The 72,089-nt window shown below is 39.5% G+C and overlaps 1 protein-coding gene across 3 annotated transcripts; it reads right to left on the bottom strand.

Moving 5' to 3' along the window:
• Positions 1 to 29,592: 29,592 nt before the first annotated feature.
• LOC138876559 (zinc finger BED domain-containing protein RICESLEEPER 4-like) lies at positions 29,593 to 54,779 on the bottom strand. 3 transcript variants are annotated; one of them, XR_011401907.1, is made up of 3 exons: positions 54,588 to 54,769; positions 52,099 to 52,169; positions 30,102 to 30,163 (listed from the first exon to the last, which is right to left on the bottom strand). XR_011401907.1 is itself a non-coding variant. In XM_070155691.1 (2 exons), the coding sequence occupies exons 1-2, from the start codon at positions 54,705 to 54,707 to the stop codon at positions 29,738 to 29,740; spliced, it is 513 nt and encodes a 170-aa protein (XP_070011792.1). In that variant the 5' UTR covers positions 54,708 to 54,779; the 3' UTR covers positions 29,593 to 29,737. The 3 variants fall into 3 exon arrangements, 1 of the variants encoding a protein (XP_070011792.1); XR_011401906.1 differs by having other exon boundaries at positions 54,621 to 54,769; XM_070155691.1 differs by lacking the exon at positions 52,099 to 52,169 and having other exon boundaries at positions 29,593 to 30,163; positions 54,621 to 54,779.
• Between the last annotated feature and the right edge of the window lie 17,310 nt (positions 54,780 to 72,089).

Genomic DNA, 72,089 nt, shown 5'->3' with positions numbered 1-72,089 from the left:
TAAACATGGCTGAGTATGAAAAGAGTGAAATATAACATGACTGAGTTCAAGTATAAAGTCAAAACAGTGAGAAACTACCAATAAAAGTCCCCGAAGGGTTCAAATAATTGGCATGAAGCCAAAATATGACATTCAGCCCAAATAATGATGATAGCAAATAGATTTCAGTCAAATAAGCGGTAAAACAGTCATTCGGGATGGACTAAGTCACAATCCCCAATAGTGCACGACCCTACGCTCGTCATCTAGCGTGTGCGTCACCTCAATATAGAATAATGATGTGCAATCCGGGGTTTCATTTACAATCATTACTCAACTCAATCCGGTCAAATCTCAAGCTCGCGATGCCTTTGCCCCTCGAATCAGCCTCGACTCGCGTCAAATCTATCCAAAATCAAAATCACGGCATCAAAATATGCTAAGGGAACGAAGCCCAAGCTAAAGTAATCAATATACAACACATCCCAAAATTACCAAAACCCGACCCCCGGGACCACGTCTCGGATTCCGGTAAAAATCACATCAATGGATTCTTTATCACTCCCCGAGTTCATACATACCAAAAGCATCAAAATCCAACCATAAATGACCCCTTAAATCCCAATTTCTAGGTCTCAAATTTCTAGTCGTAGTTATTCCATTTTAGGCTTAATTTCCATGATTAATTAGGTATATTTCACATTAGAATCGAGTTTTAAGTCCATGAATCTTACCTCCAAGTTATTCCCCTTGAATCTCTCTTCAATCCTCTTAAAAAAGCTCCAAAAATGCTCAACAGTGGAGGAAATAAACCCTAAAATCGCGGACAAGATGACTATTTAAACATTCTACCCAGGCCTGAAATCCTTCTTCGTGAATGCGGTCAATGCCTCACGTTCGTGAAGCACAAAAATGCCATTGACCAAAACTCTCCTTCGTGAACGCAATCGTACCATCGCGAACGTGATGCCTCAGCTTCACCAACCTTCGCGAACGCGGTCAGGCCTCTTACGGACGTCATGCTTCCCATTCTGGCCCTTCACGAATGTGGGACTCCCCCTCGCGAATGCGAAGGCCAATCCTGATGCCTCCCTTCCTGACCCTTCGCGAACGCGAGGGTTCACTCACGAACGCGAAGAACAAAATACCTACAACAACTGAAACCAAAATCTGCAACTTTTCTTTAACTTAAAATGATCCGTTCAACCCTCCAAAACTCCGCTGAGGACCCCGGGAACCCAACCAAACATGCCAACATATCCCATAACCTCATTCTAACTTGTTCCAACCCTCGGAACGCCCAAAACAACATCAAAACACCAAACTTATTCTGCTTTTGATCAAAAACCCAACCAAACCACGTCCGAATGACCTAAAATTGTGCACACACATCCCAAATGAAACAATGGAACTACTTCAACTCTCGAAATTCCATTCCGACACAAATATCAAGATCTCACCTACCAACCAGAAATCGCCAAAATATCAACTTCGCCAATTCAAGACTAAATCTACTCTGAACCTCCGAAACTCATTCTGATCACACTCCTAAGTCCCAAATCACCTCCAGAAGCTATCTGAACCATAGGAACTCACATCCGATCCCTCTAACACATAAGTCAATATCCAGTTGACTTTTCCAACTTATGCTTCCTCAAAAGAGACTAAGTGTCTGAAACCTTCTTAAAACCTTTCTGAACTCGAGCCAACCAACCTAATCACATATAGAACTGATAGACAAATCAATAAGAAGCAGAAATGGGGGAATTAGAGCGGTATCTCATGAGATGACAGGCCGGGTCGTCACACCTGTTGGCCGAGATACAAAGCTTAGTAGGGTCGAGCGCCTATGAGCGAGCCTACTACTGCAGAGTAAATATATATATATATATATATATATATATATATACCAAGCCTTATTAGGCCGGACAGCTATTTTACATAGTATATTGAGAGAGTTGAGTCAGTATCAGCAGGTAAGCATATCTTTAGAGTATCTTTGACTTACAACTACTTGTAGTTATTATATTATCAGTTCAGTTTCAGCTTTCAGTATATTGCCTTACATACTCGGTACATTATTTCGTACTGACATCCCTTTTCTAGGGGTGCTACATTTTATTTGTGTAGGTCCAGACAGACAAACGGGTAGGCCTCCTCATTAAGTGTTACCGAGTTCGACTTGATCAGTAAGCTCCATGCCTTTTGAAGTTGTCGGGTCTAGAGCCTTATGTACATCATATATATATATATATATATATGTGTGTATATATATATATATATATGTATATATGTTATGAGTAGGTCGTGAGCTATTCCAATCATAGTATATCCATCAGTAGAGGCTTGTAGACATATCTTGTCAGTTAGTGCAGTATGTTGGGCTTGCAGACCTTGTATGTATATTTGGTTGGTTTGTCAGTTGTAATAATTATGACAGCCTTGTAGGCCCACTTTTATATTGACATTTGATTAGCATTCGCAATTGTCTTGCAATGTGGCCCCTGGCAAAAGTATGACAACAAATGTTCAACTCCCTTAGTTGCAAGTTTGTACGCAAGTATAGGTGAGGCACCGGGTGCTGGTCTCGCCCCAGGTTCGGGGCATGACAAAAGTGGTATCAGAGCAGTTCTGTCCTAGGGAGTCTACAAGTCGTGTTTTGGTAGAGTCTTGTTTATGGGTGTGTTGTGCACCACATGTATAAGCAAGAGGCTACATGACATTTAGGACTGTCACTCTTTCTTCTTACTCTAGATCATGTGGTAGAGCTCAGTTGTAAGAACACAATTTCCTAAACTCGACCTTATTCATAATACGGCAATGCCTACATCTAGAATGTCGGTTGGTAAGGGATTGAATGCGGTTGTGAAAGAGTTGAGTCAGAAGAACCCGGGGAGCTTCTAGAAAAGGAGCCTTAAGGCAAGAATATCTATCCACCTTTATGGTAAAAGAGAACGAGAGATTCATAAGGTAAATATAAGTTTCAACAAGTGAAGGAAGCAAGGTGAAAGAGGGTACGAGGTACCCAGCTAATGAAGAGTATCCTTATTTACCATTCAGGAAGAGAGATATAAGCATTTTGAGTTACCTTTAACAATAACAATAGTATGTATAATTGGCCACATCGATTTAAGTTATGTTGTATGGGAACTAACAAATATACTTTAAGAGAAGGACATAATATCACGATCCGGCTGGGGTTAGAGTGACCCAAAATGATGGATGAATTTATTAAGTTAGTTGACGTTACCGAAGCATATTGCAAATGTTCTAATAGATCTCCTTGTGAGATACCCAGATGGTGCACTCTAGAATATTACAATTAGATGTGAATACTAGGATGATCAAAAAAAATTCAGAAGATAGGCATTGAAAGCTTAGAAGGAATAAATATTACCTTAGTGTGACCCTCGTCCCTAGTAGAGCCTGGATCTTGAGCAACCTGAAAAGCCAGTGAATGAAGCAAGGTGAGCTAAAAGCAAAAGAATGTCGTGTTGAAGCTTTCACAAGAAATGGGATAGGCAGAAATATTAGAAGAGTAATGAGAAGAGAGATAAGGAAGAATTATGAGATGTAATACATGGATGACAACGGTAGAGTGTTATAGAACCTATAGTCAGATGAAGAAAGAGACGAAAGGTGGTGGGCCTTCAGACAACAAAAGAGCATAGGCCATACAGTCACATCCTCATTTTGAGACATAAGTTCGCGACTCTAACGTGATTAACATAAGGAAAAGTTAGACCTAGAGTAATAAAAATCAGTATGAACTTGTCCCTGAATCATTTTTCTTAAAACATGAATACATATGGGCCGTCAAGGTCTCTAACGTACTATACAAAATGAACCTCTGTCTATAAAGCCTCTAAGATTAGCTGACATGAAATGGGACAGTGTACCGGCCTACCCGTAAATCTGTAGCAAAGCTCTAACATGAGGACTCGTAGACTCGGCTACACTCCGAATGAGGTGGAGTCTTACCGAGCCTTCGCTGAATGTCAATCTCATCTACTGTGAGGGATTGTCATATTGATTGTCTATACATGCAAGCATGAATGCACCGTCCCCAACAAAAGTACATCATTACGAACAATGTACTGAGTATGTAAGCCAGATAAATAATTACATAACAGAAATGGATGAAATATAGAGTAAATGACTCAACCTGTAAGTCTAGATGACTCTGTAAATCATGAAATATTTATAGTATCATGCATATGCGTATAAATGTCATGTAATGCATAGGTCTGTACGTACATAATATCATCAATCCATTGAGGGCATCCCATCATATCATCTCGGTCACTGTGGGCAAATCATCAATGTATACCAGCTGATCAAGTGATGGTGCGTATATAACACCGTAACTGTCACGACCCAGATTTTCCACCATCGGGAGTCGTGATGGCGTTTACTAATGTGAGCTAGGCAAGCCGAATGTTTGAACAATTTACCGTTTTCCCATTTTAAATCCTTTAACAATTATTAGCAATAATTTTAAGACAGTGGAATTTATGACAAGCGGAAGAAAAACAATAAAACTACTGAGTATATCCAATACAACTGTTTAAACAAGATTACCCAGAACTGGAGTCACATTTTCACAGACAGTCTAATAGTACTACAAACAAGGTCTGAATGAAATACATAAGTTTATCTCTGAATAAGTAAAAATAGTAAGAGAATTGATTGGAGGAGACGCCAAGGCCCACGGACGTCTGCAGGACTACCTCGGGTCGCCTGCGTGGACTGAAGGCAGCACCCTCACTGCGGTCCAAATGCTCCGGTAACTGTATCTGTACACAGTGTAGAGTGTAGTATCGTCACAACTTACCCCATGTGCTGGTAAGTTCCTAGCCTAACCTCGGTGAAGTAGTGATGAGGGTAGGACCAGACTACCAAATAAACCCGTATAGTTAAATCATATTCAGCGAAAATAGAAGCAGATAATTACAACTAAAGTTGGGGGGGGGGGAACATGTTGCGGGGAGTAACAGGTAACAACAGAACGACAATAGAGAAATATAAGGAATGCCATAAATATATTACCAGCAAATACGGAAATAGAAGAACAAGTACACGTGTAATACCGTTGTTGGCGTGCAACCCGCTCCCATTTCATATGATACCGTTGCAGGCGTGCAACCCGCTCCCATTTCATATTCTATAGTTGTAGGCATGCAACCCGCTCCCATTTCATGTATTACCATTGCAGGCATGCAACCCGCTCCAATTTCATATATTACCGTTGCAGGCGTGCAACCCGCTCCCATTTCATTTATCAACACCAATCATAAAGGAAGTCCGGCAAGGGAACAATAGCAATATAACAACATCCGGGCAAGGGAACAATAATATCAAAACAAACATCCCGGCAAGGGAACAATAATATGACAATAACACCCCGACAAGGGAACAATAATGATAATAACATCCCGGCAAGGGAACAATAATGATAATCCTCATATGAAGCGCAATAAACCACAACAGGTCCTAACAATTCCAATACAAGACTTACGGGCATATTACAATACAAGACTCACGGGCATGCTTGACACCGATGTATAGATACTTGTCACCTTGCCTATACGTCGTACTCCACATTTACCACATAGAAAATAAGACACGACTCATAATCCCTCAAGCTAAGGTTAGACCAAACACTTACCTCGAACTTCCATGGCCAACTCTATCCTCAAACACCGCTTTTCCTTTTGAATTTGGCTCCAACTCAATTTTATCTAGACATAATAGACTTAGTAACATCAATAAATGTTAAACAATCCAATCCCAATGCTTAATTATAGATTTCCTAACATTCTTCCCAAAAAGTCAAAAATTGACCTCAGGCCCGCTTAGTCAAAACATGAGGTTCAGACCAAAACCCATTCACCCACGAGCCCGAATATATAATTAGTTTCGAAATACGACCCCAAAACAAGGTCTAAATTCCATTTATACAAAAAGTCCTAACTCTAACCAAATCCCTAATTTTCTACCCTTAAGATCATGATTTAGGCCTAGAAATCTAACGGGTGTTAATGAAAATTGAAGAAAATGAGTCTAAGATTATATACCTATGAATTTGTGGTGAAGTTCTCTTTCAAAAGTCGCCCAATTTGGAGTTTGGAAGAAGAAGTTATGAATTTTGGGTTTAATCCCGAATGTTCTGTTACTGTTTAAAAATCACTGGGCAGACTTTCATCGCATTCGCGATGGGTCTGCCGCATTCACGAATAGCAGCCTTCCTTAGGCTTACACGATCACGAGTCCTCTTACGCATTCGCGAAGAGTTGGCCCCCCTGACCTTCGCGTTCGCGGGCCTGTGCACACGTTCGCATAGAGGAAAGATCACTTCCCAGACTAGCCCCCCATTTGCACTACGCGTTCGCGGGAAATGGGTCGTGTTCGAGTAGAGCAACCCCCAAGTGCTCCGCATTCGCGTCCCTTACCTCGCGTTCACATTGAACAAATCCACCCCTGCCCAATTCTCTATGCGACCCATGTCTCGGAATCTGATAAAAGTCATATCAATAGAATCCTCATCCTCTCACGAGTCTATACATACCAAGAATATCAAAATCGGACTTCAATCGCCCCTTCAAATTCCCAATTTATACTCTCCAAAGTCAAGCCCTAATTTCCCAATTTTAGACTTTAATTTCCACATATTTCATGATTAAACAAGTAAGAATCAACATAGGATCGAGTATTGAGTTCAAAAATCTTACCTTGAGGTGTTATTTCTTGAATCCCTCTACAAATCCTCTCAAAAAGCTCCAAAATCGCACAAAAATGGTGAAAGTTAGCCCCAAAATCGCGGACAATGGTTATTTAAACATTCTGCCCAGGCATTAAAAACCTTCTTCATGAATGTGGTCAAAGCCTCGCGTTCGCGAAGCACAATAAATCTTTGACCAAAAATCCTTCTTCGTGATCGCATCTTGCCACTCGCAAACTCCATGCTTCCACAGACTAAGCCTTCGCGATCGTGTAACCTCTCTCGCGAACGCGATGAATAAACACCCTGAAGCTCAGCTGCCCAATTCCTCTATCGCGAACACGGTCCACTTCATGCGAATGCGATGACCAATCACATAGCCCTTCGCGAATGTAGAGCTTGCCTTGCGAACGCGAAGGCTAAAATTCCAGCCTTCACCAGCTAACCCTTCGCGAATGCCAGGGCCTACTCATGAACGCGAAGGCCATTTTCTCTGCAATACTGATCAGCAATTTCTACAATTTCAAATCATCATAAAATTGTTCGATTGACCACCCGAAACTCACCCGATGCTCCCGGGACCTCAATCAAAAATGCCAACATATCCCATAACCTCATTCAAACTTTCCAACCTTTGGAACACTCAAAACAACATTAAAACACCAAATTCATATCGGATTCAAGCTTAAGGATTTCAAGAACTTCCAAATTATGCTTTTGATCAAAAACTCAACCAAACCACGTCCGAATGACCTGAACGTTTGCACACACGTCACAAATGACACAATGGACCTACTACAACTTCCGGAATTCCATTCTGACCCCTATATCAAAATCTCACCTATCAACCGGAAAATGCCAAAATCTCAATTTCGCCAATTCAAGTCTAAACCTTCCATAGTCTTCCAAAATGCATTCCGATCAAGCTCCTAAGTCCCAAATCACCTATCGGGGCTAACCAAATCATAAAAATTTCGATTCGAGATCATATACCAACAAGTCAAATCTTGGTCAAACTTTTCAAATTTCAAGCTTCAAATTGAGAATTATTCTTCCAAATTAATTTTGATTACCCTGAAAATCAAAACCAACGATTTACATAAGTCATAATCCATCACATGGGGAAAGTCATGCCCGAGAACTGACGAGAAAAGTGCAAAAGCTCAAAACGATCGGTTGGGTCATTACATCATCCCCTACTTAAATATACGTTCGTTCTCGAACGTGCCCAGAGTTGTACCAAAAGCCAACCAATCGCTGAATAACCTAACCATGCATATACCCTGGGGTGATCCCATGTCAACCTATCTCATATAGGTCTGACCACATAATGTAACTAAAATTTCACAATCCAACCTTGGCCATAAACGTTAGAACCACATTTCCACTTCCGAAATCATCCACTAGATCAGAATCTCACATCTATACTCTGAATAAGCCCGAACAAGCTGTAATAACCTATACCTGTAACCTCAGGTGAAATTACATGATACACCACATAACTCAAATGCTTGTAGCGATAACTTCTAATCACAGTAGCTGCACACAACACCCGAATACCGATAGAAAACACCTTATCAACTAAAGCTCATTCCAACACTTTCATATACTGCCAATGATAAATGAAACACGTAGTAAACCATAACCATCTCCCAGATCAACCATTCATGAAGCGACTTCTCCTTTGGCAAGGACCATAGCAAATTTCTAAGTCGAACCTCGATGTTATCCTTCCCACACGCTAAAACCGAATCCATTTGTATTCGTTCTAGATCCCAACGATCACATCTAATCCAACACAACTACTCTGGTGACATGACACATCAATACAGGCTAAAGCCAAAACTTGTGCAATCCACACACCGATAGGCAACAATCCAAACATATCTAAATCATGAAACTGACACAATAAAAGAGCTATACCGCAAGCTCACCAGTACCACCACAACACGAGGCTGTGAACTCGTCTCACATCATAGAAATAGAACATGCGAATCTAACCCGAAGAGTCATACCTCCACATAACTTCGCTGCAATGCGCGACCCTATCCAAACACTGGTCCATATGAAACACCTCAAGTCACTATGCTCAAAATCGACAACAACGCGCAATTTGATTTTTCTAGAACCAAAACAGGTCATCATAACCATGGCGAAGCAATGGACATAACATTACACAAAGCTGAAAGGACACAACCGATATGCCATCCGCTGAGCAATACTCAATACGCTTCCCGCTCAAATTCCACTAAGAGACCCCAATAACACCGCATCACAGGTGCCCATACCCAACAAATTCCAACGCCTTGCAACATAAGGTAACTCATAGATCTTCACAAATTACTAATAAGCTTCATAACAATCGAATCAACACATCCCTCAACAATACAACTCGGAGTCAACAAAGCCGTCTCGATGCAGAACAAACATCCATATAGGTATACCAATGAACCCCTTATCAAGGAGTTCTAGATGCTACTCCTTCAACTCCTCTCACTCTGTTGGTGCCATACGATACGGTTCCCAGCACCAAATCAATACCGAAATCAACAACCCCACCTGGAGACATGCCCGCCACAAGAAACACATCCGGAAAGTCCCTCACCACCAGAACTGAATCAATGGTAGGAGTCTCTACACTGACATCCATCACAAAACACCAAATAAGAAAGACAATCCTTCCTAGCCATCCGCTGGGTCTTAAAATATAAAACCACTCAACTAGGACATTAAATCCGTCGAACCTCGCCACTCAATCTGTGGCATTCGGCATAGCCAACATCGCCTCCTTATCGCAATAGTCCAGAATAACATGACACGAAGACAACCCATCAATATCCAATATTACATTAGAATCTAACATACCAAGCAACACAAGATCTACCGGGGATTCCAAACCCCGATAGTCACTAAGCAGTGCCGATACACATGACCCACAACCACAACATATCCTGAACACGAGAACTCCCTGTCTCCAACTCCATATAGAACACGAATCACCATACCTGATCACAGTTCCGCCGTCCGAATACATACCACACCTCTAATACTCAATCACTCCACGAGAGATACTGTTGAAACCCAATTTTTCCCTATATGTTTTCAATATGCAAAATACCTTCAAAATAGCATATGTATGCATATATAAGCATGTACAAGGGTTTTATTACTTTTCCATAATTGTAAAGGTTTTAAATTGATTTATTTCCTCCTTTTTTTATCCATAAAATCTCCAATAATTATTTTCAAAATCATTATTTTGGTAATCCTTCTATTGGATTTCTATATTTATGCCAAAATATGGGTAAGGTAATTCTTACATATTTTTATAATTGCATTTAGTACTTTAAAGATAAATTGCACATAATTGCAATATTAGCCCTTTTAAACTTTAATTAGGTTTTATATGCATAAAATTGGATCCTATATTTTTAAATTGCTAATTATGTATTGTAAATCATATTAGCATTTATAAATTATTATTTAGAAATTATCTACTATTTTCTGTAAATTAAATGGGGAAAAGGATATTTAACTTAGAGCCAAAATTGGCTTTCAAATCTAACCTAAATCAAACAAACCCCAGTCCAATTAAAAAACCCACCGGACCTAAGCCCAAACCCAAGCCATACCCAACCCACCGACCCCATTCAATCTTGACCGTTGATCATTCAGATCAACGGTCCCCATTCCCCTTTCCTAAATTAAACCCCAACGACCCTCCCCCCCCTCAAACCCTCTCATTCTTCATTCAATCAATTGAATCTCATTTCTCTCTCTCTCTATCTCTAGTTCTCTATAGAACCTTCTCCCCTCCCCTCCTCTTCGTTGAACCTTATCCACTATCTCTGGCCATCTGCCTGCCTAAATCCATGGTGGTCTCACCACCTAGCAGCCTTATGGCTCCCTCTTGAACATGTGTCATCGTTTTGAGGTCTTCAAGTAAACTATAGGTGATTCACTCGTCTACCATGGTTTCCCATGACATTTTCCATCCATCTATGGCCGTTCGAGTAAGATCTGTGACTTTTCCGGCTAAACCGGTAACTTTTCGAGGTTTTCTAGCCTTCTCTGGGTTCTCCGAAACCCTAACTTTAAGGATTTTCCGATTTTCTTTCGGATCTGTCTTAGATCAGTGTATATTGTGAACCTTTTGGTGTTTTCCTCAATGGTTTTTCTGATTTTTTCAAAGTAACTCTCCGTCTTCAATATTAGGGTTTCTTAACCTCTTTTAAAAGACTTTTCCTCTGATTTTCAGTATTGTCATATGATTTTACTATGTTTAAACGGTTTATTTATGTTTTCTTCTACCTGGTTCATCACTATGAAAACCCTATCTATTTTGGTTATATCCAGGGTTTTGTAACTGTCTTTGTTTATTTGATTTGTATGTATACCTGTTTCGATTGAGTTCTTTATGGTTACATCCTTTTCTTTGTTTATCTTAACTGATTTTGAATTCTCACTACTTTTTTAACTCAACTCTATTAAAACCCTAATTTCTTAAAGATTTTTTTCACTTGTTACTGTGAGTTTTAAAGACTCTCTTTACTTGTTTCTGTGTGTTGTCCTGATCTTCTTTACCTGTTAGGTTGGTTTTTCACTCTGGTTCTATGTGTTAGCCATACTACTTGACTATGTTGATTTCTATGCTTCGAGTAGGTTCTTTTTACTACTGAGTCCTTAGCCCACTCATGCCACTTCTGTATGTTTGTGTTCATCTAGTTTGCTTCTTTTGTTGATATGGCTGACCTTGCATGTCTGATACGCCTGTTCATTCTTATCTATTTATATGTCGAAGTTCAGAATCATGACTCCCTCTTGATTGATCCTGATTTCCTTAAGTTACGGTTTGATTGCAAGGTTTTCTCATAAACTCCTAATTTTTACTCGTTTGTTTAAGTTGATTGATTCCATTCCTTTATTTGTTGTGATGTTTCATTCTTGCTGAATCCTTTCCCCAAATCAGTGTATTTTGTACTTAGACCCAATCATATGCCATATACTTTTACTACCCCTTATATGGTAAAAACCAATCTTTCTCAAACTGATTTTCTTTCTTTAATTATCCATGTTAGTATTGGTTTGAGCTGTAATTCCTTGATTAAAGGGAAGTACTTGTATTGATTGGATTCTAATTGTGATTACTTCCATAATTGTTCTAAACCTTTACTTGTTACGTTATTTTCAAAGCTATAAATACCCTAAGTCTTTCATTAACAGTACATGAACTTGGCTTTCAAGAACCCCTATCTTACTTAAAAATTCTGTACAATTCTAATACTATTGGCTGGCTTCAAGCCAAGGCTAATCATCTGTAAGCCTTGGTTCTTTCATTTGCTTACCTCTATCTTCACTGGTATGTCCTAGTTCAATTTAAAGCCTCAACAACAATATATTTCAATTCCTACTTCAGTTTCTTTTACTTCTAGCCTGCTTTTACTTGTGATCTTGTTGTGAAGCATGCTGACATGACTCCTCTCCCTTTAAATTCATGTGATTCAAGTATGCCTAGATGATTACATTTTCTTACCTACTGTGTACTTACCATCTTGTGAATCTCAAATCCCATATCCCTCCTCTATGTGTTTTATGGTTGGTTTGTGATTATGCCAGTGTCCAACTATTTCTGAGCATGTCCCTACCAGTCCTAATATTCCTGCCGAGGTCAGGTGTTTGTAGTCAATATATATGTATCCCCAAATCCCCTTTTACCCCATATGTGATTATTGAATTCGTTCATTTGCTATGTGTGGTCTTACCTTGAAGTGTTTGAACTCTGTCTTGTTAATACAACTTCTTTCAACCCTTTGTGTTACAGATTGCTTTCAAAATGGACCTATCAGTCCAGTTTTTAAACAAACTCCTTTCAAAAATGTGTCCTGCACTTTCACTATACTCTTAGACTACTAGGTTCTGCCCCTTTTGTTGAGCTTTGCCTTGGGACCCTTGAGCTCCCTATGAACTTGGACACATGAAAGTTGGCCTTTCCACACTACACTTACTTAGTCTTGGATATGAAATCTGGGTGTGAGCACTGCCCGGGATCCCTTGAGGTACTTAGGGAGCTCTAACACACCTTGATATAAGGAACAACTATGAAACAATCTTGACACTTGGGGTAACTAATTATATAACTCAGAAAGGAAGTCCTAATTAGGCTTCCTATAGTGTAACTTCTTATATTCATTTCTACTTATGTAATTCACTTCAATGCTGGTCGGTAATAACTTCTTGTAATTTAGTATTGGGTGGCTAGAGAAAGGGGATGGAGTAGATATGCATGCTATAGTCGTTAAGGGTAGAAAACATTTTATTAATTTTATGTTCCTATTTGTGCAATAGAGATCATGCTTAGCGTTCGTACATGCATTATAAATCATGCTCTTAGGTCTCTTGTTTATTGTTTAAGCATGTGCACCCTTACAAAATCATGTGCTAAAGCTTGCTAATAATTAGCATTTTACTATTGTGTTCTACGCTGCCATGTGCATTTAAAAATCCTATTCTTAGGAAATTCTGCAATCCTGCCATGTGTACTTAGAAATCATGCTCTAGGAATTCTGCATCATGAGTTTTATACATGCATCTTAGATACCAAGTTTTAGGATCTCATTCGCACTTGTATTCACACTTAATATAAACTGCTAATTATAAAAGAGGTAAAAACAGCTTCAATTATCCTGTTTAAAATAACTGGTAATAATCCTGCATTCGTATCAACTAGAACAGTATGCTCTTAGGGTAAAATAATTTCCAAAATGTCTTTTAATAACTCGGAATAATTGCTGCACATTACTTTACTCCTAGCAAGCCTTAGGTAACTGCTTAAATAAAAATATAATTGTCCTTGTTTAACTGCCAGTATGTTAAAATCAGTAGGCAAGCCTGATTCAAACTTCTTTTCTGATTCATGTGATATATCTAATTCTATTGTAGTCACTTAGATACCATGCTTTAGAGTTCTGAATTCAGACTTTATCTGTGTATGAGTCATGCTGTCTATATGCACTACTTGTGGAGGTATACTTGAGCCTTTCGTTTTTCTTCTGTGCTCCCTTTAAATGCAGTCCTATGTGTTCTTGTTTGTCGCTTAGCTTTTTGCCTTTAAAACTGAGAGTCTGCCTAGAACCTCCCTCATAGGATAGAAGTCCTAAATTCCTCCAAGTCTGATAGGAAAGGATGGGTAACAACATGCAATAGGGGTCGAGACCAACCTTCGCTTTAATTACCTTCACGAGGCGGGAAAGGGTAGATATGGCTATGATGACTAGTGCGTTAATACCACGTGTAGCCCCTCTTTGAGGAGTGTCATACCGGGTATTAAATTCAGGTGATCCATATTACAAGAAAACCTAGGACACCCCTTTACATTCATAAGCATGCTTTAGATTGTAATTCTTTTCAATATTTTGCCTTTCGCTAATTGTTTTTAAACACTTGTGTATTTAAACTCAAATCCCCTACTATTTGAACCATACTTGTTTATTTTCTAATTGCACAAGTTCACAAAATTTGTCAGGTTGTGAACCACACTAGTGAATCCTGAGGGGTGCCTAACACCTTCCCCTTAGGATAATTTTAAGCTCTTACCCTATCTCTAGTTACCAAACATAGTTGTAGATTAACCCTATAGGTGTCCTAACGTACCTTAAAACCGTTAGGTGGAAACTCGTCAAAATTGCAAAACCCCTTTCCAAAAGGAAAGAGTTATCCAAACAAAATGTCACAAACCCTCTTTCAACGGAGGAAAAAATGGGGTGTGATAGCATGGCGACTCTGCTGGAGATATTTAGTCTTTTACCATTTCATATCTTTTTTGTGAATTTATACCCCACCCCCCATTTGCAATTATTTGTTTAATTTCTTTAAGCGTTTAATTTATTTTTCAAAAGCAAAACTTACATATCTTTCTTGTTTCTTTCCTTTATAATTCCTTAAAATTATGAAACTGCTGTATTTATCGCTTTTTTAATGTGCAAATACATGTCAACATGCTTTTAATTATTGCATAATCCTGCTCAACATCATACTCCACTCGTGCCAAACAAATACTATAGCAACTCTTGATGAGTGGTTGCGCTCATCCTATATCATTAACCCTCTAAATTCTGAAAAGCTTATTTGCAGTAAAACTAGTCGATCAGCGGTGCAGTCGACAGTTCCGTGCCTTCCCCCTTGAGTTTTCCGCTCAAGGGTACTAGTCTAAAACCCCATAGAAACTTTACTCTGTTTAAATTGCGCATGCATCATCGTCAAACCTAGCCGGGTCAGTTATATTGTCTGCATAATGATCCTTTAAGATAACCTTGTCCAAAAGTCCACTGGGTTTCCCTAAACCCAAACGGACATCATCACGTTCTGTGCATTTATTTGGAGAACTAAATGCTTCATGCTAATTCTTGATGTTAAATAGTCGAGTCTGGTGGGGGTATGGTCTTAACCCTTTTGTTTTGCAGAAAATGACGAACGAGGTCCCCATCTTCGGTATGGTTAGCTCACCCTCACTCTTGCTGGACTGGTGGAGGAATCTTCCGTCAAATGACCAAATCAATGAATGGAAAGAGAGGTTCGCCAAATCCAGTGAAAAACTGGAATATTTGGAATACAGCCTATTGCAATTGGAAGGAAAGGTGAGGAAGAGAGTCACCGATTGCCAGAACGTTGAGGGAAATGACGGAGAACATTTGGCAAAGGCATTTTTATTGGTGAACCTACGCGAACTGGAGGATTTGATCAACGAGAACATTCAACCTGAGGAAGGTCTTTCTGGGACAAATAGATAGGAATTTACTATTTCTCTTTATGAATGTAATAAGTCTAATGACCATTAGTGACTTTTATTTCATGTTTATTTAGTGTCGTTTTGGGATTCGTCTATTTCTATAAATAAAATGAGGTATTTAGCATTCTAAGTTCTCCAAATCAATTTGTCGCTAGGTCGACCTCTGGCACAATGAGGTTCCCAAATTAGCACATGCTTTACATTCCCACACTATGTGTTTAAATATTGCAATACATTTTATAATCCTCACTAACTTGATTACCTTTTGTTTTATTATTCCCTTTCCCAAAGGTTAGTTCGTGCACTCTAGCATCATCATCTTATTTCACAAGATCCAAGGGCCCTCCACCCACTCCTCCTTTCAGCCCTATTAAAGGAAAGAACAAAGGCAAAATGGAAGATTTAAACAACATCAGGAAGGAGAACACAGCAGAATGGGTAGAGGCCACTGATGGCCAGGTTATTCGGGTTCCTAACGAGAATGTGTCACAACTTGAACAAAAACTGCTAAAATTCCAGGAAGAGCTCCATTAGGTTAGGAATCTGGCAAACCTGTCATTTTCCCTTAACACCCCAAACATCAACATCCCTAACACTCAAAACCCTATACCTCCTCAAAACATCCCAAAACTACAAGATCATCCCGCTCCTAACCATCACATTGCTCCACCAAAGAACCAATGTAACACCTAGCATACCCCAAATAACACTCTACTACTCATCGCAGAACCTCAGAACTCCACAAACGACCATTTCCACACCCATACAGCAGGCCACCATAACTCTCCTATCTACGTGGAGATCATGCCACACTCCACCCAACCTATCTCATGCACACCTGAGTCCGATGAAAATGATCTGCTTATTAGGAACTTAGCCGAGGAACTTAAGAAACTAACCAGCCGGATTTAGGGCGTCGAGGGAAGCAAGGGAATTGAGGGGCTAAACTTTGAGGACCTTTGCATACATCCTGATGTTGAACTGCCCGAGGGGTACAAACCTCTTAAGTTTGAAATATTTGTTGGTACGGGTGATCCAAGGGTCCATCTGAGGACATATTACGACAAGCTGGTTGGAGTAGGGAAGGATGAAGAATCCACATGAAGCTGTTCATGAGGAGTTTGAAAGGAGATGCATTATCTTGGTACATCAGCCAAGATCCTAAGAAGTGGTCAAGCTGGGTAGGCATGGCGTCTGACTTTATGGATAGTTTCAAGTTTTATACAAAGAATGCACCAGACATGTTATATATCCAGAATTTGAAGAAGAAGCCCATGGAGACGTTTCGCGAGTATGCTACTCACTGGAGGTCCGAAGATGCTAAGGTCAGACCTGCCATAGAAGAGGAGCAAATGAAAAAGTTCTTTGTCCGGGCTCAGGACCCGCAGTACTATGAACGGATGATGATGATTTAAAACCACAAGTTCTCTGATATTATCAAACTGGGTAAAAGAATTGAAGATGGTATTAAAAGTGGTATAGTTACAAACTTCGAGACCATGCAAGCTACAAATAAGGCTTTACAGTCCGGTGGTGTGTCCAAGAAAAGTGACGTAAGGGTCGTGATGGTTGCACAAAGGACCAAGTATCCCCTCAAATACCAAGATTACCCAACACCTCCACTCACATACCAGCCAATCCCAAATTACCAAGCACCCTCACCTTCATACCAAGCTCCGCCACCAACTTATCAATCATCTACACCTCCTACATATCAACCTACTTCACCCAGATACTCTTAACCCGCTCATGTCTACAAAACTTACAATGCTCATTCATCCAATTATCAATCATCCCTTGCACTCCAAAACATCCCTAGACCTCGACCTAATTTTGACCGCAGACCTCTCAAATAATATACAGCCATCGCCAAACCCATCGACCAGCTGTATGAGAGGCTCAAAGCTGCTGGTTATGTCACCCCCATCCCTGCTGCAACCCCTGAGAATCATTCTCAGTAGGTTAACCCAAACAAGTCCTGTGCATACAACTCCGGCATGAAAGGGCACACCATCGATGAGTGCCGCTCCTTGAAAGACAAGATACAGTCTTTGATTGATAATAAGGTCATTGTGGAAAAAAATCCCGATCCAAACATCCACAACAACCCTCTGTCAGACCATAAAGGTGGAGGTATCCACATAATTGAAGTAGAATATGACTGGGATCCCGAGGGATCAAACAGGTTGATCGCAAAAAGTGATGACCCAAAGAAACCAACAATTACTCTCAATCTAGTCATAGTCCAGATCCAACCATTTGAGGATGCTAAGGTGAATATGTTTGTACCTCTTGAGTTTGAAGCAGTGTCATCTGCAATAACACCTGCACCAATTGAGGTTGAATTCGTGTCTTCTACAAATGCACCCGCACCATTTGAGGTTGAAGTCTTGCCACCCAATGCACATGTTCTGTTCAACCGTGCCGCCATTCTATACAATGTTGTACCCTGGGACTAAACAACCGAGGCGAGAAGGAGAGGCAAGGTGAGGATTGAAGAAACTATCGCAACACAGGGTGTGACAAGAACTGGAAGAGTCTATACCACTAAACATCTAGCTGAATCAAGCAAGCAGGCCTCCAATCGGCCAGCCCTCATTGAGACAGGTCCTGATGAACTTTGGAGGAAGATACAGGCCAAGGAATATTCGGTCATCAACCAGTTAAACAACACGCCAAACTAAATATCCATTCTCTCGTTGCTGCAAAAATTGAGGCACATAAGAATGGTTTGTTAAAGGTGTTGCATGAAGCGTACGTACCAAGTAACATCACTAGTGGGGAAGTGGATAATATGGTAGGACAAGTGCTGGAAATCCATAAAATAACCTTTCATAAGGACGAGCTGCAACCTGAAGGGATGGGGCACAACAAAGCACTGCACATCATCATGCAGTGCGAAGATTATTTCATCACCAGAATCCTGATCGATGGAGGTTCCAGTCTTAACATTTGTCCGCTGATAACACTCAAGAAGTTAGGTAAAGGGCTGCATGAGATAAAGTATGGAGCAATCAGTGTGAAAGCCTTCGATAGTTCTTAGTGTGAGCACGTGATTTTTGTCTACGCGACAATTACTCCAAAAGGAAATCGAAAAATAAAACAAATGGTTTTGTTGTACAAATTTTTGTGAATTTGCCTAGAATTTTTGTAGTTTTTATCTGTGATTGTTTAGTTTTATCAATTGAAAATACAAAAATATATGTCGCGCATAAAGTTGGGATCTTGTGCTACTATTAGGAATTAATTAAAGTCATATTTGGTTTTTAAATGAATAAAAAATCACAAAAATATTTGTCTTGTTAATTTTTTCGTTTTATCGTTTAAAGGTTGATTTTTATTTAATTAATATCTGATATTGTGTGTTAATTATTACTAAAAAATCAATTGGTGTCTTGTGATATAATTTTGATTTTTTATATTTCTTATAATATTTTTAGAATTTTGTAAATTCGGATTTTTATGGGAAAGGAAAAGAAATAAGTTGAATTGGATAAAATTGGGATTGGGCCATTTCAAATTGGACCCAAAATTGGGCCCAAAGCATTTGTGTTGCCCGGTCCAGATCAGTTGGCCTCAGGGATGTCCAAACGATGTCGTCTTGATTATGCATGATCTGGGCCGTTGATCTCAGAATGATCAACGGCCAAGATCACAAACCCTAACCCATCTCAGCCAACCCGACCCAGCACCATCCTCAACCCAATCCCCACAGAGACCAAAACGACGCCGTCCCTTTTAAGTGGAAAGATCAAGGCCGTTGATCATCGATGATCCAACCACCAAGATCAAACCACTCATCCCGTATATAAGCCTGCCCCCTTCACCCCGCGCCCTAAGCCAGACCCCCCCTCCTCTCTTCGTCTCCCTCACCGAACCCAAACCCCTTAGAACCCTAGCGCCGCCCCCCTTTCCCCTCATCGTAAACCCGGAGGCAACAACGCCGGTGACCCTCAGACTAACACCCCTAGTACACCTCGACCCCCTGAACACAGATCCACAAGCTATGGGTCTCGAATCTTCCCACACCGTCTCCAATCTTCATTTGAAGATTCGAGCCGGACCCCAACCCATGCCAAACCCCCCCAAATCCATACCAGGAACCCCTCTGACCTCCCTTGTGACTAAACCAAGCTTGGTTTGGCCCGAATCTAACCAGAAAACCCCAAGTCCCAAATCCACCCTAAGAACCTTAGAAATCCGGAATCTGAGGTTTTTGTCCGTTTAAACGAGAAGGTTGGGGTCTAATAGACCTTAATAGAAGTGTTCTCAGTTGAGACCACTTCGATTAAAGTCCGTTCAACCCCAAAAGAGGTTCGATTCAAAATCTCAGACATGGTCATCTGATTTTTAACCCTTTATGGTATTTCTTCTTCTTTTCTTTGTTAATTCCATGTTGTTTTGTTTTGTTAATGTTTGTTCGTATGCTTGAATGTCAGTTTGATCTGTTTCCAATTGTGTCAACTATTCTGTCCATCTTACCCAGATCTTTATTTGATCGAATTTGTTTCTATGTGTTTATTACGTATAATTACAGTTTGTGCAATCGAGTCGAATAAGTTCCGTCAATCAGTTAAGTTTTCCAAAAATCCCAATGCCTGTCAACATGAAATCATATTCTGTGTTTGTTCAAGTTTGGTTATCTGCTATTGATTTGTGCGCGTTGTAATTCACATAGTCGATTCGATACATGTCGTCAATTAGTTTCAGTTTGGAATAGTATTAATCTGACTCGTACTGTTGACTTGTTTACTGAGGCTTTTTAGAATTGATTACACTGTGTTTAGCCTGTTCAGTTGAATCAAGAACTACTTAAGGATTGGTTATAGCTACAATTTTAATGAAAATTTCAGAGTTTAAGTTAAGTGGACTGCCAGTTTGAGTATGGGTTGAACCATTAGAGTGGTCTATAGTGCAAATACACCCTGGCTGACATCTTTACAGATGAGAAGTCAGGTGTAAAGTGAGTTTAATAATAAAAGGCTGAAGATGCACATGAGAATGGTAGTGGAACCTGCTGTACAACAGGGTATCCACTGCTTTTCAAAATTTCACAGTTTAAAGTAGAAGAAACCCCATGCCTAGACAACCCTAAGTGGAGATTACAGCCTTTAAAACTTATTTTAAGCCCTGGGCAGCCTGTCTTTAAAGGAGTTTTCTTCCTTTCTATAAGGATATAAAAGGATGAGGGAATCAGAAAATGGAGGCTGGAAAAACTCAAAAGTTTCAGTTCTTCAAAAACCTCTCTAAAATCTATTTCCCTGTAATTTGAGCAACAAGAGCAATAACAAAGAGAGGAGAGGGGTTTTAGACAGTTTTCAGCCATCAAAAACCTCCCTAAAAATCGATCTCCCTTTAGTTTTCAGCAACATAAAGAATCAGAAAAGGATATAGAATAGGGACATCATTTGAGACTTACAAGAGTTTGTTTTTAAAAGAGTTGACATCCAAAACAACAGAGAGACTCTTCCATTGAATTTTTCTATTCAGTTTCGAGTTTAGTAGTTGAAGTTGACATTCCAGTTTAATTTCAATTTGCTAGAACTTCTTCCGACATCTATTGGTCCAGTTTTGGTAGAATTCAAAGTTCAGTTGAGTCTTTTGGGTGTTGATTTTTGCTTTTGGGTTTACAAATCATTTCGGGTTTTGTTGGAGTGTTGTTTCTGGTTTGGAATTGGTATTGCTGTTGGTTCGTTACTACTGTTGTTGCTGCTGATTTTTTCTGCTTTCTCCTTCTTCTTCTTGTTTCAACATCCAGGTACACATTCGAATTTCACACTGATGTAGCAGTAACAATGAGTATGAAATGAAAGAAGCGAAGAATTTTTAATCGTTGGGTTTTGTAACTATAAGTCTTATAAAGTGTTAATAGATTGTATGATTCTTTAAGGTTGTAAGTCAACGGAAAATGCATGAGGTCATGTACTTAATTGAAACTTAGTTTGTTTAATACTGTGATATGTAGTTTGTTTAGTAGTATACATGATATAGCTATGTAATTAGTAGAATGTACAAGTAGTTAGTATATTGATAATTAGACTTCATCTCCAATCATTTTTTGTACATATAGGGCGGGTGGCTTTTAACCTTGCCAAATGCAACGTAGCTTTAATCTTTTGAGTCTTTAACTTTATCGGACTCCGTTAGGCAGTTTATAGGACAAGGTTCGAATCCCATTAGTAGCATCTTCTAGTAATTAATTCCATTAGTCTCGTTTAAATGAGTTAGTTTAAATTCAACTTGAAGAATGTTTAGCGTGAGTTTAGCATTTTATTAATCTTATATGCAATTTTCTTTATCAAATTAAAAGCATGTTAGCTAATGAAATAAGGCATGAAATAATTCCCCGCCTCATAAATAATTAATCTGATAATTAATAAGAGGTCGGAGCTGGTCAAGCATGTTAATTTAATTAGCGTATATTTTTCTTCATTTTTAGAGACAAACATAATAGAAAAATATAGTCGTTGTAGGTTTACCCTTTAAAAAAATGAGACGAGCCTCGCCGAATAAAAAATGCAAATTGCGGGGCCCTCAATAATTGGCCGTAATAAAATACTTAGAATTTGGGATGGACTGTTTAGTGAATTCCACTGCCTTCCCCAAAGATAATAACGCGTTAGACTTTTTAGGCGCGACTTAATTAAATTACATTCTTAAATTCGGGTGCGCATTTATGTGACCCAAATTCAAATCTCAACGGAGTCGAAATGTGTTAACAACTACGGGTGCATTGATTGTGACGTGGTTCGAGATGCATTTTCACGACGTTGCAATTCTATAAAATAAATGATAATAATAAAAGCGGTTTAAACTTAATAAAAGCACATAAGTCACAACATGTATTTAAATCAGATATTTAGCCATTATAACAATTTAAGCGACCGTGCTAGAACCACGGGATTCGGGGGTGCCTAACACCTTCCCTCGGGTCAACAGAATTCCTTACTTAGAATTTCTGGTTCGCAGACTTCATTTGGAAAGTCGAATATTTTCCTCGATTTGGGATTCAAGATAAACCGGTGACTTGGGACACCAAAAGCCAAACCTTTCCCAAGTGGCGACTCTGAATTAAATAAATAATCTCATTTCGAATATTGTCACTTAAATTGGAAAAACTCCCTCACGCATTTACTCTCCGGGGCAGGCGCGCAAAAAAGAGGTGTGACAGCTCTGGCGACTCCGCTGGGGAATTAACCCAAAACCTCTGGTTCAGGGTTCAAGAATTCGAGCATAGAATAATTGTTATATTTGGCTTTATTATCTGATCTTTATTACATGTTTTGGCATAACGTGCTAAATGTTGTCTTTTACCGCTTTGATATTATCTGAACTGTATATAAACTGTGCCGAAACCCTTCTCTTCTTACCTCCGGGGAGAAGCTCGCTGGTCGAGACTCCCTATTCTGTTAGTGTCAATACCTGAAATAAGAAAGAGGCCGGACAAGTTACAAAGCCGGACGATCTCGCGGGTCCCCGGTACGTAGCCCCCTCCTCGACTCGAGTTGTCCGCTCGGGTACACAGTCTAGAACATATACCCAGGTTATAAACCTAGTATAACAAAACCTCATGCCGGATCCCTAGTAGGAACGCTTATTTGCATCATGTTGCATTTGACATAGGGGACTCAACACAGGGGTTGGGTCCGTCTAGGACAGGCAACCTGAAATGAAAAGACCATCCTGCTGCATCCCGTTTGTTTTGCGCATTAATTTGCTTCAATTTTGCATGCTGACCGGCTTCTAAAAAAAACTTTAAAAAAAAAAAATAGCAGCGTAGGGAGATAATTACTTATTTTTGGAAAAATAAAACCAATCTCCAAGTAGTGTTAAAACCTCGCCTGAATTTTCTTAAAAAAAAATGAAAACAAAATTTATCTTTTATTTTGATTTATTAAAAAAAACATATAAAAAAATTTCCTTTTAATCACTTTCAAAATCCAAAAAAAAAAGTATTTATTTAAAAGTAAAAAAAAAAGGGAAAATTCAAAATTCAAATACTTCCTTAAAAGATTTTTCGAAATTTCAAAAAAAGGGTAAAAAAAAAAAGTTCAAAGAAAAAATACTTCTTTAGTCTTCATCTCTTTTCAAAAAAAAAACAAAAAAAAAAAACAAAATATATAAATCCAGAAAAAATATTTTCTCCTTTTCTTTAAAAGATTGTATTCAGAAGGGGTTTAGTTTATTTCCCTATTCCTGATCGACCTGAACTACGCCGGTTTGATTCTCACAGGGTGCGAGATACGTAGGCAACCTCATCGGGTCCAATCTCCCCTTTTTCAGAAATAGCCAAAATGTCAGATTTTTAATTTATGAGTCAGGTGATGCCGTTTTGTCAAGAATAGCCGAATGTTCCCGAAAGGGACGCCGAAAGGCTGGTTTTGCATAAACAACCATTTTTTGTCATTTTTTTAAATAAAAATTGACCAAATTGCCCAACGGCCTTAGGATCCTCGTCCCCGAGGCTCTGCGAGGCCATGATCCCAATGTCGGGTCACCATTCTGAAAAAAAAGTCATAAATAAATCAAGTGATGTTCTTTTTGTCAAACAAATAGCCAAATGTTCCCGAAAGGGACGACGGGAGGCTGACTTTGCATAAACGGCCACTTTCGGTCATCCTGTAGAGTCTGGATCGATTGACCCTCACAGCCTTAAAATCTTCCTCCCCGAAGTGCTGAAAGGCCGTGTTCGAAAATCAGATCTCTCTTTTCTAAGAAATAGTCAAATCATTTTTCGAGTCAAATCATTTTTGCTTAAATCACCTAATAAATGTGCAGGATGAGCACAATACAAAATGAACACTTGTTTCTTTACTTTTGCACTTGTTTGTCCCGAACTACGCGAGATCTGATTCATGCGGGGCCATGATACGTAGGCAATCTCCATCGGATTCGATCATAGCTATAAAATAAATTGAGTGAAAAAATAAACTGAAAGAAAAGGAGAAAGAAAATTGAGTGAAAAGGAAAAAAAAAAATAGTGAAAAAAGAGGGAAAGAGTGACAAAATAAAAAAAAAGAAAAAAAAAGAGAGTGCAGAAAATAAAAGAGCGGCAAAAACAAGATCAAGAGTGGTTAAAGAGAGGCAGGAATAAAAGAAAAGAGGTACATAGTGAAGAGTGCTAGTTTAAGGTCGGGATGAAACATGCAACCCGTTCAAAGACATGTTAAAAGCGTTTAACTGTTTAGGTGCATTGCATCCCAACGTGCGATTTCCTATATGTTAAATGCCTCCAAACTAACAAAGTTGTGTGTGTGAGTAAATTAGCCAGGTTCTGTTTAGGTGATTGGTTTTGTTGGTATGCGGTGATGAACATGCAGCCTTGCACGCGGCCACAACATTATAAACAAAACTGAGCTCCACCTCCCAGAAATGCCCATCCTAACCAAACTTCATATATTCCCCAATCAAATGTTCCTCAGTACAATCCTTACCCAAGAGAGTCTTTCAAAAGGAATCAGTTCACCCCTATTGGCGAATCATACTCAGGCTTGTTCCAAAAGCTAGTCAGGCGAAGTCTACTGCAGCCAGTGGCCCCAAATCGGCCAAACACCGAGTCCCCCTCCCCGCATCGAGCTGATACTAGATGTGAATGCCACTCTGGAGCAGTGGGGCACGGTACAAAGGATTGTTGGTCATTGGACCCTCAAAATGGCAGTTGAAGACTTGATTGAAGCTGAAAGAATCGTTCTCCGGGACAAAAAGGTTCCTAATATGATGAACATTCCCCTACCTACTCTCACAAACGGGCCAATAGGCGGAATGATCTGTAAAGCTGAGGAATTTGATCCGGCACTGAAGGCTATTGCAGCCATTGCCGAGACAGAAGAAAAGCCAAAAAACGATTGTCAAGCCTGAAAGTTCCCCATCAGACGGGAGTCTCGGTAGCCAGTCTTGCTATTCCTTCTACATCTGGATTGTCTCAGGGTGTGATCCAGATGTTTTACTTTATTGTCTTACTTTCCGATGTAAACCCTTATATCTTCAAAAATTTAAAAAAAATTAAAAAAAAAAAAAATAAAATAAAATAAAATAAATAAATCAAAAAAATCAAATGAAATTGATATTTCATCTTCCCGGAATGTCTCTTTTTTTTTAAATCTTGTCAATTTTCTCATTCTCTTTTAGTTCTGTTAAATGCAAATTTCAATAATATGACATACTTGCGGACTTCATGCCCGGATCTTAAAACTCTGTCAGACCTCGAAATAATGAATCAAGAATTGGGTCGCAATGAAGAATAGCTTAAGGAAACAAGACAAAGAGTTGGAACAACTGAAGGAAAATTGGTTCCCGCAATTGGAAAGGTCCATACATTACAACAAGAGTACTGCCAAAAAGAGTGCATTGTACCTGGGACACATCGAAGGAAACGTCCTTGAAATAACTATCAATGCAAATGCAGTCAAAAGGTACTATGTTGGATCCTTTATATTATAAAATCTTTTCCGGTTAAGATGACGAAGGCTTTCATTCTCGCTACCCAAACACTATCAACCCTTTTCAAACCCATTTGAGCTGGTTACTCTTCTTTCATTACCCTATTTGGAACCTGAAAGTATTATTGAAAAATAATATGAAAAAAAGAAATTGAAATGAAAAATAAAAATGAAAAAAAAAAGAAAAAGAAAGAATTGGAAAAATAAGAAAATATACATACAAAAAAAGGGGAAGAAAAGACAATGAAAATGAAAAAAAAGGAAAACGGAAGGGAAGAAGAAAGTGAAAAACAAAGCAAATCAGAAAAACAAAAAACAAATGATTGGACTGAACTACGTCTGACTTGATTCCGAAAGGATACGTAGGCAGCCTCTCCTTGGGGTTCAGTCACACCAAAAATAAAATCCAATTTACCTTGAAATTGAAACTGGGGCACACCAAATGGTTTAGAAGTTGTAATTTCATCTACAATTCTTTTACCAAGAACAAGTCCTTCGGAACAATTGCCAAAGGCAGGGGAAGCCAAGAGATATCATGATTGGAGGTCGGTACATTCAAAATTGAGAGAAATAAAACGAGAGAGTCTTGTCGGTGAAAACCTTCGGGCATCGTGAGGCGACGGGAGCAGAGAAATTGAAAATGAGAGAGCTTATTTAGTAAAAACTCGCAAAGAGTGCTATCAAGCGACAACAATAAGAGAAATGAGAGAGGTCGACTAGAGAAAACCCGCAAAGGGCGCTGTCGGCCGAAAAGATGATTCCACCTCAGAAAGTTTTGGCAAGGTTCCACTGGTTTGAGGACATAAATCCGTTTTGGTTCAGGAGGAAATGCAAGTGCGCGAAGATCGGGCATCCAGTCCAAAAAACATGTCATGTCAATTTAAAGTAAGCATATTGCCTCAGATAAGTCTTTCTTGTCCCAAAAGGGACACTTCTCTTTTAAAGATAGTTTTCTCCGCTTTTTGTTTTACCTTTCTTTGAATCACTTTCATTTTAACCCCAAATTCCAAATGTGCTGGAAAGAATAGGTGGCAGGACCGATTTCGCGGAGCTCCGTTTAGTAAGAAGTAAAGAAAATACCCCGCTTCAGTGGTACGTCTGTCCAATCCTGATTGATCATGATGTTGATTGCTTTCGAAGTAAAGCCACACACACCCACATAAAAAAACCGGCAAATCCCCACAAGGTCTCCCTTTGTACAAATCCCCAACAGGGTCTCTCTTTGTAAAAAATCCCCACAGAGTCTCCCCTTGTAATAAAATCCCCCAAAGAGTCTGTCCCAGCTAATCCCCAACGAGTCTGCCTTGTACAAATCCCCACAGAGTCTCCCCAATAAAAATCCCCACTGAGTCTGCCTCAGCAAAAATCCCCAAGCAGAATGGGATGGAAGAACCAAAGCCCTACACGGGCAAATCATCACAAAATCTGGAAATGCGAGTCTGAGCAGTTTAAAAGGGTTTCGCCTGTGAATCTAATCAATGGTAGAGTTTCTCAACAGGAATGAGGACGGGACAAAGCAATTGGAACAATCAAGGCCACCGAACCAACCACCATTTTCAAACTGGCAATTGTTCTTTTTTTGGAAAATTGAAACAGGTGTGATCCAAAGCAACCGTGCAAGAAGCAGGTGCCGCCCAAAAAGAAAAGAAATACGTGAATGCAAGAAACAGCTTTGCAATAAGGAATCAACCCAAAAGGGAAGTTTCCCCAAAATTCTCTCCTGCACTTTACTAAACAAAAAATAAAAAAAAAACAAAAAAGAAGTAAGAAGAAAACTCAAAAAAGAGGGTTAGTTAGAATCCCCAACATTTTCCTTTAGCCAGCATTAGGGCTCCAATCCCGGAGTTGAGCAGTTTTTCCATTTAGCCAGCATTAGGGCTCCAATCCCTGAGTTGAGCATTTTTCCATTTAGCCATCATTAGGGCTCCAATCCCTTAGTTGAGCAGTTTTCCATTTAGCCGACATTAGGGCTCCAATCCCTGAGTTGAGCATTTTTCTTTTAGCCGACATTAGGGCTCCAATCCCTGAGTTGAGCAGTTTTCCTTTAGCCGACATTAGGGCTCCAATCCCTGAGTTAAGCATTTTTCCTTTAGCCGACATTAGGGCCCCAATCCCTGAGTTGAGCATTTTTCTTTCAGCCGACATTAGGGCTCCAATCCCTGAGTTGAGCATTTTTCCCTTTAAGCCAGCATTAGGGCTCCAATCCCTGAGTTGAGCAACTTTCCTTTAGCCAACATTAGGGCTCCAATCCCTGAGTTGAGCATTTTTTCTTTTAGCCGACATTAGGGCTCCAATCCCTGAGTTGAGCAGTTTTCTTTTAGTCGACATTAGGGCTCCAATCCCTAAGTTGAGCGTTTTTCCTTTAGTCGACATTAGGGCTCCAATCCCTGAGTTGAGCATTTTCTTTTAGCCGATATTAGGGCTCCAATCCCTGAGTTGAGCATTTTTCCCTTTAAGCCAGCGTTAGAGCTCCAATCCCTGAGTTGAGCATTTTTCCTTTAACCAGCATTAGGGCTCCAATCCCTGAGTTGAGCAATTTTCTTTTAGCCGACATTAGGGCTCCAATCCCTGAGTTGAGCGTTTTTCTTTAGCCAGCATTAGGGCTCCAATCCCTGAGTTGAGCGTTTCTCCTTTAGCCAACATTATGGCTCCAATCCCTGAGTTGAGCAGTTTTTTTTAGCCGACATTAGGGCTCCAATCCATGAGTTGAGCGTTCTTTCTGTTAGCCAGCATTAGGGCTCCAATCCCTGAGTTGCACGTTTTTCTTTTAGCCGACATTAGGGCTCCAATCCCTGAGTTGCGCCTAATGTTGTATTCTGGCCCGGGCCTTAGTGGGCCTAACGGGCCGGGCCTCGCGCTCCCGGGCTTCGTGGTCCTGGGCTCTGGCGGTCCCGGGCCTGGCGGTCCCGGTCTTCGTGGGCTCAATGGGTGGAACCGGCCCGTGACGGGCCTAAGCCCACATGATCCTGTGCTTAACGGGCCGGGCTCGTGGGCTTCGCGGGCCTAGCGGGCTTTTTTTTAAAATTTTGTTTTAAGGCAATTTCTTGTAGTATCATGGCTATATTAAAAATATATATGTAGTATATATGTATATCTAATTATTAAAGTGCTTGACGAAAAAGAAAATAACAAAACAATAGTAAAACACTAAATTGTCATGCATAATATATTTTCTTGTAGTATATTATATTGTATCTTATGTATATATATTCGCATAATATATTGTATCTTATGTATATATATTGTATCTTATGTATATATGTTCGCATAATATATTTTCTTGTAGTATATATATTGTATATTATGTATATATTTTCGCATAATATATTTTCTTGTAGTATATTATATTGTATCTTATGTATATATATTCTCTTATATATTTTCTTATGTATATATATATTCGCATAATATATTGTCTTGTAGTATATTATATTGTATCTTATGTATATATATTCTCTTTTATATTTTCTTGTAGTATATATATTGTATATTATGTATATATTTTCGCATAATATATTTTCTTGTAGTATATTATATTGTATCTTATGTATATATATTCTCTTATATATTTTCTTGTAGTATATATATTGTATATTATGTATATATTGTAGCTTATAAATAATTCTAAGTATAGACAAAGAAATATTGCGAAAAGAAGCTCATGGGTAGAAGCAATAAATTTTATTACCAAAAATGGCATATCTTTCTTAGTCATCCTTCCCCCAATGGAATGAGCACAACAAGGTACTAATACCACCATTAGAAGGAAAAAAAACTAAGGAAGATGTGCCAAAATACAAGTTACATATTATTCTATGTATTATCTCTAACAAATCTCATAAATCCTTCAAGGTTCGGAGGAGGTTGCGTTGGTGGTGGTGGAAAAGAAGCTTGTTCATCACCACTTCCGGGCGAAGCCGAATCCTCCGCAAGTTCCGCTATCATTTCTTCATAAGCTTCATCTATCGCCGGTTGTGCTTCTGCAATTCCAAAGTTTCTTCTTTCCGAGCGGATCCAATCTCTAAACAATACTGATTTTTCCAAGCTATCCCTCATAGACGCTCTATGATCACCTATTTGCAGTCTTGCTTGACTGAAAGCGCTCTCTGATGCAACAGTTGAAGCTTGAATTGATAAAATATCCCGAGCCATCCTTGCAAGAACAGGAAAATGTTTTTCCCTTGCCTTCCACCATTCCAAAAGATCAAAAGAGCCGTCTGGATTCTCCTTTTCAAGTCCCTGAGACAAATAAACTTGAAGCTCATTTAGATGTGAAGTTTCATCATAATTTTCACCTTGAGACCCCCTGAACTCCGTCCAAGATTTAAGAGCTTTTAAGCCCGCAACTCTTTTAGACGATTGTGAGCTAGACGAAGTAGGGGTTGGAATAGTTGGCCTAGCATGCTCTAAGGCAAGTTGATAAGCATTATAAACTGTTTGAGCATTAATCTTAATTGAAGCTTTTGCATCTGCAAGTGTCGCAATTTCCTCATTTGAAAGATCTAAAGCCTTATAAATATTTGAATACCAAAAATGAGGATTTATGTGCCTAGTCAAACTACCCGTGCCGCTACGGTCTCCAGTATATTTATGCACCATTAATTTCCCACAAGTTTTACACTTAGCCTTATTTTGTTCTCTTACTTGAGTAAAAAAATTCCAAACTAATGATGTTTCTAGGCGTTTAGCAGGTTCTCTATTAAAAGTAGGAGTTTCTACAGGTGGGTCGACCGGTGCATCAGTTGGGTTATTAAGAGGACTAGTAGGTGTATCATCTAAATCCGGTGCTTGGGTTTCATCATCATCCTCATTTTCCTCATTATTTTCTAAGATGGTTTCATTAGGATAAAGAGCATTCATAATTTCATCATCTAATCTTTCACCTGGTGCAACATTATGATAAAATTCACTATCGGTAAATTGAAAACAAGGGTGATCACTATCAAGAATTACGGAAGGAGGAGGACGTCTAGGTTGGCGACTACTTTCAACTTGCTTATCTTTTCTAGGTCGGGGAGCCGGGGGAAGGGTAGTTGGTTGGCCACTACTTTCACCGGTTTTATCTTTTCCTTTACCAAACATTTTTTTCAAAGTAAATGCCATATTAATTATAATTATGCAAACTAAACCACACAAAAATATATTCTAAAAACGTAAGAGTTGAAACGAGTTTACCGGATTGCCGAACAACTTCTTGAAAATTGAAAATCGTTGAACACTTGAAAACTTCAATTCAACAACTTCACAATTTTTCACGAAATTTCAACAATAAATTAAGTAATTGTAGTAGAGAGATTGAGAGATATTGAGAGATATTGATGAATTGGTGAATAAAAATGAAAGAATGAGGGGGTATTTATAGTTGAGAAATGGGGAAAAGTGTAATTATATAAAGTTTGGGGTTAAAATAAAGTTTGGGGGCCAAATGGCCATTTTTTAAACTTAAAAACGGTCATATTTTCAGCCCAAACGGCTAGATTTTAAATATGGCCGTTGGAGAATTTTAAATTTTTTTTAAAAAAAAAAAAATAGCCGTTGGGCCCGCCAGGCCCGCCAGGCCCGCCTGACGGTCCCGGGCTAAACGGTCCTGGGCTCGTGGGCTCAACCATGAAGATCGGCCCGTGACGGGCTTAGGAGGACCACCAGGACCGGCCCACCAGGCCCACCAGGCCCGTTAGGACCGCGGGCCCGGTCCGGTCCGGTTCAGGCCCGGCCCACCGAGCAGCCCTAGTTGCGCCTTTTAGACTAGACTTTTCCAATTCCCTCATCAGTTCTGTAAATTTTCATGACAATTAACTCACGAAATTTTCCTAGTGAAACTGGGGCAGAAAATTTCGTTCGTTTGTTTTGTTGTCTCAGCAGGTCTGACCTCGAGGCGCATGGATCGAGATGATCTACGGGATGAGTCTCAATCCAGAATAAAGAAAAGAAGAAAAAGAACAAAAAGAAGATGTTCCCAAATATTGGAACAAACAAAGGGCAGGTCGCTCAAAAATTTGATCAAATTCCCGAGCTCCGCCAATCCCGTTTCACTCAATACTGCAGAAATAAACAAGCACCTACAACTTGCGAGCATCAAGATTCAGATCGAAGTCTACAAGTAGAATCAGCTAAGACCCAAGATCAAGTTGCAAAAAAGTTATAGATAGGAATCTTGTAACTAGCGGTTGGCAGACATAAGTAGTTAGTTCAGTTTCAATTTTCTTTGGTTGTAATAAGGAAGTCAGTAAAGCAGTAGTGGCAACAGCGACAGCAGTAACAGTAAGCATTGCAATCCCATGGTAGTCCCAACTATCAAAGTTTCCCGAACTACATTGACCTGATTCCTGTTTAGCCCAGGATATGTAGGAAATCTTTGAAGCAAAGATTCGGTCAAATCTTCCAAAAAATGCGCTTCACACGGAGTAGTCCAACGGGCCAAAATCGCTCAAATCAGCTCACTTTATCTTTGCACGAAAACCTCGCATGTTTTCGGGCAAAGAGGGGCAGCTGTGAGCACGTGATTTTTGTCTACGCGACAATTACTCCAAAAGAAACTCGAAAAATAAAACAAATGGTTTTGTTGTACAATTTTTTGTGAATTTGCTTGGCATTTTTGTATTTTTTATCTGTGATTGTTTAGTTTTATCAATTGAAAATACAAAAATATATGTCGCGTATAAAGCTGGGATCTTGTGCTACTATTATGAATTAATTAAAGTCATATTTGGTTTTTGAATGAATAAAAAATCACAAAAATATTTGTCTTGTTAATTTTTTCGTTTTATCGTTTAAAGGTTGATTTTTGTTTAATTAATATCTTATATTGTGTGTTAATTATTACTAAAAAATCAATTGGTGTCTTGTGATATAATTTTGATTTTTTATATTTCTTATATTATTTTTAGAATTTTGTAAATTCGGATTTTTATGGGAAAGGAAAAGAAATAAGTTGAATTGGATAAAATTGGGTTTGGGCCATTTCAAATTGGACCCAAAATTGGGCCCAAAGCATTTGTGTTGTCCGGTCCAGATCAGTTAGCCTCAGGGACGTCCAAACGACGTCGTCTTGATTATGCTTGATCTGGGCCGTTGATCTCAGAATTATCAACGGCCAAGATCACAAACCCTAACCCATCTCAACCAACCCGACCCAGCACCATCCTCGACCCAATCCCCACAGAGACCAAAATGATGTCGTCCCTTTTAAGTGGAAAGATCAAGGCCGTTGATCATCGATGATCCAACGGCCAAGATCAAACCACTCACCCCGTATATAAGCCTGCCCCCTTCACCCCGCGGCGTAAGCCAGACCCCTCTCCTCTCTTCGTCTCCCTCACCGAACCCAAACCCCTTAGAACCCTAGCGCCGCCCCCCTTTCCCCTCACCGTAAACCCGGCGGAAACAACGCCGGTGACCCCCAGACTAACACCCCTAGTACACCTCGACCCCCTAAACACAGATCCACAAGCCATGGTTCTCGAATCTTCCCCCACCGTCTCGAATCTTCGTTTGAAGATTCGAGCCGGACCCTAACCCATGCCAAACCCCCCCAAATCCATACCAGGAACCCCCCCTGACCTCCCTCGTGACCAAACCAAGCTTGGTTTGGTCCGAATCTAACTAGAAAACCCCGAGTCCCAAATCCGCCCTAAGAACCCTAGAAATCCGGAATCTGAGGTTTTTGTCCATTTAAATGAGAAGGTTGGGGTCTAATAGACCTTAATCGAAGTGTTCTCAGTTGAGAACACTTCAATTAAAGTCCGTTCAACCCCAAAAGAGGTTCGATTCAAAATCCAAGACATGGTCATCTGATTTTTAACCCTTTAAGGTATTTCTTCTTATTTTTTTTGTTCATTCCATGTTGTTTTGTTATGTTAATGTTTGTTTGTATGCTTGAATGTCAGTTTGATCTGTTTCCAATTGTGTCAACTATTCTGTCCATCTCACCCAGATCTTTATTTGATCGAATTTGTTTCTGTGTGTTTATTACGTATAATTACAGTTTGTTCAATCGAGTCGAATAAGTTCCATCAATCAGTTAAGTTTTCCACAAATCCCCGTGCCTGTCAACATGAAATCATATTCTGTGTTTGTTCAAGTTTGGTTATCTGCTATTGATTTGTGCGCGTTGTAATTCACATAGTTGATTCGATACATGTCATCAATTAGTTTCAGTTTGGAATGGTATTAATCTGACTCGTATTGTTTACTTGTTTACTGAGGCTTTTTAGAATTGATTACACTGTGTTTAGCCTGTTCAGTTGAATCAAGAACCACTTAAGGATTGGTTATAGCTGCAATTTTAATGAAAATTTCAGAGTTTAAGTTAAGTGGACTGCCAGTTTGAGTATGGGTTGAACCATTAGAGTGGTCTATAGTGCAAATACACCCTGGCTGACATCTTTACAGATGAGAAGTCAGGTGTAAAGTGAGTTTAATAATAAAAGGCTGAAGATGCACATGAAAATGGTAGTGGAACCTGCTGTACAGCAGGGTATCCACTCCTTTTCTGAATTTCAGCAGTTTAAAGTAGAAGAAACCCCATGCCTAGACAACCCTAAGTGGAGATGACAGCCTTTAAGGCTTATTTTAAGCCCTGAGCAGCCTGTCTTTAAAGGAGTTTTCTTCCTTTCTATAAGGATATAAAAGGAGGAGGGAATCAAAAAATGGGGGCTGGAAAAACTCAAAAGTTTCAGTGCTTCAAAAACCTCTCTAAAATCTATTTCCCTGTAATTTTAGCAACAAGAACAATCACAAAGAGAGGAGAGGGGTTTTAGACAGTTTTCAGCCTTCAAAAACCTCCCAAAAATCGATCTCCCTTTAGTTTTCAGCAACATAAAGAATCAGAAAAGGAGATAGAATAGGGACATCATTTGAGACTTACAAGAGTTTGTTTTTAAAAGAGTTGACATCCAAAACAACAGAGAGACTCTTCCATTGAATTTTTCTATTCAGTTTCGAGTTTAGTAGTTGAAGTTGACATTCCAGTTTGATTTCAATTATCTGGAACTTCTTCCGAGATCTATTGGTCCAGTTTTGGTATAATTCAAAGTTTAGTTGAGTCTTTTGGGTGTTGATTTTTGATTTTGGGTTTACAAATCATTTCGGGTTTTGTTGGAGTGTTGTTTCTGGTTTGGAATTGGTATTGTTGTTGGTTCGTTACTACTGCTGTTGCTGCTGATTTTTTCTACTTTCTCCTTCTTCTTGTTGTTTCAACATCCAGGTACACATTCGAATTTCACACTGATGTAGCAGTAACAATGAGTATGAAATGAAAGAAGCGAAGAATTTTTAATCGATGGGTTTTGTAACTATAAGTCTTATAAAGTGTTAATAGATTGTATGATTCTTTAAGGTTGTAAGTCAACGGAAAATGCATGAGGTCATGTACTTAATTGAAACTTAGTTTGTTTAATACTGTGATATGTAGTTTGTTTAGTAGTATACATGATATAGCTATGTAATTAGTGGAATGTACAAGTAGTTAGTATATTGATAATTAGACTTCATCTCCAATCATGTTTTGTACATATAGGGCGGGTGGCTTTTAACCTTGCCGAATGCAACATAGCTTTAATCTTTTGAGTCTTTAACTTTATCGGACTCCGTTAGGCAGTTTATAGGACAAGGTTCGAATCCCATTAGTAGCATCTTCTAGTAATTAATTCCATTAGTCTCGTTTAAATGAGTTAGTTTAAATTCAACTTGAAGAATGTTTAGCGTGAGTTTAGCATTTTATTAATCTTGTATGCAATTTTCTTTATCAACTTAAAAGCATGTTAGCTAATGAAATAAGGCATGAAATAATTCCCCGCCTCATAAATAATTAATCTGATAATTAATAAGAGGCCGGAGCTGGTCAAGCATGTTAATTTAATTAGCGTATATTTTCCTTCATTTTTAGAGACAAACATAATAGAAAAATATAGTCGTTGTAGGTTTACCCTTTCCAAAAATGAGACGAGCCTCGCCGAATAAAAAATGCAAATTGCAGGGCCCTCAATAATTGGCTGTAATAAAACACTTAGAATTCGGGATGGATTGTTTAGTGAATTTTACTGCCTTCCCCAAAGATAATGACACGCTAGACTCTTTAGGCGCGATTTTAATCAAAATACCTTCTTAAATTCGGGTGCGCATTTATGTGACCCAAATTCAAAATCTCAACGGAGTCGGAATGTATTAACAACCACGGGTGCATTGATTGTGACTTGGTTCGAGATGCGTTTTCACGACGTTGCAATTCTATAAAAAATAATAATAATAAAAGCGTTTTAAACTTAATAAAAGCACACAAGTCATAACATGTATTAAAATCAGATATTTAGCCATTATAACAATTTAAGCGACCGTGCTAGAACCACGGGATTCGGGGGTGCCTAACACCTTCCCTCGGGTCAACAGAATTCCTTACTTAGAATTTCTGGTTCGCAGACTTCATTTGGAAAGTCGAAAATTTCCTCGATTTGGGATTCAAGATAAACCGGTGACTTGGGACACCAAAAGCCAAACCTTTCCAGTGGAGACTCTGAATTAAATAAATAATTCCATTTCTAATATTGTCACTTAAATTGGAAAAACTCCCTCACGCATTTACCCTCCGGGGCGGGCGCGCAAAAAGGAGGTGTGACACTCAGAGGTCCACCATTGGTGAGATTAGTCTATGTTTGCAGAAGAGACCAACCTGGTTCGAGGTCGATTTCCAGGTAATAGATGTACCATCGTCTTACAACTTGCTTCTGGGACGACCATGGATTCATGCTGCTGGGCCGCAGCATCAACGCTGCATCAGACAGTAAAGTTTGAATGGAATCACTAGGAAATAATCATTCACGGTGAGGGTAGCAACCCTACATACAGTCGCTAGACCATTCCGGCGATCTAGGGAAGAAGGAAGCTGGGTGGAGAAACATACCACCACATTGAGCGGGTCAATGCCATTGACAAAAACAAATGGTGGGATAGCAAAATTGATAGTATATTAAGTTAGAGTGGGTACAAACCTGGCAAAGGCCTCGGCAAGAACCTCCAAAGAATCTCTAAACCCATAAAACTCAAGAAACATGGCACTACCTTAGGTTTGGGATATGAATACACCTGGGAAGAATTCAATAACTGGTCGCCATCATGGCGCGGTCCTTACTATCCACTAGAGCAGCCAATACCACATATGGAGCAAACCTTCCAATATGCCGGCATTATTTATGGGTCAGATGAAGAAGAACCACTTGCAGCAGTGAAGAACTTGTTTATAGAGGACACTGATATGGACTGTTGTGTTATTCTCGAGGAGGAGGGGGAGGAAGGCCCTTCCATACAGGCTGTTAGCAGGGGGGCACATCTCATGAATTGGACCATCAATATAACCAAGGCCCGACGAGCCTCGGGGTAGCAAGGCTAAAACAAGCATTATTCCCTGTTTTATTTACTAAATGATTTTCTTTTAGCATTTTTCAATTTCCACAATAAGATCTTCGATGTTCAAAATAGTTATTCAATTTATCAAAAGCATTTCTGATTTTTCTTATGAATTAATATTTATTGCTATCATCTTCCTCCTTACTTTACCAATACATCATTACTATTACTTATTTTGATGAACCAATGATTGTGACATGCAATGAGACAATGTAACAAATGGACATGGATTCAGAAGAAGATGACATACCTGACGAGATTGTCAAAGAAGTTGAGAATTTTGAGAACAGACCTAAGTCCAACCTTGATGAGACCAAAATTATCAACTTGGGAGATGCAGAAAACATCAAGGAAACGTGAATCAGCATTCACCTATCGCCATCAGAGAAGAAAGAATACACAAAATTTCTAAAGGAGTATGAGGACATATTTGTCTGGTCGTATGATAACATGACTGGTCTGAGTATGTCTATTGTGCCTCACAAACTGCCAACCAATCCAATGTGTCCACCGGTAAAGCAAAAGTTTAGAAATTTCAAGCCTGATATAAGCTTGAAAATCAAGGAAGAAGTCACCAAACAGATCAACGCTAAGGTCCTCAGGGTAGTAGAATACCCGACATGGTTCACCGAGTTTTGACATGAGGAGCCCTCATACTTGCAGAAATGGACGGAGAAGTCTGGCCAAAGACGATTAATTCAGATGCAGTCAAGCGTTACTATGTGTAATATTTATGCTTTCCTTATATGATGTAAATTGAATTACGCCTGACCTGATTCCCGTTTAAGAGGGGATACGTAGGCAGCCCTATAGCTTTGGTCACAATTCAATAAAAGTTTCCCCCCCCCCCCCCCGTAATTGGAAATTGGGGCAGAATTTTGAGGAGGACCCTCAAATTTTCGAAGTAATTTCAGCCAATCGCCACGCGAGCTACAGTCAAAAAAGTCAACCCATCAAACTGGGGTAGAATTTTGAGGAGGAACCTCAAAATTCCGTAGCAAGAGAGGTTGCAATGTCCTGAACTACGTCACAGTCGCCTGTTCTTCTAAAAGCTAGTTTTAATTATACATTTATGTCATACTTTTACAAAATCATGCATGATTGTTATTGAAACTGCTTTGTTTAGCAAGGCTACCCAATAATACAGATACTATAACCAGATCAAAGCCGAACGAGTCAAGCAAAGCCAGCGGGGATGCGAACTAACCTCCCCCTTACAGAACTCACGATTTTTTTGGATGCAGGCACTAGGATTATGAAATCATTACACATACTGTACACCCACAGGACAAATATTATTCAAAATATGATTATCAGAACTATTACACTTACCAACATTTGCTATCAGCACACACAAGTAATGCTCTGTAGTCACAATGCTCCTAGTAATCACAATGTTGCAATCCGCTATCAGCTAGGAAAATTATACTGTTATTATTTGACATTTTATTTCTTGCATAAGGCTACCATTCTTCCTTCTGAGACTAAACGATGTCTCCATCTGCATTGCTATATAAGGCTACCATTTTGCATTGCGAGGTTAAGCTCTACCTCTATCTGCATTCACATCTTTGCATAAGGCTACCATTCTGCCTTCTGAGACTAAACGCTATCTCTATCTGCATTCTGCATAAGGCTACCATTCTACCTTCCAAGGTTAAGCTCTACCTCCATCTACATTCGCATCTTTGCATAAGGCAACCATTCTGCCTTCTGAGACTAAACGTTGTCTCCATATGCATTTGTATTGCATAAGGCTGCGATTCTGCCTTCTGAGACTAAACGTTTTCTCTATCTGCATTTGTATTGCATAAGGCTACTATTCTGTCTTTCGAGACTAAACACTATCTCCATTTTTCATCCAATTTCCATAAGGCTACCATTCTGCCTTCCAATTTGCATAAGGCTACCATTCCGCCTTCTGAGGTTAAGCTCTACCTCCATCTGCATCTGCATTGCATAAGGCTACCATTCTGCCTTCCAACTTGCATAAGGCTACCATTCTGCCTTCCGAGGTTAAGCTCTACCTCCATCTGCATTCGCATCTTTGCATAAGGCTATCATTATGCCTTTCGAGGCTAAACTATGCCTCCAATTTTCTTTGAAACTAAGCGTTATCCCAAGCACTATTTATCTCGCTTCTCTTACAGGCTAAGCTCTGCCCTTCAAATCGCAAGACTAAGCTCTGTCTTGTCCGCATCATACTACTGCATTCTTCATGGGCTGAAACATCGCCAATTCATCCGAATGTGCCATCGTTCGGAGGCACCATCTTCATAGCCCGAGAACACCATGCCATGGCCCGATGGTCTCTTTCAATCTTTTGCATATCATTATTCAAAGGCGTCATGGTTTGGAGGAACCATCCTCATAGCCCGAGAAGATCATTTCATGGCCTGCAAATCCTGCATCAAAAAACCCATGGCCCAAGACATCATGGTCTCAAGATGCCATTCCTAACCGTCCCAAGACAACATTCGTGGTCCAACTGGAACTTGCATCATGTTTAAATTTAAGCACAATATATGCTTGTATTGCTTATTTGCATGTAATATTGCAAGCAACGACTATCCTAGCAGGAGCAGACCCGCTCCAGTTCTCCTAACCATTCCCATAAATCGTCCACTCACCCAGCCCTAGATGTTGCGTCCATTCTTGAAATATCCTCATCGGCATACTCCGCAGGTGAATCCTGAATTACATACGACATGATTCCTGTGAAACCAGTGATATGTAGATTGCCTAGAAGCCAGGGTGCGGCCTAAACCTCTTCAGACCGTTTCGCTCGGTCAAAATTGGCCATCATATCTTTACCCGACAACTCTTTCATCCTTCCTAGGTAAGGAGGGGCAACTGTTGATACCTAATTTTTCCCTATATATTTTCAATATGCAAAATACCTTCAAAGTAGTATATGTATGCATATATAAGCATGTCCAAGGGTTTTATTATTTTTCCATAATTTTAAAGGTTTTAAATTGATTTATTTCCTCTTTTTTTTTATCCAAAAAATCCCCAATAATTATTTCCAAATTTATTATTTTGGTAATTCTTCTATTGGATTTCTATATTTATGCTAAAATATGCCTAAGTTAATTCTTACATATTTTGATAATTGCATTTAGTATTTTAAAGCTAAATTGCATATAATTGCAATATTAGCCCTTTTAAGGTTTAATTAGGTTTCATATGCATAAAATTGGATCCTGTATTTTTAAATTGCTAATTATATATTGTCAATCATTTTAGCATTTCTAAATTATTTTTAGAAATTATCTACTATTTTCTATAAATTAAATGGGGAAAATGACTATTTAACTTATAGCCAAAATTGGCTTTCAAATCTAGCCTAAATCAAACATACCCCCAACACAATTAAAAACAGCCCAAACCCAAGCCATACCCGACCCACCTACCCTATTCCTTAGATAAACGGTCCTCATTCCCCCCCTTCCTAAATTAAACCCAAACCCTCTCATTCTTCATTCACTCAACCGACTCTCATCTCTCTCTCTCTCTCTCTCTCTCTCTCTCTCTCTCTCTCTATCTCTGGTTCTCTATAGAACCTTCTCCCCTCCTTTCCTCTCTGATGAACCTTATCCACCATCTCCCTACCTGAATCAATGATGGTCTTACCACCTTCCAGCCTTATGGCTCCCTCTTGAACATATGTCATCGTTTTGAGGCCTTCAAGTGAATCAGAGGCGGTTCACTCGCCTCCCATGGTTTCCCATGCCATTTTCCGTCCATCCATGGCCGTTCGAGTAAGATCTGTTACTTTTTCGGCTAAACCGGTAACTTTTCAAGGTTTTCTCACCTTTTCTAGGTTCTCCGAAACCCTAACTTTAAAGATTTTCCAATTTTCTTTCAGATCTGTGTATATTGTGAAACTTTTGGTGTTTTCCTCAAAGGTTTTTCGATTTTTTCAAAGTGACTCTCTGTCTTCAAGATTAGGGTTTCTTAACCTCTTTTAAAATACTTCTCCTCTAATTTTCATTATTGTCATATGATTTTACTATGTCTAAACGGTTTATTTATGTTTTCTTCTACCTGATTCATTACGATGAAAACCCTATCTATTTTGGAACTGTCTTTGTTTATTTTATTTGTATGTATACCTGTTTCGATTGTTTTCTTTATGGTTAGATCTTTTTCTTTGTTTATCTTAACTGATTTTGAGTTCTCACTGCTTTTTTAACTCAACTTTATTAAAACCCTAATTTCTTAAAGATTTCTTCACTTGTTACTATGAGTTTTAAAGAATCTCTTTACTTGTTTCTGTGTGTTGGCCTAATATTGTTTACCTGTTAGGTTGGGTTTTCACTATGGTTCTATGTGTTAGCCATGACTACTTGACTTTGTTAATTGCCATGCTTCGAGTGGGTTCTTTTTACTACCGAGTCCTTAGCCTAATCATGCCACTTCGGTATGTTTGTGTTCATCTAGTTTGCTTCTTTTGTTGATATGGCTGACCTTGCATGTCTGATATGCCTGTTCATTCTTCTCTATTTATATGTCGAAGTGCAGAATCATGACTCCCTCTTGATTGATCCTGATTTCCTTAAGTTACTATTTGATTGCAAGGTTTTCTCATAAACCCCTAAATTTTACTCGTTTGTTTAAGTTGATTGATTCTATTCCTTTATTTGTTGTGATGCTTCATTCTTGCTAAATCCTTTCCCCAAGTTAGTGTGTTCTGTAATTGGACTCAATCATATGCCCTATACTTTTACTACCCCTTATATGGTAAAAACCAATCTTTCTCAAACTGATTTTCTTTCCTTAATTATCCCTGTTAGTATTCATTTGAGCTTTAATTCCTTGATTAATGGGAAGTACTTGTATTAATTGGCTTCTAGTTGTGATTACTTCTATAATTGTGTTAAACCTTTACTTGTTACCTTATTTTCTACTTATTTTCAAAGCTATAAATACCCTAAGTCTTTCATTAACAAGACACAAACTTGGCTTTCAAAAACCCCTCTCTTACTTAAAAATTCTGTGCTATTCTACTACTATTGGCCGGCTGCAAGCCAAGGCTAATCATCTATAAGCCTTGGTTCTTTCATTTGTTTACCTCTATCTTCACTAGTATATCCTAGTTCAATTTAAATCCTCAACAACAATATGTTTCTAATGCTGCTTCAGTTTCTTTTACTTCTGGCCTGCTTTTACTTGTGGTCTTGTTGTGAAGCATGCTGACATGGCTCCCCTCCCTTTAAATTAATGTGATTCAACTATGCCTGGATGATTGCATTTTCTTACCTATTGTGTACTTACCATCTTGTGAATCCCAAATCCCTTATCCCTCCTCTATGTGTTTTATTGTTGGTTTGTGATTATGCCAGTGTCCAGCTATCTCTAAGCATGTTCCAACCAGTTCTAATATTCCTGCTAAGGTCAGGTGTCTGTAGTCAATATATAAGTATCCCCAAATCCCCTTTTACCCCATATGTGATTACTAAATTCATTTATTTGTTGTGTGTGATCTTACCATGAAGTGTTTGAACTCTATCTTATTAATACAACTCCTTTCAACGCTTTCTGTTACTGATTGCTTTCAAAATGGACCTATCAATCCAGTTTTTAAACAAACTTCTTTCAAACATGTGTCCCGCACTTTCACTATACTCTTAGACCACTAGGTTCTGTCCCTTTTGTGTGAGCCTTGCCTTGGGACCCTTGAGCTCCCTCTAAACTTGGACACATGAAAGTTGGCCCTTTCACACTGCACTTACTCAGTCTTGTCTATGAAATCTCGGTGTGACCACTGTCCGGGATCTCTTGAGGTCCTTAGGGAGCTCTGACACATCTAGATATGAGGAAAAGCTATGAAACAATCTTGGCACTTGGGGTGATTGATTATATAACTCAGATAGGAAGTCCTAATCAGGCTTCCTATAGTGTAACTTCTTATTTTCATTTCTACTCATGTAATTCACTTTAATGTTGGTCGGTAATAACTTGTTGCAATTCAGTATTGGGGTTGGCTAGTGAAAAAGGATGGGGTAGAGATGCATGTTATAGTCGTTAAGGGTAAAAAACATGTTATTTGGTTTATGTTCCTAATTACGCAAAAGAGACCATCCTTAGGGTTAATATATGCATTAGAAATCATGCTCTTAGGTCTCTTGTTTATTGTTTCAGCATGTGCACCCTTACAAAATCTTGTGCTAAAGCCTGCTAATAATTAGCACTTTAGTATTATGTTTTACGCTACCATGTGCATTTAGAAATCCTGCTCTAGGATTTCTGCATCATGAGTTTACATGCATCTTAGATACCATGTTTTAGGATCTCATTCGCAGTTGAATTCACATTTAGTGTAAACTGCTGATTATAAAAGAGGTAAAAACAACTTTACACTTGATTATTCTGTTTAAAATAACTGGTAATAATCTCTGTATTCGTATCAACTAGAACAATATGCTCTTAGGGAAAAATAATTTTCAAATTGTCTTTTAATAACTTGGAATAACTACTGCACATTACTTTATACCTAGGCAAGCCTTAGGTAACTACTTCAATAAAAATAGAATTGTCCTTGTTTAACTGCCAGTATGTTAAAATCAGTAGGCAAGCCTAATTCAGACTTCTTTTCTAAGTCATGTGATAAATCTAATTCTGTTGTAGTCACTTAGATACCATGCTTTAGAATTCTGAATTCAGACCTTATCTGTGTATGAGTCATGTTGTCTATATGCACTACCCGTGGAGGTATACTTGAGCCATTCGTTTTTCTTCCGTTCTCCATTTAAATGCAGTCCTATGTGTTCTTGTTTGTCGCCTAGAATTTTGCCTTTAAACCTGAGGATCTGCCTAGAATCTCCCTCATTGGAATGACCGGTGCGTTAATACCACGTGTAGCCCCCCTTTGAGGAGTGTCATACCGAGTATTGAATTGATGTGATCCATATTACAAGCAAACCTAGGACGCCCCTTTACATTCATAAGCATGCTTTAAATTGTAATTCTTTTCAAAATTTTGCCTTTCGCTAATTGTTTTTAAACACTTGTGTATTTAAACTCAAATCCCCTACTATTTGAGCCATACTTGTTTATTTGCTAAATGCACAAATTCACAAAAACTGTCTGGCCGGGAACCACACTAGTTCCTGAGGGGTGCCTAATACCTTGCCCTTAGGATAATTTCAAGCCCTTACCCTATCTCTGGTTACCAAGCATAGTTGTAGATGAACCCTATATGTGCCATAACGCACCTTAAAATCGTTAGGTGGCGACTCTTCAAAATTGCAAAATCCATTTCCAAAAGGAAAGAGTTGTCCCAACAAAATGTTACGAACCCGCTTTCCGTAGAGGAAAAAAGGGGGCGTGAAAGATACTCTAAAATTCTCCTGTGCCACCAAGCAAACTCGAATATCAGCAGTCGATCTAACAAGAGAGTGTCGCAATACTACTGAAGTACCATCAACTTAATCACATTGCCTTTTCCTCAAACATATACCCTCGTAAAATCACCCGAATTAACATTACCATTTCCTTAATCATCTGAAGATCATTTCCCAAATCATTTGAAGCTCATTTCTCTAATTATCTGAAACTGCCCGTGCTGCCAAGAATTGTGACCTTCCTTTCAGAATTGATCCGTGAGCTTACACATGCAAATCTAAGTCTTGCACAATATACCGCATTTACCATACCGTCCTAAGGTAAACATGAGAACTTCATATCCATTTCGAGCCACATACAACTACGTACTAAACTAGCCAAGAACTTTTGAATTGGACCTCAGCTGGGAGAAAATCACCATACATCCCATGCTCTTCATTCCCGTGGAAAATAAACACCTCTAACCATGGTAGAAGCATCAAGAACTTTTCAAATTCCACTCGCACAAAACTAAACCATCCGAACTGAATCCTTCTAACTCAACCAAGCTACGCAGGCCACTAAAAACCCAAGAGAATTTCCACGAAACACCTGCAGAAACACATTACCTCGTAATCACCCAAAGTACTAACCATATATTTACCATGTCGATCCAGCCTACTACGAAACTATCCTATTGATCTTACTTCCTTCTAAATTAACTTCAAATTGATACTTCTCCTCGCCTTAACACCACAATTCCTCAACCCAGATTCACCACATGAGACCCAAGCATAAAACCACACCTTCTAAGGCTCACAAACTGCTAAACTCTCTCTTAAACATTCCCAACAGCACCACATCCAAAATGCTTACCCTGAAGAGACTTCCCACGAATCCAAAGCCATTTCCTTCACCTTCTTGATACTCATATATAGAATCCCATAATTAATATAGAAAATACCACAAGTCCAGACAACTTCCAATGAAAACTTAGTTTCTAGTCACTTATACAACTTGAAAATACTCAATTGTTACATGTAAAATCTTGAACACATTAGAACCATTTTCAAGAGTCATTCACTCTATTCAAACTGCAATTAGCCTGATCAAACGAATAGGACCACTCATGCCACTATAGCACTCCGACATCGTAGAGTGTAACCTCATCTTAGAACAACCAAGCAACATCCGGCTCTATGCACCGATCATCCATTACCAACAACAACTCAAGACATTCCGTGATTCTCATACACCTATGAAGCATGACATAACCTGTGTCAAAATTTTCCTTTACTCGAGCCATCCTCGGTCTCAATCTCCGTAAACTATAATTGATTCACCCGCACGCCTCAAACTGGAACCAACATAGCACATAACCATGCAATCAACTAATCAATAGAAGACTCCCCCACTTGGCTCGAAGCCATAGACCAAAACATACACAATAACTCGTAACGCATATACTATATTCTTGCCATGATACCATAGTGAGATTTGAACTCAATCCTTCATAAGCTTGTGAAACACAGACCATCTGGTACTTTAAATCTTCTGCAACTCCCTCATTCACTCTCATAGTAGTGAAGCCTACTCTCTTGAGCAACCCAAATTCAAATTGTAAAACATATATTTGCTTGGTAATAGAGATCTTCCAATAAATGACGCAAGGGATTACGCCAACTTTAGAACAATCCGTAGGAGATAACCCCACCTGCGTTGCTTCAAACTAACATTTATGTATACCTTCCACCATCATAAACATTATGCAGTCATTTAATCTTTCTAAGTCCGAACTCATACCGCAACATGAAATTCACTTCACTCCAAACTAGAACACATGAAAAGATTCTTCACACACTCATAACTCGGGGCTATACCTCAAATCGAGTTGAAAATCAAGTACCTAATAGTTCTTTTATGCTCCAGCAGACCCTTCTTGTCATTTCCAAATCATATGAATACACCTCGCAGTCATAAAATACTTATCACGTAGCTATCCAGCCATTACTCCCCTTAATATGGACACAACAGAACATATAGATCCATATGCACGCGCTCACAAAATCAACAGCTCAGGGCTCGAGATATAGGCAAAAATTCGGCCTAAAGTCTTCCAGACTGGCCCAACATCAACACACAAATATAACATCTCACCACTTCATCGGGGAATCACAACCCATCGATGACATCGGATACTAAGCGCTCATGCGCGCATACAAACTCATGGAAGAAATTCAAAGAGTTACTTTTCAAGCTGAATCAATGATGCACGATAAGAATTCAAGAATGTGAAGTTTTTCCTAATGGTTTTACAGCCTCTTGAGGATAAGTACAAACGTCTCCGTACTGATCCACGGGACTCTACTAAACCTGCTCATGACTTGTGAGACCTATGTAACCTAGGCTCTGATATCAACTTGTCACGACCACAAACCGGACCAGGTCGTGATGGCACCTCTCGTGAAGATAAGGCCAGCTGACACTTACCCATTTCAGTTTTACGAAGTTAACAAGGAGAATTAAGTCTAAAATATGATAATTAATCCAACATTTAAGTAGTCAACAGTACAAATATATGGAAGAACAACCCAACACAGCCCGATACCGGGGTATCACAAGTCACGAGCATCTACTAAGGTCTAAATGTAACGACCCGTCTGGTCGTTTTGTGCTCTAGCATGTCGTTCAACAGCTTGAGTCCATGAGCAGCTTCATTTTAGGTATTATGACTTGTGCGCATAGTCGGAATTGAATTCCGGAAAGTACGGAGTTGATTTAGAAAGAGAATTCTCATTTCAGAAGCTTTAAGATGAAAGAATTGACTAAGGTTGAATTTTTTAGTAAAGGACCTCAGAATCGAGATTCGAAGGTTCCAGCAGGTTCGTATGATGATTTTAGACTTGGGCGTATGTTCGTACTGGGTTATGGAAGACCCGGGAACGTTTCAGCGCCTATTGTGGAAGTTTGCATTTTTGGAAGAATCTCATAAGTTTGGATTGAAATGCATTTCAGGGTTATAACTGTATGTTTGAGATTCTGAGTCTGGGAATAGCTCAGTATGGTGATTTTAGTGTTAGGAGCGCAATCGAAAGTTGATTCGAAGGTCCGTATGTCATTTTGGGGTCATTTGGCTAAAGATAGAAATTTAAAGATTTTTGGGAAGTTTGACCAAGAGTTGACTTTTTGATATCGAGGTCAGATTCTGATTCTGGAAGTTGGAGTAGGTCCGTAATGGCGAATATGACTTGTGTGCAAAATTTGAGGTCAATCGGACGTGATTTGATAGGTTTAAACATCAAAAGTAGAAGTCTGAAATTTTAGAGTTCCTTAAGCTTGAATTGGAGTGCAATTCGTGATTTTAGCATTGTTTGATATGATTTGAGGCCTCGAGCAAGTTCGTAATGTGTTTTGGGACTACTTGGCATGATTGGTTGGGGTTCTGGAGGCCTCGGGTGGTTTTCAGATGGTTAACAGATCAAATTTGGAGTTTGAAGAAGGGCTTCAACAGCTGATATCTGGTGTAACCGCACCTGCGGGGTTTTGGCCGCAGGTGCAGAGCTGCAAAAGCAGCCAAAGGAGTGCAAATGCGGTTGAGAAGGGAGAAGGCTGGGAACGCAGATGCAGTCAATTCGCTGAATAAGTGGGACTGCACCTGCGGAAGAATGAGCGTAGAAGCGGAAATAAGGAGCCTGGGAAGGACCGTAGATGCGGTAGTGGGGCCGCACCTGCAGAACTGCAGAAGCGGTTGTGTGGCCGCAGGTGCCGAAGTACTGGAGGCAGTAAGATCTTTAAAAATCGGAGGGCTGGTCATTTTCCCCCGTTTTTTAATTTGGTGTGGACGATTTTGGGGAGCTTCAAGTGAGGTTTTTCATCATCAACGACAAGGTAACCAAACCACACCTATCTTCAGTTAAATACATTGGTTATGTGCATATTTGAGCATGAAAATTTGGTAAAAACTTGGGGTTGAGGGATAACCAAGAAAATTCGTATTGTTGGATTTTGACCTCGATTTTGGGTATGAAATTAAGAGAAAATCGTATATTTGAGTTCGTGAGTTCATGGGTAAACTTTATCTTCAAAAAATTTTAGAATCTGGGCACGTGGGGCCGAGGGCAATTTTGACAACTTTTCGTGTTACGCCCTGCAATATTACGTCAATATTACGTCCCGCAGTATTATATTACGATGATGTTATGCTTTGTAGTAATATGTTACGATGATGTCACCCTCTGCAGTAATATATTACGATGATGTTACGTCTTGCAGTATTAAGTTACGATAGTGTTCTACCCAGCAGTATTATATTACGGTAATGTTATGCTTCGCAGTAATAAGTTATGACAGTGTTGCACCCTGCAGTATTTTACGTTGAATTTGTCGTAAGGTAATTGACATTAGTCCAAGGAAGATTATATTGGGATTTTAAGGATTATGCTATTTCACAAGTGATTAGTAAATTCATAAAGGTGAAAGGGGGAGCAAGTCTAAGAAAATGAATTTTGTTGAAATTTGGTATTTTGGGATAACATACGGCTCAAACTAAAATACTCGGTATTTATGGACTAGTACCATACAAGATACCACATGACCATATTAGTAAGGCATATAAGGTATGTGAAAAGTGAGTAATATTTCAAGTAAGTGAGAATAATTCTCAATTTTATGGGTAATTAATTAATTACCGGGTAATAGGACATTACCCAGTTAACTAATAAGTGTATACTTATTGGATAAGTCTAATAAAATACTAATGGGGCAGCCACTATGTCATTTATGTATGACTTATAATGGAGTGATAAGGTGGCATTTTTGAAGCTCAAAATCAGTAACACAACTTTTGGTCCAAAGTCCCACTCTACCAATAATAAAATTTGTCTTGAAACAACACCTACAAAATGCTCTCTCTCTCATCCTCTTTGTTATTGTTCAGTGGAATTGCAAACCCTAGTTAGGCACCGATCAGTTTAAAGTGTCAGTATAATCCTTTCAGAATGACAATTAACAATCCCTCAAATTCCATGGCATCTTCAATTGCCCCAAAATGGGCTCAAATAATTTTGTAACTCTTCCTCCTCAAAGGCGGGGCTGTCATCTTGTTACATCCAAGGATAGTAACAAAATCCAATGAGATTTCTTAACACATTAACAATATGAGATTTTGCGATTCTAAAGAAGTACGGTGTAATCTTTCTTAAGAGAATCAACTTAGGTATGTTAAGGCTATCCCTTCTTTGTTTTGGCATGATTCATACGATATGAACAAAACATGCAAATGCACAGATTCCATGAATGATTCTATTCATAGAAGTATTAGAGATATCTATATTCTTGAAATTCCGTGTCTCATAATATTTTATCATATGTTCATGGGTCTCAGAAAAAAATACGAAAGTTGAAAAGAGTTTACTTTATGATATTACTCAAAGGCAAAATGGTCTTATGAAGCTCCGAAAGATTTTATTAACGTAGTTTTCATTCATGTGCATTGACCCATGACCAGATGGTGTTATACGCGTATATATGTAAATATATGTATATGAGATATGGAAAAGGTTACGGCATTATATACGCACCACCACCTGATCAGCTCGTATATGATGATGATGTTGCCCACTGTGGCTGAAATATGATTCAAATGGCATTATATACACGTATATATGCATGTATATGTATGTGGGATATGGGAAGAGGTTATGGCGTTGTATAGCACCACCACCTGATCAGCTGGTATACGTTGATGATTTTGCCCACAGTGGTCGTATGATATGATAGGGTGCCCTCAGAGGCTGATGATGTTATGAGACAAGTACTTATGCACGACATGACATTCATACGCATATGCATGACGCTAAAAGTATTTCATAATTTACAAAGTTATTCAGACTTACAGGTTAAGTCAAGTACTTTATAATTCTTCAATGTCTGTTATGTACTTATTTATGTGTCTTATATACTCGGTACATTTTTTGTACTAACATCCCTTTTGCTTGGGGACGCTGCGTTTCATGCCCGCAGATCCCGATATACAAGTCGAGAGCCCTCAAAGTAGGGTATCAGCTCAGCGGAAGATGTTGGTGCGCTTTATTTGCTTTAGAGTTGCTTGTTTGGCTGGTATGATTTAGACGTGTATTGTTTTGTATAGAGGGACTCTGTCCTGACCTTTATGACATTTATGTACTCTTAGAGGCTTGTAGACATATGTTGTGTACATAAAAGATTGTACGGCTTTGTCGGCCTATGTTTTGAGTTTATAAAGGATTATGTTGGCCTATTAGGGCCATATGTCATGTGTATATGATGATGTAATAAGAAACATACGTTACGTTGTTATTCGATTAGTAAGGTCCCGAGTGACCATCGCTGCTCATCGGTTTGGGTCGTGACAAAAGTGGTATCAGAGCAGTTCTGTCCTAGGGAGTCTACAAGTCGTGTCTATTAGAGTCTTGTTTATGGGTATGTCGTGCACCACACTTATAAGCAGGAGGCTACAGGGCATTTAGGATTGTCCTCGGTCTATTGACGCGGCAGATATACCTCGAAGTCGCTAGAGCAGTCGCCTTGCCTCAAGGGTGATAGGACTGAGTCGCAGTACCTGGATCTGCACATGAAAAGCATGCGCAGAAGGGGCATTAGTACACCACAGCGGTACTCTGTAAGTGCCAAGCCTAACCTCGGTTGGGTAGTTACGAGGAACGTCAGGTCCCTACTGAGGTTAAATAAAATATAAAGTTTGACAGTGTAGAACAGAACAGTATAAATAAATACGGTAGTAAAAGTAAAAAAAGATATAATAAGGGCAACAACAACTATTACATAGACAAGGCAAAACATGGAGAGAAATGTGACTTAGCACCAAAATAACAACCGAGGATCTCCCAAGATGCCGTCCTGTAGTCCCATATGTATATATCCAATAGATCTCCTGGGATCCCGTCCCGTAGTCCAGTTCATAGTGCGGGGGGATCTACCAGAATCCCGTTCCGTAGTCCTAAATGTAAATACCTAGTACTGGGGGAATCTACCGGGTGCATTCCCGTAGTTCCATATAACTGTGCAGGGGGATCTACCGAAATCCCACATTCGTAGTCCCAAAATAAACAAATAAGGGGTAGCTACCGGAATCCCACATCCATAGTCCCAAAATAAATACACAGCAACAACCGAAAAATATACAGAAATGGCAAAACTTCATATTAAGGCAACAAGTGATTCTAGCCTAGCATGTTGCACATAATTTAGGTAAGGCAGTTTGAGCAAGTAAAGCAATTAAGTCACTTAGACATGCTTTCCTAAGCTAACAATAGGCTTAATAGTGCAAGTAATAAAAATAGGAAAGCACAAGTACGCACTCGTCACCTCACGTACAAGGCATTACAGTTACCAAATATACCAAATCCTAAGGAGAAGGTCCCCCACACAAGGTTAGACAAGCCACTTACCTCGAATCAGCTCAATAATCAATCCAAAACCACGCTCTTGCCACAAGTACTCGACTCCAAATGGCCCAAATCTATTCAATTCAATTGCATAATATAAGTAACACTTCAAGTAACTGATTCTACAAAGAAATTATAAGCTAATACGTGAAATTAGGTAAAATGACCAAAATACCCCTCGGGCCCACGCCTCGGAATCGGGTAAAATTACATTTCCAGAATCATCACACTCTCACGAGTTAACCATACCAAAATTATCCCAATCCAACCTCAAATCCCCAATCAAAACTCAAATTCTTGGTCTAAGAACTTTCCCCCAATTTTCATACAAATTCCGAAATTAAATGATGAATTCATGCTTAGATTAATGGGTTACAAGCAAAAAAGGGGTAAGGAATTGTTACCCAATTGTTACATCTAAAAATCCCACAAAATCTCGCTCAAATTCGAGCTCCAAAACTCTAGTTTTGATAAAAATGGCCAAACCCTCGACTTTGAAATTTTATATTCTGCCCAGGTAAGTTCTTCTTCGCGAACGCGGGAGGACCCTCGCGTTCACGAAGCACAACTTTGCTTGGCCCAGATTTCCTTCATCGCGAATGCGTTGCCCCTATCGCGAACGCGATAGCAAACTTCTCCCTCTTACGCGAATGCGGGACCCTCTTCGCGAACGCGTAGGCATATGACCTCCCAGCTTCGCGAACGCAAAGCATTAAGCTTCCACCAGCCCTAGCTACTCATCGCACGCAAGGCCCCACTCACGAACGCGAAGAAGGAAACTAGAACTGGAGACTTGCTACATTTTCTGCAATCCATAAGTCCAAAAATGACCAGTTGGGCGTCTGAAACTCACCCGAGGCTCCCGGGACCCCAACCAAACCTACCAACCAATCCTAAAACATCATTCAAAATTGTTCCAACCTTCGGAATGCTCAAAACAACATTAAAACACCTATTTTTCATCGGATTCAAGCCTAAGAATTACAAAAACTCTAAAAATACTCTTTCGATCAAAAAGCCTATCAAACCTCATCCAAATGACCTGAAACTTTGCACACACGTCACATTAAACACAACGAAGCTACTCCAACTTCCAGAATTCCAATCTGACCCTCCGATCAAAATCTCACTATTGAACCAGAAACTTCAAAAATTCACTTTCGACATTTCAAGCCTAAATTAGCAACGGATCTCCAAAACACAATCCGAACACACCCCTAAGCCCGAAATCTTCTAACGGAGCTAACAGAACCATCTGATTTCCATTTCGAGACCGTCTTCGTACTGTTCCAACACTTAAGCTTTCATTTAGGGACAAAGTGTCTCAAAACTCTCCGAAATTCAAAACCGAACATCCCGGCAAATCAAAATAGTAGAAATAAACTTGGGGAAAGAAGTTAATAAAGGATAGGGGAGTTAATTCTTAAGACAACCGTCCAGGTCGTCACAAATGCATATGAAATATGTTAAGAAAATCTCTCGGTACATCATACGGCCATTAAGCCTCTGATTGATATCATAATTTAAACTACAACTTACGTATTTCTGAAGCCCATGAACAGATGATAGAATAATATGACACATGGAAGAATAAGAATATACATATCTCTAGCATTTCTACGAATAGAGTAATTTATGGAAGTTGTGCATTTGCTCGCTTCGCTCGTGTTGTATAAATCATGCCAAAAAAAGAAAGAAAAATATGTTCTTCAAGCTAAAAGCTATCTGCTATAGCAGTTTCATTTAGTAACGATAGAATTTAAGTAGGTATCATATTTGGGACAATAAACCATTTTGGTGACAATTTTCATATTTTTTATTTTCTTTAAATAGAAAAAAAAACATATGGATCAATCTTTTTCTTGAACTTCTTTTATAGTAAAACTGTAAAACTAGAGTCCATCAAAACAAAGTAATAAAGAAATTGGCGGTATCGTTACTGGGAGGGAACCGAATATTTAATAAAATAAAATCCTCTTCCCATATCTCTCATATCAGTTTTATAATTATAAAACTAGTTCTATTACTAATATGTGACTTAATGGAGCCCTTATTCAAATAATATGTCCTGAATTTTTTCGTGTACTTCTTTTCTTGGCAGGAACACCTTATGATATAATCAACTATCTTTTCCCTATGTGTGTGTTAGTATATGTTTCCATTATTGACAAAATTTAGAAGTATTTTCATCACTACTTTACTAACTTCATAATTAATACTTGTAGGGTGGTATGCAGATAACTGAAATCTTAGCCATAGATTGGCCAAGAGGATGATAATGCAATATTAAACAAAAGATTTGGAGAAGAGATGGAGACAACATCAGAAGACAAACAAGATTCTTTTTAAAAGAAAAGACAAACAAACTTATTGACACTTATGTTTATTTTACGAATTGAAGTTGTACATCTAGAACAAATAAATGAAGTACGACACTTAAAAACCATTGAATATGATGTTGAAGAGATGTATGGGTAATATAAGAACCTAACCAAAGCAAGACTGACTTAATCTGTCAAATTCACCTGCAGTATCACTATTTTTCGGCCTTCTTTATCTCCTTGACAATTCAATTCGCCAGTTCCTCCCCATTGTATTCCACACAAAAACATCTAACTAACTTCCATTTTTGGATTCACCAAATACATGTTGTGAGAAGATTCCACCAGATAATCATCTCCTTCACTGACGCTTTACCTTGGGGTCTCAATCAAAATACTTTATTTGATGACAAGTTAACCATTTTAGGTATATGTGTCACATAGTGCTTTTGCATGTGGCTTCCACGTGGGTGGGTGATTTTAATCCTATCCAATTTATTAGTTAATTAGGTAATATCCTGTTACCCGGTAATTAACCACTTACCCACATAATTAAGAATGTCTCAAATTACTTAAAATTCTACTTAATTGTAATACACCTTATACATCGTACTATTACGGTCATGTGGTACTACGTAAAAAAAAATCATACACTATTATTCATTAAAATATCTATGTAAAAATACATATTTCTCAACTTTTATTTTTTCTAATCTCATATGAAAAGTAAAAAATTATGTACGTTTAATTCTTAAAATGGTAAAAAAATAACCTTCTTTTCTTGTGAGAAAATAATTTATATTTTTACAATAAAGAAATTCTTTTTGTACTACAATTCTCAAAACGGAAAAAGGATAACTTCTCTTATGATAAAATACTATCTACTCTTATAATAAATAAAACCTCATTTGTAAGCTCCCACATGTCATGTATTTAATTTAAAACTTATAACAACCATATAAAATCGTATCTATCAACTTTTATCGAAAATGATTTACTTTAAAGAAAATAGATATCAAGCCAATATATAATAGTTCCGAAATTCTTCAAACGTAAAGGGTCGTACATCCCTATCATCATGTATAACCGCAATCCCTTCCAACTCATATGTTATTACTTCGACGAATCATAGCGTTAAAGTACGAGATGTAACATCATTCCCCTTTTAGAACATTCGTCCTAGAAGGTTAACTCTTAGAGATTTACGAAATTTTTCACTAGGGTCTCTTCAGTAAATTAACCTAACTTTTATCTGAAGTATGGACTATTCACAACTTGTTGTACTTGAGTATGTCGTATCTTTTTCACCTTCACCATACTTACTTTTCTATCTCCCATCGTATCTTCTGTTTCTTTCATAACCTTCCTTCCACATAAGTAGAATATACATCTATGCCTTAAAGCTCTATTGTGATAGTATCTCTAGTGCATACAAATTCGGTGGAAACTTTAGACTGGCTTCTTACGACTCAGCTCTATGGCACAATCTTGAACCAAAAGAAGGGTAATATTTCCTAAATGCCATATAGCCTCTCAATTATAAATGTGGCGCACAACACACCCATAGGCACGACTTTGTAGACTCCCTAGGACACGACCCGCTCTGATACCACTTTATCACACCCCAACCTTTGGAGGCGTGGCCGGCACTTGATGCTGCACTGGCACGAGTGAACCACTATACAACTCTTTTATTTTTTTGTAACTACCATGGGCCAACATGGCCACAACTTATAATTTACAACTATAAGTGGGAAAACCCTATATCCCTGAATCATTTTTCTTAAAACAATAATACATATGGGCCATCAAGGCCTCTAACGTACTGTACAAAATGAAACTTTGTCTACAAAGTCTCTAAGATTAGCTGACATCAAATGGGACAGGGTACCTGCCTACCCATAAATCTGTAGCAAAACTCTTACATGAGGACTCGTTGACTCATTTGCACTCCGAATGAGGTGGAGTCTTACCAATCCCTCGCTAAATGTCAATCTCGTCTACTATGAGGGATCGTCATACTGATTATCTATACGTGCAAGCATGAATGCAGTAGCCCCAACAAAAGGACATCAGTTCGAATAATGTATTGAGTATGTAAGCCAGATAAATATGTACATAACAAATATGGATGAAATATAGAGTAAATGACTCAACGTGCAAGTCTGGATGACTCTGTCAATCATGAAATATTTATAGTATCATGCATATGCGTATAAATGTCATGTAATGCATAGGTCTGTACGTACATAACATCATCAAGCCACTGAGGGCATCTCATCATATCATCTCGACCAGTGTGGGAAAATCATCTATGTATACCAGTTGATCAGGTGGTGGTGCATATATAACCCGTAACCTTTTCCCATATCTCATATACATATATATACATATATATACGCCTATATAACGCAATAACATCATCACGCCTCTGAGGGAATCCCATCATATCATCTTGGCCACTGTGGGCAAATCATCAACGTCTACCAGCTGATTAGATGGTGGTGCGTATATAACGTTGTAACCTTTTCCCATATACCATATACATATAAATATATATATATATATATATATATATATATATATATATAATGCCATCTAGTTATGGGTCAATGTGCATGTATAAATTCATGAAATGCATATGTTAAGAAAATCTCTTAGTACATCATAAGTCCATTGAGCCTCTGATTGATATCATGAATTAAACTCTACGAACTTACATATTTCTGAAACCCATGAACAGATGATAGAATAATATGACACATGGGAGAATAAGAATATACAAATCTCTAGCATTTCTACAAATAGAGTAATTTATGGAAGTTGTGCATTTGCTCGCTTCGCTCCTATTGTATAAATCATGCCAAAAAAAAGAAAAAAAAATGTGTTCTACAAGGTAAATGCTATCTGCTATAGCAGTTTCATTTAGTAATGATAGAATTTAAGTAGGCATCACATTTGGGACAATAAACCAATTTGGTGACATTTTTCATTTTTTTTTATTTTCTTTATATAGAAAAAAACATATGGATCAATGTTTTTCTTGAACTTCTTTTACAGTAAAATGTAAAACTAGAGTAAATCAAAACAAAGCAATAATGGAATTGGCAGTATCATCATTGGGAGAGAACATAATATTTAATAAAAGAAAAGCCTATTCCCATGAGAGATCATAATTATAAAATTAGTTCAATTACCAATATGTGACTTACCCGCATAATTAAGAATTCAAATTACTTAAAATTCTACTTATTTTTAATACATTTTATACATCATACTATTACAGTCATGTGGTACTATGTAAAAAAAATTCATACACCATTATTCATTAAAATATCTATGTAAAAATACATATATTTTCTCAACTTTTAATTTTTCTAATCTCATATAATGAGTAAAAAAAATCTTTTGCTTAATTCTTAAAATAGTAAAAAGATAAACTTCTTTTCTTGTGAAAAAATAATTTATATCTTTACAATAAAGAAATTCTTTTTGTACTACAAATTCTCAAAACGAAAAAAGGATAACTTTTCTTGTGATAAAATACTATCTACTCTTATAATAAATAAACCCTCATTTGTAAACTCCCACATGTCATGTATTTAATTTAAAACTTATCACAACCATATAAAATTGTATCTATCAACTTTCATCGAAAATGGTTTACTTTAAAGAAAATACACATCAAGCGACTATATAGTAGTTCCGAAATTCTTCGAACTTACAAGGTCTTACATCCCTATCTTCATGTATAACCTTAATCCCTTCCAACTCATATGTTATTACCTCGACGAATCCTAATGTTAAAGTACAGGATGTAACATAACTAGTGAACAAGATAAACTAAACATGAATTAGGAAGTTAGTGACTGGATAATAGCCAGCATCATGAGAGTTTTAAATTTCGTTCCAGCGATAATAAAATGGACAACAGAAGAAGATGCATGATGAATTCAGAGAATGATCATTCAAGGAGACGTTTCCCTAAAGCAAGCAATATGAGAAAAGTTAAGCATAAGGGACTGTATGTGCCAGTTACACTAAATGTCACCATCGCAATTGAGGAATTTTTTTAACCTTGGTACAGAAGGATTACCGCAAAGCGAGTAAGGGTCATTGATGATATGAAATGTCATGCCCCGAATCTGACGAGGCATGGCCGACACCAGGTGCCATACTAAGCTCGAGCGTACCACTCTATAACTGTAAACTCTGGAGGGGTAACCCTCAACTTAGGACGATGAGACCATATTCTGAATCATATGAAAATATCGTCTCAAAAGTTCATATATATATATATATATAATTGTAGAGGCTGATGAGGCCGCCATGAGCGTCTACTGATATACAAACTATACAAGACTCGTCCACAAGCCTCTAGGGATAACGAAACTGTACTATGGTCGGGACAAGGTCTCAACCTCCCCATCAAACTTGTATATATAAAATGGACTCCAAGCTCTAGACCTGGCAATTCCGAGGAAGTGGAGCTTACCAACCAAGTTGAGGTTTGACTTTGTCTACTGGGAGGGTCTGTCCAACTGTCAATGAGGACGTGCATGCATGAAATGCAGTGTCCCCAACAAAAGGGACGTCAATACGAAATAATGTATCGAGTATGTAAGGCAACATGATAACTAAAGGCTGAAACTGAACTAATAATATAATAACTGAAAGTAACTGGAGTCAAAGTTAATCTGAAGATATTCTTACCTACGGATACTGGCTCAACACTCTCAATATAGTAGGTAAAATAGTTGTTCGGCCTTATAAGGCTCGATATGTGTAACTGATCTGCCGTAGTAGGCTCACTCATAGGCGCTCGACCATACTATGCTCTATATGTGATGACCCGGCTAGTCGTCTCATGAGTTAGCACTCTGTTTCCCTCATTTCTGCTTCTTATTGCTTTGTATAATGGTTCTATATGTGATCGGTTTGATTGGTTAGGGTTCGGAAAGGAATTGGTAAGGTTTGAGATACTTAGTCTCTTTTGAGGAATGTTAAGTTGGAAAAGTCAAATGGATATTGACTTATGTGTTAAAGGGCTCGGATATGAGTTCTGATGGTTTGGTTAGATTCGGGAGGTGATTTGGGACTTAGGAGCGTGATCAGAATAAGTTTTGGAGGTCCGGAGTAGATTTAGGCTTGAACTGGTGAAATTGGATTTTTGGCGATTTCCGGTTAATAGGTGAAAATTTGATATAGGGGTCAAAATGGAATTTCAAGAGTTGCAGTTCTGCTGGTGCATTTTGGATGTGTGTGCAAAATTTTAGGTCATTCGGACGTGGTTTGGTTGGGTTTTTGATCAAAAGCGGAATTGGGAAGCTTTTGGAAACTTAGGGTTGAATCCGATGTGTTTTGGTTGATTTGATGTTGTTTGAGCTGTTTTAAAGATTGGTACAAGTTTGAACAAGGTTTTGGGATATGTTAGTGCCTTCAGTTGAGGTCCCCGGGGCCTCGGGTGAGTTTCGGGTGATCAATCGGGCCATTCATGAGGTTTGGAGCTGCAGAAAATTGCAGGCCAGTGCTGCAGAAAAATGACTTTCGCGTTCGTGAAGGGTTAGTTGAGGAAGCTGGGAATTTATCCTTCACGTTCGCGAGGAAGGCCCCGCGTTCACGAAGGGCTGGGCATCTGTGCATTGCGTTCGCGGGGTGTTGTCGCATTCACGTAGAAAGAAATGGGCATATGAGCTTCAGGGGAATTTAATTCATTGTGTTCGCGATAGGGGAACGCGATCACGAAGGTTTGTCTGAGTAAATCATCGCATTTGCGATGGGGTGGTCGCGATCGGAAAAGAGGAATTTCGGTCAAGGTAATTTTGTGGTTCACGAACGCGAGGCTTTGACCGCGTTCGCGTAGAAGGATTTTACGCCTGGATAGAAGGTTTAAATAGTCGTCTTGTCCGCGAATTTGGGGTTTATTTCTTCCATTGTTAGAGCATTTTGAAGGGGATTGAAGACGGATTAAAGGGGAATCACTTGGAGGTAAGAATGCTGAACTTAAAACCTTATTCTATTGTGAAATGTACCTAATAAATCATGGAATCTATGCCAAAAATTGAGGAATTAGGGCTTGAGATTAAGAGACTTTAAAATGAGAATTTGAGGGGACATTTGGACTCCGATTTCAGTGTTATTAGTATGTATGGACTCGTGGGAGGATAAGGATTCCATTGATGTGATTTTTATTGAATTCTAAGACGTGGGCCCGAGGGTCGGGTTTTGATAATTTCGGAATTTATGTTGTAAATTGATTATTTTTGCTTAGGCTTCATTCTCTTAGCATATTTTAACGTCCTCGATGTGATTTTGGTTAGATTCGACGCGAGTGGAGGCTAATTCAAGGGGCAAAGGCGTTGCGAGCTAGAGATTTGACTAGATTGAGGTGAGTAATGGTTGTAAATGATGTTCTGAGGGTATGAACCCCCGGATTTGCACATCATTGTGCTATATTGATGTGATGCACATGCTAGATGACGAGCGTGAGGTCGTGCACTATTGGGGATTGTGACGTAGTCCGTCTTGAATGACTATTTTACCACGTATTTGATGGAAATCTATTTGATATCATCATTATTTGGGTTGAATGCCATATTTGGGCTTCGTGCCAATTATTTGAACTCTTAGGGAACTTTTATTGATATTTCCTCTATGTTTTGACTTTATAGTTGAACTCGGTCATGTTATATTTCACTATTTTCGTACACATCCATGCTTACTCTGTTTTAACACTTAAATGATCTTTTAAATGATATTTTGTGCTGAGAATCATGCTTTACTATTGCCCGAGTGGCTTGTGAGGATTTTGACTGAGTAAGGCCGAGAGCCTATGTTGTGAGGAAATATTTGATATTGATTATGAGGCCGAGGGCCTGAGATATGTACGCCACGAGGTGGAATGTTAATATGAGGCCGAGGGCCTAGTGATGATGCCACGAGATGGCTTGATATTGCACTTGGACCGTAAGGGGCCCCTCCAGGAGTCTGCACAAACCCATTGAGCGCGGGTACCCATTGTGACATGAGATATAGCCCGAGGGGATGGTATTATTTTCAGATATTGCCCGAGGGGCGGATTTGTTGATATTGTGCCCGAGAGCAAAAGCTTTATGTGTTTATTTTCCTTGGTTGCTTGTCATTTACCTGCTTAAATTGTTGAAAAATGCTTTCGTGAAGTTTAATTCACAAATTATGTTTTTATCTACTTAAACTTTGGATTATTTTATTTGGATTAGACTATTTTTTACTATTTAACTATTAAATACCGAAATGGAAAGTGTTGGCTGTCCTTGTATTCACGAGAGGCTCCATCACGACCGAGTTCGGGTTTATGGTCGTGACAAGTTGGTATCAGAGCCTAGATTACATAGGTCTCACGCGTCATGATTAGGTTTAGTAGAGCCTCATGGATTGGTACAGAGACATTCGTATTTATCCTCGAGAGGCTGCAACACCTTTAGCAAAAAACTTCATATTCTTGAAATTCTTTTCATGCGAATTTGTTGATCCGAGTACTAAACTTCTGTTATTCTATTCTCTCACCGATGGTGAGGACACGTGCTACCGGTCAGGATGGATGACCACTAGTACCACCAGCTGTGGCCACTAGAGGGTGAGGATGCGGTCGCGGTCGTGGTCGGGGTAGGGGCAGAGGTGTGGCCCGCACAACAGCTACGACAGCACCTACAGATCCACCAGCCACCCCAATTTAGGGTCAGGTCCTAGTTATGGACACTCCAGTAGCACCAGCTGTGCCCATCGTGATTCCAGTTCTTCAGGAGGCCTTTGCTCAGATTCTATCAGTTTGCACTAGCCTAGCTCAGGCGGTTGTAGCCACTACAGCCGCCACTAATTCTCAGGTCAGGGGAGGTAGTCAGACTAACGCCACTCGCACACCTAAGCTAGTCGTATAGGGACTTCAGACGCCGGGGGCACATCAAGCCCAGCCGGTTGTAGCTGCTCAGGACTATGTAGTTCTTGCCATGCCAGAGGACGAGCGGCGTAGTATAGAGAGGGCAAGGATGCCCAGGGCTTCTTATATAAGTGTCAAAGGATGATTCGTACAACGGGTATTTTAGAGATCAGCGCGATCACTTTCACTACTTATCAATTTTCTGGAGTTGCCTTCACTTGGTGGGAGGCTTTTGAGAGGCATAGGCTTGCTGGTACAACAGCCCTTACCTAGCAGTAGTTCTCTGTTCTCTTTCTGGAGAAGTATGTGTCGTAGTCCCGCAGAGAGGAGCTGCGTAGGGAGTTTGAATGGTTGCATCAGGGAGAGATGACTGTGACGCAATATGAGATGAGGTTCTCCGAGTTAGCTCGTCATGCTATCTGGTTGGTTCCGACTGATAGATAGAGGATTAGGAGGTTTGTTGGTGGCCTTACTTATCAATTTCGTCTTCTCATAACCAGGAAGAGTGTGATTGGTGCTACCATTGAGGAGGTTGTAGACATTTTTCGGGAGATTGAGTCTGTTCGTCAACATGAGCACGAGGAGAGGGAGGCCAAGAGGCCTCGAGGATCTGGCAATTATAGTGGTACTCCTTCGAGAGGTTAGTTTCAGCACGGCAGAGGCCGTCTATTCAGGCATGCTCAGCCAGCTCTTCCAGGTTATCGTGGGGTGTCATCGGGTCATGATTCTCGCAGTTCTCATCAGAGCCAGTCATCACTTAGTGCCCTTCCAGCTCAGAGCTTGTCCCGTGCTCCATCAATTCAGGGCTCTTCTATGCCAGGTGCATCTGCTAGTCACTCCGGTGTGAGGGGTTCCCTTCAGTCCCCTTCTCCAACACCTAGGAGTTGTTATGAGTGTGGTGAGATGGGTCATATGTGGACATAGTGCCCTTGTCGTTTTGCGAGTTCATCTCAGTAGAGGGGTCAGTCATCGGCTTTAGCGTCAGTTGTTTCATCACCACCCGCTTAGCCAGCTAGGGGTGAATGTCAGTCAGCTAGGGGTCGCCCTAGATGTGGAGGTCGATTAGGTGGCGGTCAGGCCCATTTCTATGCACTTCCAGGCAGACCCGATGCTATTGCTTCAGATGCTGTTATTATAGGTATTGTTTCAGTATGCCACAGAGATGCCTCTGTATTATTTTATCCCGGTTCCACCTTTTCTTATGTGTCATCATACTTTGCTCGTTATTTTGGTACGCCCCGTGAGTTTCTTGCTTCACATGTTCATGTATCTACCCCGGTGGGCGATACTGTTATTGCATACCATATGTATCAGTCATGAGTGGTGACTATTGGGGGTTTGGAGACACATGTGGATCTTTTATTATTATGTATGGTAGATTTCGATGTCATTTTTGGCATGGATTGGCTATCTCCATGTCGTGCTATTCTTGACTGTCATGCTAAGACAGTCACATTGGCTATACTGGGTGTGCCACGGATTGAGTGGCGAGGTGTGACTGATTATGTTCCCAGTAGGGTGATCTCATTCTTGAAAGCCCAGCATATGGTTGGGAAGGGTTGTCTTTTATATATATCCTTTGTGAGGGATGTCAGTGCAGAGAATCCTAGTATCGATTCTGTTCCAGTTTTGAGGGATTTTCCCGATGCCTTTCCTATAGACCTACCGGGCATGCCACCGGACAGGGATCTTGATTTTGGTATTGACCTAGTGCCGAGCACTCAGGCCATTTTTATTTTGCCATATCGTATGGCAACAGCAGAGTTGAAACAGTTAAAGGAGAAACTTTAGGAACTCCTTGATAAGGGGTTCATTCGGCCAAGTGTGTCACCTTGGGGTTCTCTAGTTCTATTTGTGAAGAAGAAGGATGGCACTATGAGTGTGTGCATTGATTGTAGGCAATTGAACAAAGAAACAGTTAAGAACAAGTATCCTTTGCCTCGCATTGATGATTAATTCTACCAGCTTTAGGGAGCGAGAGTGTTCTCCAAGATTGATCTCCGTTCAGGTTATCACCAGTTGCAGATCAGGGACTCGGATATTCTTAAGACAACTTTCAGGACCCGATATGGTCATTATGAGTTCTTGGTGATGTCTTTTGGGCTGACCAATGCCCTAGCAGCGTTCATGCATTTGATGAACAGTGTGTTTTGGCCTTATCCCGACTCGTTTGTCATAGTCTTCATTGATGTTATTCTAGTGTATTCACGTAGTCAGGAGGTACATGGAGAGCATTTGAGAGTTGTGTTATAGAGATTGAGGGAGGAGAAGCTTTATGAAAAATTCTGCAAGTGTGAGTTTTGGCTCAGTTCAATGGCTTTCTTGGGGCATGTGGTGTCTAGAGAGGGTATTCAGGTTGATCCGAAGAAGATAGAGACGGTTCAGAGTTGGCCTAGACCATCCTCAGCCACAGAGATTCGCAAATTTCTTGGTTTGGTAGGCTATTATTGCCGGTTTGTTCAAGGATTCTCATCTATCGCACTGCCCTTGACCAAGTTGACTAAGAAGGGTGCTTCACTTGTATGGTCGGACGAGTTTGAGGAGAGCTTTCGGAAGCTCACGACAGCCTTGATCACAGCTCCAATGTTAGTTTTGCCATCAGCTTCAGGTTCATATATCATGTATTGTGATGCTTCGAGAGTTGGTATTGGTTGTGTATTGATGTATGAGGGTAGAGTTATTGCCTATGCTTCTCGTCAGTTAAATCCCCATGAGAAGAACTACCTCGTTCATGATTTATAGTTGGCTTCCATAGTTCATGCATTGAAGATTTGGAGGCATTACTTGTATGGTGTATCTTATGAGGTGTTTACTGATCATCGTAGTCTCCAGCACTTGTTCAAACAGAAGGATCTCAATTTGAGGCAGCGGAGGTGGTTGGAGTTGCTTAAGGATTATGATATCACTATATTGTACCATCCGGGAAAGGCCAATGTGGTGGCTGATGCCTTGAGCCTAAAGGCAATGAGTATAGGGAGTTTGGCATATATTCCAGTTAGGGAGAGACCTCTTGCGGTTGATGTTCAGGCCTTGGCCAATCGATTCGTGAGGTTAGATATTTCGGAGCCCAGTTGGGTATTGGCTTGTGTGGTTTCTTGGTCTTCCTTATATGATCGTATCAGAGAGCGCCAGTACGATGATCCGCATTTGCTTGTCCTTAAAGATAATGTTTAGCACGATGATGTCAGAGGTGTGACCATTGGCGATAATGGGGTGTTGAGGATGCATGGACGGATTTGTGTGCCCAATGTGGATGGGCTTCGGGAGTTGATTCTGGAGGAGGCCCATAGCTCGCGGTATTCCATTCATCCGGGTGCCACGAAGATGTATCAGGATTTGAGGCAGCACTATTGGTGGAGAAGAATGAAGAAAGACATTGTGGGGTTTGTAGCTCGGTGTCTTAATTATCAGCAGGTGAACTATAAGCATCAGAGACTGGGTGGCTTGTTTCAGCGGATGGATCTTGCAGAGTGGAAGTGGGAGAGGATCAGTATGGACTTTGTAGTTGGACTTCCATGGATTTTGAATAAGTTCGATGCTATTTGGGTGATTGTGGATCGGCTGACCAAGTCCGCACACTTTATTCCTGTGTGCACTACCTATTTTTCAGAGCAGTTGGCATAGATCTATATCCGGGAGATTGTTCGTTTGCATGGTGTCCTCGTTTCCATCATTTCAGATAGGGGCACTCAGTTTACATCGCAGTTTTGGAGGTCGGTGCAGCGAGTGTTAGTACTTAGGTTGAGTTCAGCACAGCTTTTCACCCTTAGACGGACATGCAGTCCGAGCGCACTATTCGGATATTGGAGGACATGTTAAATTCTTGTGTCATTGATTTCGGAGGGTCATGGGATTAGCTTCTACCACTTGTAGAGTTTGCTTATAACAACATCTACCAGTCGAGTATTCAGATGGCTCCATATGAGGCTTTGTATGGGAGACAGTGTAGATCTCTAGTTAGTTGATTTGAGCCGGGTGAGGCTAGGCTATTGGGGACAGACTTGGTGCATAATGCTTTAGAAAAGGTGAAGGTGATTCAGGAGAGGCTTCGTACAGCACAGTCGAGGCAAAAGAGTTATGCTGACAAGAAGGTTCGAGCTATGTCCTACATGGTTGGTGAGAAGGTTCTATTGAAGGTTTCACCCATGAAGGATGTTATGAGATTTAGGAAGTAAGGTAAGTTGAGTCCTCAGTTCATTGGGCCTTTTGAGGTGCTTCAGAGGATTGGGGAGGTGGATTATGAGCTCGCTTTGCCACCCACCTTGTCGAGTGTGCATCCGGTATTTCATGTTTCTATGCTCCGGAAGTATATTGGGGATCCGTCTCATGTTCTGGATTTCAGCACGGTTCAATTGGATGCTGATTTGACTTATGATATGGAGCCAGCAGCTATTTTGGAGCGTCAGGTTCGAAAGTTGAGATCAAGGGATATAGCTTTAGTGAAAGTGCAGTGGAGAAGTCGGCCCGTGGAGGAGGCTACCTAGGAGACCGAGCGAGAGATACGGAGCAGATATCCTCATCTATTTGAGGCTTCAGGTATGTTTCTTGACTCGTTCGATGATGAACGTTTGTTTAAGTTGGGGAGGATGTGACGACCCGACCAGTCGTCTCATGAGTTACTGCTATGTTTCCCCCTTTTCAGCTTCTTTTTGCTTTGTATAATGGTTTTATATGTGATCAGGTTGATTGGTTAGGGTTCGGAAAGGAATTGGTAAGGTTTGAGAAAATTAGTCTCTTTTGAGGAAGGTTAAGTTGGAAAAGTCAATCGAATGTTGACTTATGTGTTAGAGGGCTCGGATGTGAGTTCTGATGGTTCAGTTAGCTTAGGGAGGTGATTTGGGACTTAGGTGCGTGATCGGAAAGAGTTTTGAAGGTCCGGAGTTAATTTAGGCTTGAATTGGCGAAATTGGATTTTTGGCGATTTCCGATTGATAGGTGAGATTTTGATATAGGAGTCGGAATGGAATTTTGAGAGTTGCAGTAGTTCCGTTGTGTCATTTGGGATGTGTGTTCAAACTTTCAGGTCATTCGGACGTGGTTTGGTTGGGCTTTTGATCAAAAGTGGAATTCAGAAGATTTTGGAATCTTAGGCTTGAATCCGATGTGTTTTGATTGATTTGATGTTGTTTGAGGTGTTTTGAAGATTGAAACAAGTTTGAATAAGGTTTTGGAATATGTTAGTCCCTTCGGTTGAGGTCCCGGGGGTCTCGGGTGAGTTTCGGGTGGTCAATCGGGCCATTCCATGAGGTTTGGAGCTGCAGAAAATTGCAGGTCAGTGCTGTAGAAAAATGACCTTCGCATTCGCGAGAAAGACCTCGCATTCGCGAAGGGTCAGTTGAAGAAGCTGGGAATTTAGCCTTCGGGTTCTCGAGGAAGGATTCGCGTTCGTGAAGGGCTGGGCATCTGTGCATCGCGTTCGCGTGGGTGTTGTCGCATTCGCGTGGAAGAAATGGGTAGCTGAGCTTGAGGGGAATTTAATTCATCGCATTCGCGATAGGGGAACGCAATTGCGAAGGTTTACCTGAGTAAAGCATCACGTTCGCAATGGGTTGGTTATGATCGGGAAAGAGGAATTTTTGTAAAGGTACTTTTGTGCTTCGCGAACGCGAGGCATTGACCGCGTTCGCGAAGAAGGATTTCAGGCATGGGCAAAAGGTTTAAATAGTCGTCTTGTCCGCGAATTTGGGGTTTATTTCTTCCATTGTTGGTCATTTTTGGAGCTTTTTGAAGGGGATTGAAGACGGATTCAAGGGGAATCACTTGGAGGTAAGAATTTTGAACTTAAAACTCGATTCTATTGTGAAATCTACCTAATTAATCATGGAATCTAAGCGAAAAATTGAGGAATTAGGCCTTGAGATTAAGAAACTTTAAAATGAGAATTTGAGGGGTCATTTGACTTCGATTTCAGTGTTCTTTGTATGAATGGACTCGTGGCAGGATAAGAATTCCGCTGATGTGATTTTTATCGAATTCAAAGACGTGGGCCCGGGGGTCGGGTTTAGGTAATTTTGGGATTTATTTTGTAAATTGATTATTTTCGCTTGGGCTTCGTTCCCTTAGCATATTTTGAGCCCTTGTTCTGATTTTGGTTAGATTCGACGCCAGTGGAGGAAGATTCGAGGGGCAAAGTCATTTCGAGATAGATATTTGACCGGATTGAGGTTAGTAATGATTGTAAATGATGTTCCGAGGGTATGAAACCCCGGATTTGCACATCGTTGTGTTATATTGATGTGACGCACACGCTAGATGACGAGCGTGGGGTCGTGCACTATTGGGGATTGTGACTTAGTCCGTTCCGAATGACTATTTTGCTGCGTATTTGACTAAAATCTATTTGCTATCATTATTATTTGGGCTGAATGCCATATTTGGGCTGAATGCCAACTATTTGAACCCTTAGGAGACTTTTATTGATATTTCCTCACTGTTTTGACTTTATACTTGAATTCAGTCATGTTATATTTGTCTTCGTACTCAGCCATGTTTACTCTATTTTAACACTTAAATGATCTTTTAAATGATATTTTGGGCTGAGAATCATGTTTTACTATTGCCTGAGTGGCTTGTGAGGATTTTGAATGAGTAATGCCGAGGGCCTATGTTGTGAGGAAACATTTGATATTGATTATGAGGCCAAGGGCCTGAGAGATGTATGTCATGAGGTGGCTTGTTGATATGTGGCCGAGTGCGTAGTGATAATGCCATGAGATGTCTTGATATTGCGCTTGGTCCATAAGGGGCCCCTCCAGGAGTTTGGACACCCCAAGTGACCGTGGGTACCCATTGTGATGTGAGATATAGTCCGAGAGGCTGGTATTGTTTTGAGATATTGCCCGAGGGGCAGATTTGTTGATATTGTGCCTGAGAGGCGAACCTTTATGTGTTTATTTTCCTTGATTGCATGTCATTTACCTGCTTACATTGTTGAAAAAGGCTTTCATGAAGTTTAATTCGAGTTAAATGACTTTCACATATCTTTCACTCGTTTTACTACTTCATTATAGTCTGCAAATGTGCTTTACAAGATTTCCTACTTTCAGTCCTTATTTATGATCATTACTCACTGAGTTGGAGTACTCTTTCACATATCTTGCACCCTGTGTGCAGATTCAGGCGCATCTGGTCCCGCTCCCGAGTGCTGACCAGTTCCAACTCAGGCGGATCCGAGGAGTCTCTAGGTAGTTGTCTGTGTTCGCAGCCTAGAGCTCTTCTCTATCTTATTTCTTCATGTTTTTAGTTTCTATATTAAACCTTATAGTTTCCTCTGAGTATTTCGGATTGTTTAGATGTTCATGACTAGTGACACCCTGGTATCGGGTTGTGTTGGGTTGTATTCTGCAAATTATGTTATTATCTGCTTAAACATTGGATTATTTTATCAGGCTTAGACTGTTTCTTACTGTTTAACTGTTAAATACCGAAATGCGAAGTGTCGGCTGGCCTAGTCTTCACGAGAGGCGCCAGTACGACCGTGTCTGGGTTTAGGGCCGTGACACTGTATCTCGGCTATTTTGGGTTGGGTCATAGGCGGTCGGCCATAGTAGCCTCTGTATATAACTCACCATCTGATCAGAGGTTGCCCAATAGGGTCCTGCCCATTGATTATTTCTCGATAGCGGTGAAAATACTATAATACTGTATATATATAGACTCTCTGCTCTCTTGGCTGACAGAAGAAAAAACTAAACTGAATATGAAGTCCCAGTAAGGGAGAATACTGTAACTTATGAGACTAGGATAGTGTATATAAATTTGGGAGTATGAAATTCTCTTTATGCCTCGTTATCAAGCACATGTAATTACGAGATCATGCCAAAATAAAGGAAAGGCCTAGCCTTAACATACCTTATCACAATCTTTCCAATAACCAAGTTGAAATTGCCTCTTCGCACCTTAATCTACAACAACGATAATAGTACTATCATCAAGTTATGAAAGGTACAACTATCGCATAACGGACGACAAGCTTATTTTGTACAAAAACGGCCAGCATGTCCCCTATAATCCTTACTTCCTCCAAATTCAAGATAACTCCAACAACACAAGAACACAATAATAATAACATATATACATTATTTTCCAGCCTTATATTACATTATCAAGTACTACAAAACAACCCAACACACTCCAATCTTTTCATACACAAATCGACCATCGTACTAGTGTCAAACGACTTGGAAATGTTACGACGAACGACCAGCCCATCACCCTACATCTATAAGGTATTTCTCCACACCCTTCCACCTCCAAAACTCTTCAAAACAGTAGTACAACTGTAATGACTCGGCCAGTTGTTTTAAGAATTAGCGCCCTGATCCCCTATTAGCTATTTTCCCATGATTGTTTCTACTGTTATGAGTTGCTAGGAGAAATTATTTGGAGTTTCGGAGAGTTTTGGGACACTTAGTCCCCAAATGAGAGCTTAAGTTTTGGAAATTTGACCGTAGTTGGAAAAATGTGAAGACGACCTCAGAATTGAATTCCAATGGTTCTATTAGCTCCATTGGGTGATTCCGGGATCATTGGCGTGTTCAGATTGTGTTTTGGAGTTCCGTAGCTAATTTAGGCTTGAAATGCCAAAAGTCGAATTTTGAAGTTTCCTTTTTGATAGTGAGATTTTGATCCAAGGGTCTGAATGGAATTCCAGAAGTTGGAGTAGCTCCGTAGTTTTGAATGTGACATGTGTGCAAAATTTCAAGTCATTCAGACGAGGTTTGATAGAATTTTTGACCGAAAGCATAAATTTAGAGTTTTGGAGTTCTTAGGCTTGAATACGTGGTTGATTCGTTGTTTTGATGTTGTTTTAGGTGTTTTAAGGATTGGTATAAGTTTGGACAGTGGTATTAGACTTGGTTGTGCCTTTGGTTGAGGTCTCGGGGGCCTCCGGATGGTTTCAGGAGGCTGTCGGAAGAATTAGGAGTTTGTTTGTGTAGCTTCAGCTGCTGATCTTCTGTCATAACCACACCTGCAGTTAGGTTCTGCAGGTGCGTAGCCACAAAAGTGGCAGTATCATCATAGAAGCGGAAAGGGGATGAACCAGTAGGAGCCACATAAGCTAAAGCTTCACCGCAGAAGCGGTACCGCATCTGCGTTTGGGAAGTCGTAGGTGTGGAATCTGAGTTTAGTGAATTTGTCGCAGATACGACCTTTGTTCCACAAAAGCAGGATCACAGGTGCGGTCCCATGACCGCAGAGGATTAGCTGGGCAGAAAATATAAATAGTTGCCTTCGCGGATTTGAGTTATTTTCACCTCTTTTCAAACGAGAAGAAGCCTTAGAGAGCATTTTCAAGGGAGATTTTTAGAGGAATTCATTGGGGTAAGGTCTTTGGTCCTTAAACTCATTATTGAGGTGATTTTTATCATTGTAAGGATGAAAATTTAAGGAAAATCAGTGGTAATTTGGGGGTTAGGTCTTGATTAATTAGAGACCTTTGAATGATTATTTGAGGGACCATTTGAGGTCAGATTTTTGTACTTTTTGTATGACTGAACTCATGAGAGTGTGAGGATTCTGGAAATATAAATTTTATCCGATTTCGAGATGTGAGCCTGAGGGGCGTTTTGGTCATTTTACCTAATTTCACGTATTAGCTTAGAATTTCTTTATAGAATTAGTTACTTGAAGTGTTATTTACATTATGCGATTGAATTGAATAGATTTGGGCCATTTCGAGTCTAGTACTCGTGGAAGGAACGTGGTCTCGGGTTGACTTTAAGCCGGTTCGAGGTAAGTGAAATACCTTGTATGTG

Source organism: Nicotiana sylvestris, chromosome 8, assembly GCF_000393655.2.
Source record: "Nicotiana sylvestris chromosome 8, ASM39365v2, whole genome shotgun sequence".
Classification (NCBI taxonomy): domain Eukaryota; kingdom Viridiplantae; phylum Streptophyta; class Magnoliopsida; order Solanales; family Solanaceae; genus Nicotiana; species Nicotiana sylvestris.
Note: the sequence above shows the minus strand (reverse complement) of the source record. Positions and strands in the feature narration are given on the sequence as shown.

Coding starts and splice junctions, on each gene's coding strand:
- LOC138876559 (XM_070155691.1), bottom strand. CDS start 54,707: ATGTTTTTGTGTGGAATACAATGGGGAGGAACTGGCGAATTGAATTGT. Junction 30,164..54,620: donor GAAAAATAGTGATACTGCAG/GTGAATTTGACA, acceptor TATTTGTCTCAG/GGACTTGAAAAGGAGAATCC.